This window comes from Schistosoma haematobium, chromosome 1 (genome assembly GCF_000699445.3).
Source record: "Schistosoma haematobium chromosome 1, whole genome shotgun sequence".
Taxonomy (NCBI): domain Eukaryota; kingdom Metazoa; phylum Platyhelminthes; class Trematoda; order Strigeidida; family Schistosomatidae; genus Schistosoma; species Schistosoma haematobium.
Genome location: NC_067196.1, coordinates 6,714,023 through 6,786,111, shown reverse-complemented (window position 1 = coordinate 6,786,111; position 72,089 = coordinate 6,714,023). Strand labels below are relative to the sequence as shown.

Here is a 72,089-nt window from a genome sequence, read left to right as displayed (position 1 = left end):
TTGCATGCTGGCTTTAATGTTGTTTCTTGATCCCCATCGGTCATGCATTACAATCAAATTTGCCTAATATTGCTTACCAGCAACAAAACACACCATTCATGAGAACTACGTCATGCAATGTATTATGTAACTGAGTCAACCACAGAAAATCACTCATACACATTCCAATATTTCATATACACATAACTCACATCATCATGTGCACAAGCACATTTTGGTGTATCATAACGAAATAGTTAGTGGTAATTAGGCATCGATATAGTTGTTGCACGAAATCCATCATTGAAACCATAATCACAGAGAAACATTTACCATCACAGCGTTGACTGACATAGATCATTTCTATTTATTCAGTGTCACCAATTCTCTTTCACTCTAAATATCTGGTTTTCATTTTACATGGGAGAATATTATTCTATGCTAATTCCAAATATTCACATATCAAAATCTCTCTCCTGTTCGCATCCAGTTATTGGAAACATAATTATGGACAGTGATAAGTAATTATAAATCAAAGTCTGAGTGGACATTAATTGAGGTGAAATGTAGACAGTTTGATCACAGTTGTGCTTTGAGATTCTGTGCTCTTCATAGAATAACCCCTGACCTTATGCGAGTTCATTGCACATTGTTCTATAGAAAATTCACTAAGAAAAACAGCTACGCAATGTTTGCTGGTTTTCAATAGTTGTTTATCCACGATCAGTCAGCTAGTCATTTATTGAGTCAGTCAATCAATTTGTAAGTAAAATTATATACAAAATCTGACAATATCTACTATATCTCGGTACTAGAAATTTACTCTATCGAATATAATTGCATTGCATAGTTTAATGGACAAAGTATATACCTATTATATAGTGTGATAGCACAACGGAGTATTGTTCAAATTTAGACGTAATTTAAATTCGACAACTCAATTAGTATGATACTCATATCGCTAATCATTTTCTTCTCTTATCTTGAACAAAATCCTTCGAAGTGTATCCGCTAACTTTGTGCAATATAAGCAATAAACGTTTACCTAAATTAATGTTTGGCTACATGCGATCTTTCATGTGGATATTCAAAGTTCACAAGTCTCACTTTTAAGCTAACCGGTAAATGCTTATTAGTATAAGATGAAAACAATTCAATTCACCATGTAAACTACCTATGCAATCTATTCAACTTGTATACGAGTCAAGTTAAGAATAAGATAAAAGGGATGACATAACTATATTTGACATCAGATAATGTGATCAAATGAAAGGATTGTAATAAGTGAATTATCCATGAAAACTCCTTTCCTAATTCACTAATAAACATTCAAGTGTCCTGAAATTCCTGTTTTCCCTGTCTTATGTCTCATTTTTTCAACAGACTAAGAAGCATGTAAGCAGTTAACAGAGTGAATCAGTATCCATCGATTCGAAATAAACAAGCTGTCTACAGTAAATTTCTACAGAGTATTAGGATACTTCAAAGGGAGTAAACAATCAAATGAGATAGGCGATACAACTACAAACAATAAAGTGGTTCGAAACTTCAGAAAAATCGACAATATTTAAGATGAGCAGTTCATTTCAACAAAGAAATCAGAGAGGAAGGCTTCAAATTGATTGATAATCATTTAATCTACTGTACAATACCAAGTAGTATGGTAAGATAAGTGAAATACCTAATCAATAAAAGAGTGTAGTTATTTCTTTTTAATCTGCAATTCAGTCTAGCATATGTGTTCCCTCAAAACCAAATTTGGTTAATGTGTTGAACGTCTATGAGTTCTCACAGTAACCATCAATTATTTGTAGAGTCATTCTCATTGACCAGTGAGTGGAAATCATTCATTATGTACCTATACAAATTCATTATTCATATGATAACTGTACGTTATTTACAATGACATTTCAAATAGTAGGTCATGATAAATAACTCTGGAGAACAGAATGTTCACTTACAACAGAGAATTGGATAAATGCCACGTTCTTACAAAACAATCTGTACTACTCTCTCGGTCAACTCTCTGTTGGAACATTGAACAACACTGCATTGAAATTTTACTGATTGGAACGACGTGGACTGACAAGTTATATTTTCACAACTCGATGATTATCAACCAGCTTAATTAATGTTGGTGAACTAGGAGGTTAAATTGTTTAGAACACCATAATTTTCGTATTCATGAAACTTGGTGTTTAACATTCACTTTTCCCACTAACACCCACCATTAACAGTGGAAATTGAACTCTTATCCGTCATAAATATCAGTCAATATTCATCGTGATTCTGATCAAACTAATTACGTCCATTGATTCAAAACAATTACAAACATCATTTTCAGCTCTCTCTCTCTCTCTCTCTCTCTCTCTCTCTCCCTCTCTCATACTAGACTGATATCCGCATTCACCTCAATATTTGACGAACGGAATTAAAACGAAGAGATTGTACTTGTAATTATTTATTGTTGACACTGTTCTTCTGTAGTTCCAACAAACTTTCTATTTCTTCCAGTGAGGAAACTTCGGCTCCATCAGCTGATTGCGTTCCAGATTTAGATATGACTTTATAATCAGAGTGCCAGTTTACTGGGAAAAATTCCCTCCATGGTCGTTTTGGATATTGACAAGAAACAAACACATCCCATTTTGCCGTTAGTTTCTCTACACAGATCAGTATTGACATAGTTGTCGAAAGTTTATACTGATTTATATCGTCAATACATTTACTGGCACTGAGTAGTATGTAAGGTCCTGCGAAATGAGATCGTCTAAACAAAGATGGATAAAATCGTGCAAAAGTAGATATGAAAATCATAAATTATTCATGATGATAATTAATTCAATTTATTTATAGATCTGAAAGTATCACAGTTCTGTGGAATGTATTTGCTCTAGAACTACTCTACACATTATTTATTCATTCAACGGATGCTGCTTAAGTGTAGATCAACTGAACCACAATTTGCGAGTCATCATTTGATCACAGATAAACACATAACTTGTTCTGCTGAAAACCATATGTGTTTACATTACCAACGAGGACAGCGAAGGTGTACAAAATTAACTGATATTCTCACTGATCTTATCTCATTTTATATTCATATTTTCACATTTGATGATCTTTGGTAGGAGACAATGGAAGCATCAAATAATTAGGCAAATTACCTACCTATTATCCGAAGATATTCAAAACGAAGCAAACACTCTTTCCATTCGTCATTTAATCGGAATATCTAAAGCAAGTCGACCAACTGAATTTCGTGAATCAACTGATAACATTGATTGGAAAGACGAAATGCATCACCACACACATACACACACACACACAGACTGGTCTACAACGCTTCATCATCACTGAATGAAATTATTTTCGTGTCTCCAGTCAACTAATTCTAATTCTTAATTCTACACAACAAAATGAATGGTGATCTTCAATTTTGTTAGTTTACGGAAATTCACCAAACAGTATGTTGTCTGTATACCAATACAAGATGTACCACATAGAGAACCGGAAATCATCATGACAGTTGGTTGTGATTGTATCATGAATTACAAACTATAAGCATAACTATTAAATTCTAGTGGTTTTCAAGGAATTCCGTGACATAACTTCATGAGAATAGAATTAACGGATAAGTGGACAAAGCTTCGTAGATCCACATTAACAACATAAACCTCACAACGGATCATATCAAATTGGACAAACCTACTCATATATTAACCAATATGTTTTTCTGAATGGATTCGTATTTCCACTTGTACAAATCGATTTGGTTCTCCAAACAAATGTTGATGAGAGCAGCTCATTACTATCACATATATCAAACCAATCACCAAGTTGATTTGGTTCCATATACAATCGAACACATTGTGAGATTGTATTTCTCCAATTCAGTAGACTTGATGATCTATTCAATGCAGTGGTATTGCTGTTCATCTCAGTTGTTGTAGGAATGCTCACAACTGGATACACAGTTTGATAAGAAATTACTGTGACGAGGAAGAACAGATTGACTGACATTGTTCATCTAATTAGTTATGGACGTGAAATCGGTTTATATTATGCACAACACAGTAGGTCGAGTAGTTGCATTATATATGCTATTTTATATAGGTCATATCATGTTACTGTGAATTAATTTTATCGACATCCAATTAAAGAATACGTGTGATCTAGTTAGATATAGTAGCATAAACTAATACAATGCACTCGCATTTAACCTTATTCTTTAAATCTTATCGAACAATACCCACACGCACAAATTTACATACAGATCGCTTATGAATCATCTTGACCGGAATGACATGACATTAACTTGTTCAGACCTGTTTTTGATTGATCCAATATTATTCTTGCATTGTTCCAACGTGCTATTTATACTTGGATTAATTTTAATTAGGTTATTTATTCTCTGAAGAAGTGACTTACACTAAGTCACGAAAAGTCAGAAAAATCTAAATTTCGACTCATTGAGATATTACAAATATATTATTTATTTAGAAACCCATAATCGTCACGAAACAATCACACGTAAATCCTACACTTCACCTTATTCTTTTGACATGAATGATATAAACAGACCCACAATGGTTGATTTCACTATTTCATCAAGAACAATGCCAAATTGTTTAGTGTTGCTCGTTACGATGATATTGTTCGTCCATGTTCACGATGAAATTACAAAATTCCATTAACATCTTGTTGCAATGTTGATTCCAGCAGAATATCACAGTATCCAACAACAATGTAAACCGAATCAGTAGTAAACATGATTTGATTAACTTCATTAGGAAAATGTCTCTTCATTGACTTGATTTTCTACATTGAGTCACACAGTCTACTGAGGACATTCTCGAAGGATTGACTAAGTAGTCACTTCACTGCATCAGATGATGTTAATCTTGTTTATTATCAATTCAATTAACTACTGGAAATTTTACACCGAATAAGGAAGCTGAGTGGAAGTAAAACAGTGATGTTCCACTCGACAACATGGAATATTATGTGGTGAATGAAATTTCAGTCATTTGATGCACTCGATGCATTGTTTTGAGCATTTTCGGTAAACCGGATTGAATAATGTTTGTTAGTGTATTAAACTTGAGGCATTTTCATTCAGCTGTTTTGAGCATAGAATAGTATGTGTGAAATGGAAGACAAATTTCCGATCGAGTTCATCAATTAGTTCACATAGGAAATTACTGTATGTAAGGATTTCTTTCAGCCTAGTTGTATGGAAAGCTGTGCAAATGTTCACATGTAATAAATTATGCATATCAAAACAGTTAATGTGTTTCTCTAAGACCATTAGATGGAAGGAAGTAGACGAATCCCAGTAGCACATGATATTCCATTTGGTGCTTTTAACAAAGGACAATGTCGAGATAGTGCACTCAGCATGTACATATGCCCATCAAGTGTATTCCAATGTAGTCATGAACATCAACACTGGGAAACTCAAGCACATACATCTGTCATCTTGTATTTGTTCAAGCATTAGGATGGTAAGTTGTGATTGGAAGTCGACTACATTATTAATTTGTGTATAAAATGGATATCGGATGGTAAGTTGAGAAGATAATGACGATCATTGGTATGCTTCATTTCGTTGGAAATTTTATTCAACATGTTTAGTCCGTGCATAACTGCAGATGTTCAATGTAAGGTAAATAATTTCAAGTGGTTTGTTTTCCAAACAGTTTTACCAATATTGAAACTTCCATGTAGTCAGTCACATGTGTATTCTTATTACTGTGTACTTGTTTACAGGCAAGTGATGTTTCGTGGTCGATATATACTAGTTCAACCAGATACATGTGTTACAGTCATTCGTCGAGGTGGACTACGATCAGTTGGATCCATAATGAAGTGTTTAACATGGCCTAGAAACAGTGTTCATTCACCTTGTAATATACCACGAGAGTCAACGAGGATGTCTGATGAAAGTGGGGAAAATATTGTTGATGCACTGAATCAGGAGTGGAATTCTGGGGACGAAACACCTAATGAATTTGACCCAGGTTCATCAGAGAAAGACAGTGAAAATGTCGATATTATTACTAAGTGAAATCATTACTTGACACTTGTATTGCTATCATGCTATCACTAATCAACAATTACATTTTAATTAACAATTTCAAGACTTTTAACAATTGTGTAGATTAACGCATTACAAGTTGACACTGAGAGTGACATGATTTCAATGGTATGATTTCTTTTGTTATTTCAGTAAAGTATTATCTAGTTGAAATGAATTGCACGAGGTGAAGTGTTCTGGATGTGCATGAACAAAATGTATGACATAATTGATGGGTGTCAGAGTATGCGACAGTTCGAAACAGTTCATTATCATTATTATCATTATTACTATCATCTATTAGGGAAAAATGAGTTATTTATTCAGGGTTATAGAGAGATATCTTATCTGTAGAACTTCCATATTTGTTTCAGCAATGCAATCACCAAGTAAGCGATATCACTACACAATTCGTACACTAATAAATTCATATTTAGATCTCCAAAACAATACCGTTTAGGGAGAGTGGTCGTAGTCGAATGAACACTAGGAGGGAAACAAGCTGAATTGAGAGGATTCTAAGAGATATTCTAAGATGTTTCAGGAAACCTCTAGACAATAAATAAGTGATCGATAATCAAGTTGTTTCACAAATCCAATCGATAAGCCATCGAAATCTGAAGTCAATTAGAATTATTCTATTGATTAAGAAGCGTGAATCACATCGATACTAATCGACTGAGAGAAACGTCAGTGTTGTTATTGAACCTGAGTTGTTAACGAAGACAATATTATATACTGGGTGACATTTTCAGTATCACAACAACAGTATACAATTAATGTGCACATCACATCACATTCTTGTACCGATTGGATGATATGTAGATCAATCAAGTTTAGTCCAATGAATTTTGCAAAATAACAAATAGGTGTCATTCCACACCTCACTCATTCACTTCACATGTGATCGATTACCACAAATTCTCTAAGATCAAATCGGCATACTAAATTCACAACACAGATGAGCATTTTGCATCAGTTCGATCACATTCTTCCTAATTTCAGTTTGTCTAGAGAATCTTCCAATCGTATCTACCATGCTCCAACATGGTCCGTGACAAGAAGACAATAATAACACAACAAAAACAACAACAAACTCAATATTCATGTTAATTCATATGAGCATTTCACTGGTCCTCATGAAGTCTCACTCCATGCGAATTCCTCTTCACATCACAAGGTTGTGTACATGTTCGATTCCACTGAAAACTGACAGTTGGTCACCGTGCATCAAGCTCTCATATCATTTTCATGATAAGATGATTTGATATACACAAATTAAACAAGTGTTAATCATTCAACTTGAAAATGTTGAAATTTGAAGATGGTGTAGAGTTGAATATTATTGCTTCACAACATTGTGCGATCAAATCTAACTGATTATGTAATGATAATATCTCATGCATAGAGAATGTGATGCATGTGATCGGTTGACACATCGTTTCCTACAAACTAAATATGTTTCACATCACATGATCGATATAAGCAATGCAACTACTCAACCTACTGTGTTGTGGATAATATAAACCGATTTCACGTCCATAACTAATTAGATGAACAATGTCAGTCAATCTGTTCTTCCTCGTCACAGTAATTTCTTATCAAACTGTGTATCCAGTTGTGAGCATTCCTACAACAACTGAGATGAACAGCAATACCACTGCATCGAATAAATCATCAAGTCTACTGAATTGGAGAAATACAATCTCACAATGTGTTCGATTGTATATGGAACCAAATCAACTTGGTGATTGGTTTGATATATGTGATAGTAATGAGCTACTCCTATTTATTCGATGTTTCCACGTAAGGTTTTGTAAATCAGGATGTTTGTCTGGTTTCCTACAATTTGCCGTATAGCCATGTTATCTTATTTAATTCATTTACTTCGATCTATTCTGCGTACAGTACACAGACTATTGGAATGAAAGAAAAAAATTGATAAAGTGCTTCAGTTGCTTAGTTTGTCATGAAAGATTTTGGTAAAACTGTAAATTTGTGTTTAACCATGTATATCAGAGTATACGGCACCACCATAATACTCACATAATTTCGGTTTTCTGACTCCTTTCCTTCCTCCATGTTAGCATCTTTTAAGCAGTGTTTGTAACCAATTAGGAGCCTTGAGGCGCATTGAAGCTATTTTTGCTCCAGATTCTATTGTACTTTATTGAAAAACGGATTTCATCTACAATATAATCAAGTGACGAGTATGAAGTGACTCACTTTTATCACGAGAATACGATTGGTTTATTGAAAACAATTATTATTATAACCAGTTGTACCAGTGACTGTTTTAATGTGCTTTTGTTTAGCTGTGCTAAAAACATCCATTATACTTACACTTCGATTGTGACCTCGCGCGAATTTGGTTACGTTCTGTAACCAAGCTTGTATCCTGGCACGATCTCGGTATCCTTTCGTTACCACGAGATCGCCAGCAAACATATCTCGACTTGGTCCATTAACTGCCTTCTGATATTTGTCTTCCAGGGGATTTTATGGATATTTTGACACGCGTTCCTTGGTAGCGGTGTTCATAGTCAACCGCGACTCGACAGCATGCTACAAGTAGCTAGTTACTTCTGAATTCTAGCAGCTAGGAAACTCTAAAAATATTTAAAAATTATCCGACTGATTTATGTGGGACATCTTAATCAAGCTGTGTTATATGCTATTGATGGTGACAGACATGAGTAGTACATATCACCAAATGAAAGTGAAATGTCTGGAGTTAGAATGTTAAGATGATCGAAGAGAAGAGAATGAGAATAAAGCATTCTACTCTGATTTCTTTGTTGAAATGAACTGCTCATCTTAAATATTGTGGATTTTTCTGAAGTTACGAACCACTTTACTGTTTGCAGTTGTATCGCCTATCTCATTTGATTGTTTACTCCCTTTGAAGTATCCTAATACTCTGTAGAAATTTACTGTAGACAGCTTGTTTATTTCGAATCGATCGATATTGATTCACTCTGTTAACTGCTTACATGCTTCTTAGTCTGTTGAAAAAATGAGACATAAGACAGGGAAAACAGGAATTTCAGGACACTTGAATGTTTATTAGTGAATTAGGAAAGGAGTTTTCATGGATAATTCACTTATTACAATCCTTTCATTTGATCACATTATCTGATGTCAAATATAGTTATGTCATCCCTTTTATCTTATTCTTAACTTGACTCGTATACAAGTTGAATAGATTGCATAGGTAGTTTACATGGTGAATTGAATTGTTTTCATCTTATACTAATAAGCATTTACCGGTTAGCTTAAAAGTGAGACTTGTGAACTTTGAATATCCACATGAAAGATCGCATGTAGCCAAACATTAATTTAGGTAAACGTTTATTGCTTATATTGCACAAAGTTAGCGGATACACTTCGAAGGATTTTGTTCAAGATAAGAGAAGAAAATGATTAGCGATATGAGTATCATACTAATTGAGTTGTCGATTTTAAATTACGTTTAAATTTGAACAATACTCCGTTGTGCTATCACACTATATAATAGGTATATACTTTGTCCATTAAACTATGCAATGCAATTATATTCGATAGAGTAAATTTCTAGTACCGAGATATAGTAGATATTGTCAGATTTTGTATATAATTTTACTTACAAATTGATTGACTGACTCAATAAATGACTAGCTGACTGATCGTGGATAAACAACTATTGAAAACCAGCAAACATTGCGTAGCTGTTTTTCTTAGTGAATTTTCTATAGAACAATGTGCAATGAACTCGCATAAGGTCAGGGGTTATTCTATGAAGAGCACAGAATCTCAAAGCACAACTGTGATCAAACTGTCTACATTTCACCTCAATTAATGTCCACTCAGACTTTGATTTATAATTACTTATCACTGTCCATAATTATGTTTCCAATAACTGGATGCGAACAGGAGAGAGATTTTGATATGTGAATATTTGGAATTAGCATAGAATAATATTCTCCCATGTAAAATGAAAACCAGATATTTAGAGTGAAAGAGAATTGGTGACACTGAATAAATAGAAATGATCTATGTCAGTCAACGCTGTGATGGTAAATGTTTCTCTGTGATTATGGTTTCAATGATGGATTTCGTGCAACAACTATATCGATGCCTAATTACCACTAACTATTTCGTTATGATACACCAAAATGTGCTTGTGCACATGATGATGTGAGTTATGTGTATATGAAATATTGGAATGTGTATGAGTGATTTTCTGTGGTTGACTCAGTTACATAATACATTGCATGACGTAGTTCTCATGAATGGTGTGTTTTGTTGCTGGTAAGCAATATTAGGCAAATTTGATTGTAATGCATGACCGATGGGGATCAAGAAACAACATTAAAGCCAGCATGCAAATATCCAACTAATAACATCATTCTCCTCTTCACCATCACTTAGTTCAATAAACAAAGTGTGATAGATTTGTTGAGAAGCGTTAGATTAGTGAGATATTGATTCATGTGCCATTGTGGATGCTAGTCGGTTATAAGAGTACTCAATGAATTGGTGGTTGGAGTAATGTTTAAATGTAATGTTCATTAGCAAAATAAACCAATGTGAAGAGATTATTTTGACACATGTGTGAGAGTATTGGTACTCTCAAGAACAAATATTTGAATACTGATGATGATTAGTTTTCATTCAGCTACCTAGTGGTCAACAAAATAGTATAGACCAAATATTTGGAAGGCATTTTGTAGTACATGTTTTGCTGAACAGACCAAACAAAGATCCAAGTCAAAGTGACATGGAGCCTTACGGATAAACTTCTCTATTACATTCAAGATAAAATAAATAACGAGAAATCAGTGAAAGTTATACTACCTTGTAGTTTACTGTATTTTACATAATAAATTACGCATCGATATTTGATATGTTCTGGTTGAATTGGACTGATACACGTTGGCTTTGGAGAATGTGTAAACACATTGACTAGTGAGATTTATGTTAATAGTGATTAAAAAATTATTAATATAATGCACTATTTTCTATATACAATCAACTATGTGACTTCCTCAATGTTAGTTGTTACTATAACAATTTGTTAGTTAAACTACATAATTTAGTATGCCTTCTTCAATACATCATATAAATATATATATATATATATATATATATATATATATATATACATAATACATAATATTAGAAGACTGTCCAACTTCTGTAAGGCTTATATTGCATCTTTTACTTACTTACTTACTTACTTACTTACTTACTTACTTACTTGCCCTTACTTTACTTACTTACTTACTTACTTACTTACTTACTTACTTACTTACTTACTTACTTACTTACTTACTTACTTACTTACTTACTTACTTACTTACTTACTTACTTACACATCTATCATTGTCTCCAATGAGTTACTATCTCACAACAGACCCAGTCGAACACCACTGATCACTGTTTCTCACTATAACTCCAGTTAATACCTCTTGAAACCAGTCACTAATGAGCATATGATGATTAATATCAGAAGGGGTTTTGTAGAGATTGTAGTAATTTCAATAGTTAAGATCATTAGTCAATTGAAGCTAGACCACCGTGGAAAGCCTGGAAGCATTCGATGGCCGTTTCGTCCTAAGCGCGCGAGTGCTTAATCACTGGACCACATAGCCGGCATCTAATGGTATTAATGTCTAACTTCAAATAATCCACAAAATCGAACAGCACATCCATCATTGTCTCCAGTGAGTTAATATCTCACAACAGATCCAATTGAACTCCATTGATCAACGCTTCTCACTAGAACTCCAAGAAATATCTCTTAAATCCAGTCACTAATGATCATATGTTCATTAAGATCAGAAAGGGTATTTGTGGATATTATAGTAATTTTATTATATATATTAGATAAAACAAATTTATTCATTTGACTACGATATTCCCAATAACTGATAATACGGAATTCACTTTATGTAGGTGAAGAATTCATAAAATAATCTAAAGACTCCTAACATATAAACACATTATCACACACATACACACACACACACACTGATACATAAATATTCAGCTGTATATATATATAGGTTTGGGTTACTATGTTTTTTTAACTTTAAGAAACCTGAAAGCATATAGAATAGAAACACTGGTTGTGTAAACAAATATGATCTTGTGTAAATAAACACATTCATAATTCCTTTATTTTTTTCTTTCATTTTTGCCATTTCCGTTTTCTATTCATTTCTGGCCTTTTCTCTTTCTCTCTTCTTATGCTCTTCCTTTGTTCGCCGTGTGTTTTATTTTCTTCTCTCTTTTTCCTTCTTTCTTTCTTTCTTTCATTTCTTAAACCTAAATGAAAGCATGAATAAACGTGATAGATTAGGTGTTTGTGAATTTTTCTTTAGTAACAACATATGGTTTAATGATAATGTTAGTAGTATGTATACAAGTGCATATACATAGTTGAATGTAAGTTCAACATCTATCTATCTATCTGTTGATTACATATTTAATCATCAATCCAATAATATTTTCAATATTTATGAATAAATGAAACGACAATTGAATTTCTTCGTAATACATCAGTGATACGTATGTTCTGAACAAGAACACAAATGAGGACAACTGTATGTATATGAACACGAAATTATAGAATATCTCATTGAAATCCGAGAACCATACAGTAAAATAGTTAATTTGCAAATTATCAATCCATTGTCTCAAACTTGACTGTTCCTTTTGCAAATCTCAGTCCATTGTCTCTGAATTCACTGTTTGTGTATTTTCATATTAATTAATTTCTGTTCCTGTTGTGTTCCTTCTAGATCACCTACTGAAATATATTCTATTCCTGACCATCGTTCTATACTACTTATGTGGATAAAAGTAGCTCATACCGCACGTATAGTATTAACTTCTATTCTTTACGGTAAATGACATTGTGTTTTTTCAATATAAATATCATATACAAATTAACATTTGATTGGTCACTGGGTATTGATCAATGTCATGTATGTCAGGTCCTTCTTAGTACAGATCGAATCCTATCGACCATGTTGCAATGTGGTCACCAGTCTAGGTGACTCAGCATTACGTGCACCATTTTATATTATATACATATATGTATCAACATAACGAGAACTAATGCCTTGACAGAAGTAATAATAATGATAATAATAGTAATAACACTAAGTTATAGTGTAATGAACGAGAACACAACAAGGGGGCAATCGCATGTATTTGAGTACAAAATTACAGAATACCTAAGTGCAATCTAAGAACCATACATTAAATACTTCATTTGCAAAATGTCAATCAATCATCTTAAACTCCATTTTTCTTTCAATTTCACACTAGTCATTCTCTATTCTCGTTCTTTTATATTCGATCTTCTTAACCTTCTGCCTTTAAACATTTCATATTCGATTGATGATACATACTACTTATATCTGTTGATATAAGTAGCATATACCACAACAGGAACAAAAACATATTGATTCGTAGAGAAATAAACTATAGTAAAAGAATCATTCTATAAAACAGTTCATAGAAACCAAGGAATGATGTATGATGACTAGCAATGGAATCCAAAACGCAAGTTTTATATTATTTCGAACTCGTCACCTGAATTTACCTACATCGCACTTAAATTCAGTACTGTTTTCTTCAATAGCCATCCCATTATCCAGTTAACTACTGAGTCCTGATAACCACCTGTTTGTACAATAGACTAAAGTTCAAATTCATTTGATATTGTTTGTTTGAATTTTTCCATTGGTCCACCAGTGTGCTTGGTACCTATGTGGTTGAGCCACAGGATTGAGCTGTACTATTCAGATTGTAGTGTTAAGGAATATACAGTGTCTGGTTCTCCTGTGAAGTGGAATTGAGCTGTACTGTGTGGGTTATAAAATTTAGGCCTAGACGGTGTCCAGCTCTCCTATTAGACGGAATTGAGTTGTACTGTTTGGGTTTTCATGTGAAAGTCTGGATGGTGTCTGGTTCTCTTGAAAACCAATGTAAAATTGCCTTGGCCCACAACTTAGATAACTATTGATCGGTTGCAGTTCTAAACATCAAGCGCTTGCGCGTGAGACTGATAGGTCCTGGATTCGAATCTGGCGGGGGCCGAGATCGTGGATGCCCAATGCTGAGGAGTCCTACAATAGGACGAAATGGCCGTCCAGTTCTTCCAGGTTTTCCATGATGGTCCAGCTTAAACTGACTCATGATTTCAACCATTGACATATAGAATGAGTTCATTGAAAGTTTTACCTAACATTCCATATCTTAGTACGAAATTATTATCATCATTAAATGTTTGAATGTAATACCAGTAATTAAAAAATAGAAAGGGTTAGTTAATATAGTGTCATGATTTTCGTGTCAAATTACCACCTTCTCTAATTGTTTTTCTACATGATCTCACATGTTTTCTCCTGTTTTCTCCGTCATACTTTATTGTTTGTTTATTTTTGTTGTTGTTATTCTTTTTTCAATTTTTACACTGTTGTCATCGTCCTTGTAAAAGAAGAACATTTCACATTTAAAGTTACTATCATTGATATTTAGAAATAAATCGAATAAAACTACCTCTACTGTGAGAAACATATTGACATGTCTTGAATGATAATTTCGCTAGGTAGAATGATAGATAGATAGATAGGTAGGTAAGTAGGTAAGTAGATAGATATAATAGAAATAAGCGGAAAAAAAGGAATAGAAGATTGAATGTTGAATGACAGTTGTAAAAGGTCTTCATGGATAGTTTTGTTGTTTTTTTTTGTGTGGTTATTTTAAGTCAAAATAGATACATGTTTATACATAGTTATATTAATTGACAATGAATATCTGAATATGTTTTGTTTTAATGAATAATAATGATGATTTACTTTTGAAATCATTTCTCACGTTTATTTGAATATGTCAATGTCAGTTAGATTGTTAATGATTAGAGTTGACGAGGATATGAGGGAAATGATTCTTTATATATAAGTTGTGAATAGTGTTGTAGGATAAATGGTGTACTTTATGTTGGTGCAATACTACTTTGACATTATGGAGTTGTAGATAAGTTATTTATTAGTAGTTAATAACATCTTATACTAAGTAGTGGTTATTGTTTTTTGTTGTTGTAAAAATTAATGTATTAATTGAGTAGTTGAAGTTCTGAACTTTTGGCTAATGGATCTAAGGCTCAATTGTTAAGTTATTTACTACACCACTGAGACAGCATCTAACGGTGTTAATATCTAACTTCAAATAATCCACGAAATTGAGCGACACATCCGTCATTCTCTTCACTGAGTTACTACCTCACAACAGACCAGGTTGAACACCACTGATCACTGATTCTCACTAGAACTCCAAGAAATACATCTCGTAGCCAGTCATTAATGAGCATAGATTGATTAATATCAAAGGGAGTTTTTGTGGAAATTTTAGTAACTTTATAGTTGAATTCATTAGTCAATTGAAGCTAGACCACCATGGGAAACCTGGAAGCACTTGATCGTGGATGCGCACTGTTGAGGAATCCCATACTAGGACGAAACGACCGTCCAGTGTTTCTAGGTTTTCTATGGCAGTCTAGCTTTAATTTACTTATGAATTTAACTATAAAATTACTAAAATCTCCACAAAACCCCTTCTGATAATTATCTACTACAGTTTAAATGATTACGTAGTATAACTGTTCTACATATAAACATTGTGCTACAATGCAAGATTCATAAACCAATAGTTAGTAGATGAACTACATTAACTGATAAAAAAGCAAAACAGATGATATATTGACGATTTTTCGTTAAATGAATTGTCAATCAGTTGAGAATTGAAACTTACTAGTCCATGTCAAAGATTTTCCTTCATTCATTGATTCTTATTGTAACTTATGAATTTGATCAATCAATAAGTTGGGACTGTTCAAAATTACTATAGATTTTCATTATTGTTAAAGCTTAATATTCCTAAATGTTTACCGTTTATAAATCTCAATCAATAACTGTCCATTGGTTCATTGATATTTTCTTTCCAATGTTTGATTATCCGATTTTTTACATTGGAATACTGATTAATAATCGAGTAAGCGGTCGCACGCTAGACTAAAAGGTTCTGAGTTCGAATATTGCGAAGGAGGATCATCAATGAGCACTGCTGAGGAGTTTCACAATAGGAAAAACGGCTGTCCAGAACTTTCAGGTCTTCCATGATGGTCTAGCATCAACTGACTCATGATGTCAACTATTGAAATTACTATAATATCCACAGAAACCCTTTCTGATATTAATCTAGCAAATGTCCCAAGGTTAATCGTATTTGAAATATTTTATTTAAGTATACTTTATTTATCATTGTTTCTATAAGAAACTAATTGACATGATAATTTAAATGAAAATTTAATGCTCAAGTTATTACTTAGTTAAATTGAGTAGAAAGTTACTTACTTATGACTGTTACCCTATACGGATAACAGACTACTGACCAGTATTATCCAACCTACTCTGTCCTGAGCAATCCTTTCCAGCTTTTTCCAGTTATTATTCATTCTTTCGATGTCTGCTTCCAATGCCCAATATAGTCTGTTCTTTGGTCTTCCTCTTTTCCGTTTCCCTTCATGATCCCAAGTTAGGACTTGATTGGTGATGTACTTTGATGATTTCAACAATGTATGTCCTATTCCACCTTCAACATCTTTTGTTCTCTCTCACAGTAGGTTGTTGTTGTTGATAGTACCCGACCAACGGATATTGAATATCTTACATAGACAATTGTTTATAAACACTTGTACTTTTTAAATAATGTCTATAATACACTTGATATTGTTTTACTTGAATGGTCCCATTGATGTTTTAGGACTGAATTTGATCAGTCTCTTATTGGCATATGTGCATACTGTGCGTATGCCTCGATATTGCCTTAATTTACAAACATTATAAACAAAGATGCTTATAAACGGGATGGCGTTTGAAGCGAACTGTACTGAGTTCGAGTCTCAGAGTGAACATCAACTCTGAGATGCAGGTATATCCATCTGACGAGTCCCAAACAGGATGAAACGCGCGTCAAACTGGATTCCACTGCTATCCACTATCCAATGTTTATAATAGTTCTCCACATCTTAACTCTGTACAATAGAACTGTTTTGATGTTTACATCAAATGATCCTCTATTTGTACTTTGTATAGATCTTTGTTTTTTCAATTCCTTTTCATAACAACAATCAATAAATGATCTGATCATATTCGATACGATAGAAACTATCATATATTTAAATCTATTAGTAATAATAAAACAAAAGAATTGTGATAATGATTTGTTACATTATCATTTATTGAATTCTTTTTTAAACTATAGGAAATTATAAGGATACTAATATTTATGTTGCTATGCATTAAATCAGTTAAAATAATTGATTAATTTACTTAACAGATTTATAGATCATTTAAACAACAACAAAAATAAAAAAGGAAAAGAGGGATATTGATTCAAAACAACTACAAACATCATTTTCAGCTCTCTCTCTCTCTTTTTCTCATAGTAGACTGATATCCGCATTCACCTCAATATTTGACGAACGGAATTAAAACGAAGAGATTGTACTTGTAATTATTTATTGTTGACACTGTTTTCCTGTAGATCTATCAAACTTTCTATTTCTTCCAGTGAGGAAGCGTCTGCTCCATCAGTTGATTACGTTCCAGATTTAGATATGATTTTATAATCAGAGTGCCAGTTTACTGGGAAAATTCCCTCCATGGTCGTTTTGGATATTGACAAGAAACAAACACATCCCATTTTGCCGTTAGTTTCTCTACACAGATCAGTATTGACATAGTTGCCGAAAGTTTATACTGATTTATATCGTCAATACATTTACTGGCACTGAGTAGTATGTAAGGTCCTGCGAAATGAGATCGTCTAAATAAAGATGGATAAAATCGTGCAAAAGTAGATATGAAAATCATAAATTAATCATGATGATAATTAATTCAATTTATTTATAGATCTGAAAGTATCACAGTTCTGTGGAATGTATTTGCTCTAGAACTACTCTACACATTATTTATTCATTCAACGGATGCTGCTTAAGTGTAGATCAACTGAACCACAATTTGCGAGTCATCATTTGATCACAGATAAACACATAACTTGTTCTGCTGAAAACCATATGTGTTTACATTACCAACGAGGACAGCGAAGGTGTACAAAATTAACTGATATTCTCACTGATCTTATCTCATTTTATATTCATATTTTCACATTTGATGATCTTTGGTAGGAGACAATGGAAGCATCAGATAATTAGGCAAATTACCTACCTATTATCCGAAGATATTCAAAACGAAGCAAACACTCTTTCCATTCGTCATGTAATCGGAATATCTAAAGCAAGTCGACCAACTGAATTTCGTGAATCAACTGATAACATTGATTGGAAAGACGAAATGTAGTACCACACAGAGAGAGAGAGAGAGTGACTGGTCTACAACGCTTCATCATCACTGAATGAAATTATTTTCGTGTCTCCAGTCAACTAATTCTAATTCTTAATTCTACACAACAAAATGAATGGTGATCTTCAATTTTGTTAGTTTACGGAAATTCACCAAACAGTATGTTGTCTTTATACTAATACAAGATGTACCACATAGAGAACCGGAAATCATCATGACAGTTGGTTGTGATTGTATCATGAATTACAATCTATAAGCATAACTATTAAATTCCAGAGGTTTTCAATGAATTCCGTGACATAACTTCATGAGAATAGAATTAACGGATAAGTGGACAAAGCTTCGTAGATGCACATTAACAACATAAACCGCACAACGGATCATATCAAATTGGACAAACCTACTCATATATTAACCAATATGTTTTTCTGAATGGATTCGTATTTCCACTTGTACAAATCGATTTGGTTCTCCAAACAAATGTTGATGAGAGCAGCTCATTACTATCACATATATCAAACCAATCACCAAGTTGATTTGGTTCCATATACAATCGAACACATTGTGAGATTGTATTTCTCCAATTCAGTAGACTTGATGATTTATTCGATGCAGTGGTATTGCTGTTCATCTCAGTTGTTGTAGGAATGCTCACAACTGGATACACAGTTTGATAAGAAATTACTGTGACGAGGAAGAACAAATTGACTGACATTGTTCATCTAATTAGTTGTGGAAGTGTAATCGGTTTATATTATCCACAACACAGTAGGTTGAGTAGTTGCATTGCTTATATCGATCATGTGATGTGAAAAATATTTAGTTTGTAGGAAACGATGTGTCAACCGATCACATGCATCACATTCCCTATGCATGAGATATTATCATTACATAATCAGTTAGATTTGATCGCACAATGTTGTGAAGCAATAATATTCAACTCTACACCATCTTCGAATTTCAACATTTTCAAATCGAATGATTAACACTTGTTTAATTTGTGTATGTCAAATCATCTTATCATGATAATGAAATGAGAGCTTGATGCACGGTGACCAACTGTCAGTTTTCAGTGGAATCGAACATGTACACAATCCTGTGATCCAAAGTCGAGATCCCATGGAGTGAGACTTGATAAGGACCAGTGAAATGTTCACATGTATTGACATGACTAATGGATGTGTTGTTGATGCCAGTGTGTTATTATTGTCCTCTTGTCACGAAACATGTTCGAGCATGGTAGATACGATTGGAAGATTCTCTAGACAAACTGAAATTAGGAAGAATGTGATCAAACTGATGCAAAATGCTCATCTGTGTTGTGAATTTAGTATGCCGATTCGATCTGAGAGAATTTGTGTCATCGGATCACATGTGAAGTGAATTAGTGAGGTGTCGAATAACACCATTTGTTATTATGCGAAATTCATTGGATTGAACTTGATTGATCTACATATCATTCAATCGATACAAGAATGTGATGTGATGTGCACATTGATTGTATACTGTTGTTATCATACTGATAATGTCACCCAGTATATAATATCGTCTTCGTCAACAACTCAGGTTCATTAACAACACTGACGTTTCTCTCAGTCGATTAGTATCGATGTGATTAGCGCTTCTTAATCAATAGAATAATTCTAATTGACTTCAGATTTCGATGGCTTATCGATTGGATTTGTGAAACAACTTGATTATCGATCACTTATTTATTGTCTACAGGTTTCCTGAAATATCTTAGAATATCTCTTAGAATCCTCTCAATTCAGCTTGTTTCCCTCCTAGTGTTCATTCGACTACGACCACTCTCCCCTAAACGGTATTGTTTTGGAGATCTAAATATGAATTTATTGGTGTACGAATTGTGTAGCGATATCGCTTACTTGGTGATTGCATTGCAGAAACAAATATGGAAGTTCTACAGATAAGATATCTCTCTATAACCCTGAATAAATAACTCATTTTTCCCTAATAGATGATAGTAATAATGATAATAATGATAATGAACTGTTTCGAACTGTCGCATACTCTGACACCCATCAATTATGTCATGCATTTTGTTCATGCACATCCAGAACACTTCACCTCGTGCAATTCATTTCAACTAGATAATACTTTACTGAAATAACAAAAGAAATCATACCATTGAAATCATGTCACTCTCAGTGTCAACTTGTAATGCGTTAATCTACACAATTGTTAAAAGTCTTGAAATTGTTAATTAAAATGTAATTGTTGATTAGTGATAGCATGATAGCAATACAAGTGTCAAGTAATGATTTCACTTAGTAATAATATCGACATTTTCACTGTCTTTCTCTGATGAACCTGGGTCAAATTCATTAGGTGTTTCGTCCCCAGAATTCCACTCCTGATTCAGTGCATCAACAATATTTTCCCCACTTTCATCAGACATCCTCGTTGACTCTCGTGGTATATTACAAGGTGAATGAACACTGTTTCTAGGCCATGTTAAACACTTCATTATGGATCCAACTGATCGTAGTCCACCTCGACGAATGACTGTAACACATGTATCTGGTTGAACTAGTATATATCGACCACGAAACATCACTTGCCTGTAAACAAGTACACAGTAATAAGAATACACATGTGACTGACTACATGGAAGTTTCAATATTGGTAAAACTGTTTGGAAAACAAACCACTTGAAATTATTTACCTTACATTGAACATCTGCACTAGTTTATTTAAACTCAATTATGCACAGACTAAACATGTTGAATAAAATTTCCAACGAAATGAAGTATACCGATGATCGTGATATCTTCTCACCTTACAATCCGATATCAATTTTATACACAAATTAATAATGTTGTCGGTTTCCAATCACAACTTACCATCCTAATGCTTGAACAAATACAATATGACAGATGTATGTGCTTGAGTTTCCCAGTGTTGATGTTCATGACTACATTGGATTACACTTGATAGGCATCCGTGCATGCTGTGTGGATTATTTCGACATTATCCTTAGTTAAAAACACCAAATGGAATATCATGTGGTACTGGGATTCGTCTACTTCCTTCAATCTAATGGTCTTAGAGAAACACATTAACTGTTTTGATATGCATAATTTATTACATGTGAACATTTGCGCAGCTTTCCATACGACTAGACTGAAAGAAATCCTTACATACATTAATTTCCTACGTGACCACTCAGTTAAACTACTATGATGTACATGCTGAAATTCAATCTATTCGTATTGTTGGTCAATCTTATTCCAAAGTGCTTGGAAATGAGTAGGGAGTAATTCTATTTACTTACAACGTCGATTTGTCGAGCAAGAATTATCGAAACATTACATTTCATTTTAATATTTGGTCCAATTTATCTTGCAAATAATGTTCAGATAACACTTGTTATCACCTATGAGACACTGACTAGATACTGTCCAAATGGATTTGTATAACAGAGGACTCACATGAAACTTGCAATATACACATTTCATAAGGTGACTAGTGAAGTAATTTGCAGAAACTTACGAATATACCACCCAGTATTTGATGTTATCGAATCTGGTGGAGCGTGGTGAACAAACTGCTCTTGTATACTTCTTTAGAAATGGTGAAAGTGATGGATTACTGTCACATAAATCGATCCAATAATCCCTGTTTTTGTAAAAGCTAAATAGTCTCATGCATTTTACTGGCGGTGACCGACTGTACAAAAATCTTGTTTGTGTTTCTGAGCTATTGGAATTTGTGTGATCCTCGGTTGTAGTTTCCAACGTTTCAAGTGACCACACTGTGGAGCAAGAAATCACCGTAACCAGCAACACTAAACAATTTGGCATTGTTCTTGATCAAGTAGTTAAATCATCCTTTGTGAGTCAATTTATAACATTCATTTGACTAGACTAAGGTGAACTGTAAGATTTACGTGTGATATTTTCGTGACGATTATGGGTTTGGTTTGATAAGATTTAAAGATTAAGGATGAAGTGAGTGGACTCTATTAGTTTATGCTACTATATCTAACTAGATAACACGTATTCATTTATCATATTTCACTATAATCAATTCAGAATAACAAACGTAAATTGTTCTGGTTTTATCGGATTATGTATTTGTCCGTTTAGAATGCAATAACTTGGTTGATCTAAAATTTGGGTGAATGATGATCAGAAATTCAGTAGTCACCTCATAATGGATGAACCCTTGACATGAGAAGTTCTCTTCTCAGTGTAGATATATATCTGCTTTTACATTGTGTCTCATCATAAAACGATCAACTACTACTCCATTCGTGTTGGTGAACGAAATGGCTAACAGAAAACTTACAGTATAACTACTTATTCGGAAACTGTCAACAGATATTCCTTGACAGTATTACCAACACGAAATAGCACGAAATGGTGAGATTCGTGTCTATTTCTACTAAACTTAATCACAAGTATCTTTTTCTCCACATCATCCACAAAATCGAACAAAACGAGAACACCACCGGTCTGACAATGTTCAGTGAAATAACCGATTCCTTGTATTAGCTTCACGTGACTCCACCTAATGCCTTTACTTACTAGTTGACTTACTTATTCACTTCACTTATATGTTACTTGATTCAATTACAATGATAGTTTGTATATTTTGGACCGATGGTCATTATTTTTCTTGATGTAAACTAAGACTGCAACAGCAAGATACACTGTGACTGAGTATCTGCTGGACGAACTTGAACGTATACCAGCAGGTTTTGGAGATCCTTATGGGGTTTTAAATCGAGAGTAAACTGGAAAGTGCAACACGTAAGAAATCGGGGTCTCATATAATCAGTTTGACAGACAAGCAATATTGACAATTAGGACTGCCTATCAGCAGATATGATTATATAAATGAATTTTAAATGCACAAGAGCATTATGCAGCTTGAAAGCCTAGAATTAAATTGTTTGTCAGTGAGAACCATGAATCCCCTTCACATTTTAATTCAATAATATTTCACGTTTCCGTAATCATGATATTCGTGATCAGTGAGTTATATTATCATTGTAAATACTTCCACAATTCATGGAACTTATCACGGAACAAAACGGTCGTCAATTTTATTAACAAAAAACTATACATATTATGTAAGAACTTTCGTCTAAATTTGATCAAATACTTTCACAGTGTTTGGGCACTGATTTGATGTGAGATATTAAAAAGGAAAATGTATTTGTAAAATCTCAACGAATGAACTTGAAGTAAATCCAACATCTTGCCTGGCAATCTGATCCAATCTTTTTCAAGGAATTTTAGTCAAACATCAAAATTATCGAATATATATAGGTACATGGTTCTTCGGCTCACTGTATACTGAATAGATCATCCGATCAACGTTAACAATGTTCAAAGTAGGAATTCGGATTAGTGTGTAAGAGACATGTGGTGTGAAACGAAGTGTTAAGATAACTTACTATGGAATATAAATGTCAATACTTTCATTTGTAATGGGCGAAATTCTCTCTGAATTTGATCATACAGTATTGATCAGAAAGCGTGAAATCATCAGCCAACTAACTGCGGTTCACGCTAATTTTAGCAGCATACAGACCAAGGAACCAGAATGGTAGTGTTTTCGAGGAAATAATCGTCATGATGCATCAGCCTACAGTAAAACACTCGTTTCGTATCTTCTCAACAATTAATTCAACTATGTCTTCAAACGCTTTAATACAATGTCCATAACATAATGAGTATGACATGAGGTTTATGTAGAAGAGATGTCATCACTTGTGGATTGTTCACATTTTCGTCATCAACTATTCCACAATTAACTTCTGAATTCAAGTTCAATTCACGTGAATGATATTTACACTGAGTTGCATTGGTCTCACTTTATGCCTGAAATTAAATACGAGGGCTCGGATATGAGTGATTATTAACAATCACCAGTTTATCTAGAGTATTATAATCTGATTAATTTTGGATTAACCATGTGTACACTGAACTCAACTTTTCATTCTAACAAAACAAGCAAAAGCATAATCTCTGCAGCATCCTATGAAGTCTATATGCGTTTTTCGAGTATACCAAGTTGAGTGATTGTGATTCTTGCGTCTCTTTTCACAGACACATGCACACATAAACATATACACACTTGATTGTTTTCTAGAGGCAACAAATTATTTCTTTTCTCTAGGGAATGTTGCCAAATGAAATATATCGGTTAATAAACACCTGCTGTAAAATATTCTCATAAAGCGCTCGTTTTTGATGAAGTTGAAAGAAACTGTATAATCTACTTTATCGTCGTACTTCAACCTTCAAGATGGAAACTAGTCCACATGTGGGTGAACTGTTCATTATACAAGTTAAGAATATCACTAATCAGTTTTGGTAGAAAAGCTATCCATTGATTATTTGATCAGTTTTCAAGTGAAACATTATTCAGTCCATACTAGTCCTGATTAACACCTCATTGGACATTAGAAATTGTTCAGACTTCAGTTCATACAATTGTACTAACGAGAGCAACCTTCATCAAATGGATAAGCTTATGAAGTAAATCATTTAGTACGTTGATGTACATTCACAATTTTCTAACAATTTCTCTACCTACTAAAAACTTTCAAAAGTAGTATGCAACATTGTGATCACACAACAGCCAACGAGTTGATGTACAAACTACCATTGAACCGATCTCTTTTAACATTTCTGTTGTATGTTTTCACATCTTACACAGATAATGTAAAATTTGGCTGAAAATTAGTTGGAAAAAGTTGTGGAATGTATTAGATCGAGTCAGTTCACTCAAATATTATCCTTACTGTTCGTGTTCACAAAATCAACGTGTTGGACTTCCCTATGAAAATGGCTCTGACTTACTATATATTATTAATTTTAACAAATATAAAATGAAATCTGATTAGCTGTGATAAGTCAGTTTCTCTGAGCTCTGCTATTGACTTCTGAAGTTCTTACTATTTGAGGACGCATTAAGCATGTTGAAATATTTTAAAATTTGGGCTAATAATTACTTTGTTTAATAGAATTTGTGGTAATGAGCATAACTACGATAACAGAATAGATGGAATGTGGGTAGCATAGGATCTCGAAACACGCGTTTCGTCCCATTTAGGATTCGTCAGCCAGATGTAACTTCATCTGAATTCTGATTTCCACCCCATGACTCAATGCCATTACCGTTTGCTTCAAACCTCATCAGTTTATTCACTTAGTTGAATTGAACTGTTCAAGGGTTATGAGATTCAACTTCGTCGATTCTGGATCTGCTTGTATCATAATGATTATGTCGAATCTTTCCAGACATAATAACCAGTTGTCAATCAAAACTGATCAAGTTTCTGTCAAGTATATCAACAATTGAATAACCAAAGCCATTTCAAATTGAATTAAGACTGTTATTTTGTTGATATTATTATTATTAATCTATGTTTCAACATTGAAGCAGTAGTGGTGAAATAAATAAATTTAACATTACTGTATACAACATTCACATTGTTTAGTTTTCCGATCTCTTCTCCCCCTCTCTCTCTCTTGTAATACTTATATAGAATATAATGAAACTATCCTTTGAGGTAGATTGCTAACCCTAAACATATATCGTTGAGAAAAACAGTTCGTCATTTGAACTTTGTTCTCATTTTTTTCTTCCCATTATTTCCGTTTGGATAAAGATGTTCATAGGAAATGTAAATGTCTATAATTCTGCTATCATATTGATGATTGACTTTTCAATCGTGAATTAACTTTCTTTTTGATATACACTAGTAGCGGTAAATAAATCCTTAAAATCAATATCTCTGTAGGTTTTCGACATTTGATACTGATCACATTAGTTTTGATGGACTCACCTAGCTGAAGGCGCTCAGTCACGTATTCGCACCAGATCACGAGTGGGAATGCCATGTTCAACTTCTCTTGCAACCACTAGTCAGTTTAGATCGGTCACTTCTCGATATTTTGATAAACTATCACAGATATTATAAGGAGAATGTAAAACAATTAAGAGTTCGATACAGGAGCATTTAATTAACTGTGTACACATAGCTCCAAAGAGTCTTCTTTTAAAATAATCTACAGAGTCAAAGGAACTGAATCAAATCGAACAGGGTCGAATCAATATTTTATGTACTGCTGAGACATTGACAATCCACAAACTAAAGCCTGAACTTCGCGTGCAGAAACGATTTGTCCAACCACTCATCCTTTCTTGGTTCTAATTCTTTTGATGGGTATGTTTCTGGGGCGCTTTCCTTTCTACTTGTTTTTAAATTACTGTTTTGCAATTTCAACTCTCATCAGTTATTATTATTATTACCTTATACAAGTTTTGTTGATTATTATTCAGTCTATTATTATGACTTATGTGTTTGTCGCTTTTCTTCATATCTGTCAATTGGACTATTATCTGACCCATAAATTATTTTTTTCCTTACCCCTTGATTAGGATGTAACCTCATTTGTTATTTAGTCTCAAATCCACTTATGTAATGCAATCTTTTCTATCCTCCTATAGGCATATATTTTTCATATATAACTAAATACACGAATGTACAGCTTAAGTAAAGGATTTCGTCGAAAAGAAAACTTTCTTCGCTAAATTCTTTTTTTCTTATTCAATGACATTATGGATTATTTTGATTATCATTAGTATAAATTACCATTTAAGATATAAGGTATAACTTATATTGAGCGAACTTGATTCTAATTAACTTATCATTTCAAACTGTGTAAATTAATCTTTTGTTCCTATCGATTATCATGCCATGAAAATATACTAAACAATAAAATGAACCAATAATTGTGTACTAATGCTCAACAATTATGTTGTGATTACAACTAATATACTATTACTTACATTAATACAATCAGTTGATAATATCACTCGATCATCTTTCATTGCCTTCACTGGATAATTTTCTCACATTCGATAGGGTTGAACTTCATTGGTCACGATTTCTTACTAGAAATCCGAGAATCACTCCTTAAAGTTAATCAATTTTGAACACATGGTAATTTTCAACTAATATTTGTGTTTACATTTATCCAATTTCATATGATCTGTTGTGTGGTTTATGATGCCTAGGTTTCTTTACGAAACGTTATAAACTTACCTGTTCATTTTTTTCGCGTAGTAATAATGTGAGTATCTATATATCTGCTAAGGTGCTTACAAGAATAGTCAAAATTTGATAGAAATGCTAAAACATTCCCAGGAAATGTAATCGCTTGCACACTTTCTGCCAATTGAAATTCCACCTTTGTCTTGTAGTGGCTGGTACTAGATCAAGCTCATATAGGTTATTGTTGCTTCTGCACAGATAAATTTATTCATTCTTTTCAAGCAGCGTTTTGAAATTGTCACTTATTCGCTGATTAACCCTGACCGTTTTATATATGGCTTTATGTGTGTTAAATGCTATCCCCATTCAAAGCCCCCTGATTTGACGTTTTTTCCTTGGGTTCTCTAAATTACTGTATTTTTGAAGGTCACATTCCACCACTATATTAACATCAGTTGTACTAATTCGTATTTTGCTGTTTGTCGTACCTTGAATATCAGGTTACATGCAATCCGTCTTCGAGTTATGTTAGACGTCAGGGTTTTCACGTATTGTATTTTGTAGATAACCATTTGGTGATCTACTTAGAATGGTTGGAGGCCTACTCGATTTAGATAGGAATAGTTTAACCAATAGCTAATGTCGAAGTCAAACCCCGCGGTCAGAACCTAACGTTTATTACCCCTTCGTCGTACGAAGGTACTATGCATGCTTTGAAGACCGATATGTTATTAGGAAGGAGTACAGAGAAGATAGTGAGACCACCACCGCATGGGACAGTCCATGGCATACGAATAACTGATGAGCGTTGGTTGTCCTTGATCTTTACGGGAATTGATGATTTGTTTGATATTTAGTGACCAAACTGCCTGATGATTTGTCTAGGGCTCAGTGACATTTTACTGGCCCTACATTGCAAATGACCGTTGCCGTTTTCAGAAAGAAACGATTGTAATAGAGTAGCTGAATTACTCTCGATCATAGATCAATAACGTTTAAGGCCACCCGGAACCCAATAACAATATATAACATAAACTGAAACTATCTCATTTGAGTTGCTTGTTCTGTCATAAGTATCGGGGTATCCACTATTCCTTCTTCTTCTTCTTCTTCCTGTGTTAGGTGTTAAAGTCCTTAGTATTGATTTTAATTACGGTTGTTTTTTCTGACGAGAACCGTTTCTGGCCATAGATCAATAACATAGTCGGCTATCTCAAACCCAAATAACAAGACAAAAGAATTGGTGACAAGGATGACTGTTAAAATTGTTGCTGATAAGCTTGAAAGCCTACAGAAGCAATGGTTCAGACTGATCGAGGTGTTATCTAATACCCAAATCAATAAGAACTCAACACCATCAACCTCCGTATCTAGATCTATGCTCACTAACAATGTTTTATAACGCTCGATTTTACTTAATCTAATATTACAACGGTTGGGTTTCCACGTTTACACATATGGACGTCTATTTATCTTAGACGAATATCTACACTAGATTCCCTCGCAGTGTCTATTCTACAGAACTTCAACACAACTCAGATCAAGAACATGTGATTAGCCTGACCGCAACGTAGTGTATTTCTACACCAAAAACCCGACAGAATCCAACAACAATTAACAATCAATAATAAGTGAGTCATAATAATAATAAGGATAAGGGAATGTATAACTCATCTGACACCTGTCACATTATCTACATTTCTGACTAAGCAGACAACCAATCACTATCATTTTCGCCCATAAACCAAAATGTCAATAATATTGCTGAGTTTAATTATGATCCATCGTCAAATTTAACACCTGGCACCTGGTTTCGCCGTCACACAGAAATGTTTAATGTTGATTTCTCAGATCAATACGACTTTTGTTAAGTAATTCATAAATCTTGTTAATTTGAACGCTTTATTCGGTTCCTAAGCTATTCTCGTACCCCCAAGCTAGAACTACGCAGCGACCTGAACTCGAGAGAAAAGAGGCAAAATAAGCGAAAAGCATTTTACTCCAAAGGTTCATTTTTGTACAGAAAAACACGGGTTATTTATAGATGTTAACATCTGTTAAATCAACATCATGTTTTGGTCAATCTGCTAAAAAACACATTGTGCTACTGACCAATAGTAGTGCTCCATGTTGGTATTCTAGAGAGCTCCACCCTGTTGTATTTTCGCTTTCACACTACTGTTTCACCTATTTCCACAATACTCCTCCGAATGATTCGTGTAGACGTGTCATTTTAAGTGCACATATATTGCGACAATACTCATACCACTGGACGGCTGAAGTTTCAGCAGCCGCAGTCAGTGTTACTGGTGCCTTTATAATCCAATTTGCAACAATTATCATGATTCGCCTCAGTCTCAGTCGCGATCGAGAGAAGAAAGTTCCCGTTCGAGCAGACTTTTTTCTCCAACATAAAGAACAACGAAATACAATCTCATCACGATAGTCTGAACACTGTACTGCAGTCATTTGATTACCTCAGTCTCATCTTTTGTAGCAGCTCAATAATCACCTCTTCTCTAAAATCCGTTGAAAACCGATCGTATGTGAGCATCAGGTGTTGAACTGAGCTCCGTGACCTTGAAATTTCTTAAACGCTTCTGATTGGCTCGTCCATAAATTAGTTTCGCCGGTTTTTTAATTGCTTTGTAACATGAGCAGGCTACATAGACGTTGAACTGTCATTCACAATGTTTTACAAAAAAATGTACTTTTCAGTTTATAAGCAAATGCCAAGATATGAAAAACGTTGATGACCTACCAACGGTATAGCGACGTTGTTGATAATACAAACAAAGAACTTAAAGTCACGTCTATTAAAAACGTGCGAAGCAAGCTGAAGGCAAGATGGACAAGAAAGAACATTTTTACTGACAATTAAGAAGCTGTATCAGTAAAAATATTGATCACAAAGTAATATTTAAAATGCATTATGCATTATATCAAACATGTAAAGTGCTTTTAGCTGGACTTACTTTGAACCACTGATCATGTGGAGGCCTGCACATGACCAGCATGGGGATGATGGTCTGTGGCTTTCATTACGATAATTCTGCTTGCTGGAACCTTGTGAGACTTTTCTTTCGACTGCATTGACGTGAGGGAAACGGTTACCATTCTCTACCATCGAGGTATCATGCTTCAAGTTCATTAACCTTTCGCGTTCGGCGGTTAGTTCCTGCAGGGTCATGTTAGGGCAGTGTTCGAGCTTGCTTAGGATTCTTGTTCGGATGTCAGAATCTTCAGGTGAATGCAGGCTACAGACAAATACTAGGCATTTAAACTGGTCTTCAGTCATGGAAGACAACTTGAACCTCTCACACTCTCTGTTCACAATTCCTGCATGTTTCAACCAGTCATCTCCTGGTTCTTTCGTTATCTTCAAGCATTGGTAACCGATATTAAATAGAGATGACTGTTATCCAAAGATTTGGGGCAGAGTTTTAACTGTTTCATCAAAACTAAAGTCTCGCGGTTTCTTCGAGAGAATGAAATTACTATAGCGTTCATGTTCTATCGTCCCAAGTTTTCGTAGAAGTATTATGACTTTTGAGGCGTAATCAACTCTGCAGAGATCAATATAGAACGAATCTTCATATTTCTTAAACCAAGAATAAAACGCTGCACTGTCAAAATTAAATTCATGAATGGCAATAATGATTGAATCAGTGTGAGATACTTGTGATTCCCCAAAAGCAGGGTTATGCTGTGACAGGCACAATTTCTGCATGAGGGCTCCCATGATTCTGATTTGGGACTGTTCAAATCTCTACTCTTGACGATGCATATGAGCTTATAACTGCTATAAAGAAGTACTCATTGCAGTTTTCCCATCGCCACTGATATGTCTTGCTAACTGAAAGCTATATTCAGTTCCTAAGCTATTCTCGTACCCTCAAGCTAGAACTACGCAGCGACCAGAACATGAGAGAAAAGAGGCAAAATAAGCGAAAAGCACTTCACTCCCAAAGTTCATTTTTGTACAGAAAAACACGGGTATTTATAGATATTAACATTTGTTAATTCAACATCATTATTATTATGTGTGATCTAGTTACAACTAGTAGATATTATCAGTGATAAGAAATCATTAGAATAATCTAATACAAATACGTGTTGAAGAATTTATAAATGACTTTCACCATATGACATTTACAATTATCACGGGGTCAGTGTGCTAAACTTGACCCAAATCATATACTTAAAAAGAGTATAAATGGAAATACACAAGTTCATTCCACTGGTTTACGAAGAATAATGTCATCTAGTTTCATAATCCTGTTTGTTGTACTTACATGCTTCACAGAATGGTCACTTGAGACAGTGGTAAATACTACCGAGTCTCACATCAATTCGACTGAATCACAATCCACTCTGTTGCAGGCAACCCTGCAATCATCAGACTGTTTACGGTTGTTTGCTCCACTCTTAGGACGATATTATTGGGTTGATTTTTGCGACAGTAATAGTTATATTGACCCATATTTTATGTATTATACAAATGTGATTTGTTCACATCGAAGTTTTCTGACAACGAGATACTGGATCGTGTATTCGTAAGTTCCTAAACTATTGCTCACTTAAATGTTTCATGTGGAATGTCCGTTACACGTTTTGAAATAGTAGATTATTTGGTCACTTCCTGTGTAATACCACGATCCTTACTTATGGTTTTCGCAAAATGTTACTCTACTGAAATGTCTTTCCTCATATTCAAGTATCTAGCATTAATAATTATATTTATATTTACTAAATAAGATTATCACAATGAACTCTAAACGTATTTTATTGACAAGAACAAGAAATCAAGCCGATATCTTTTCACGTATTAAATAGTGTGTTCACGAAGGTAAACTGGATTCCTTGTAGTAATTTATACGAAATACAATCAATATGGAACAATTCAAAGAGGATTTTATCACAATTGAAATACACCAGTTCACTTGATATTGTCCGCTTGCTGTTTAGGATTGCAATCGATCAGTGAACATCAACTCTAGGATGAAGATACACCCATCTGACGAGTTCCAAATACGATGAAACACTGTATTTATCATTTCATACGTTCTGAGTGATAGTGAGTGTTATTTGTAAGATAGTTATTTTGAAAACTGAAACCGAATCAACAATCAACTGCAATCAATGAAGCATTGTATTCTAGTCACAAACAGTCAGCATCATGAAGTTGCATGTACATAATAGATTCGCTTACATCTATACAAGCGTTAAGTGAGCTATAATCCTGAGACATTTCATTCAACTCCGAACTATGAAAACTTCACTTTCATAGAGTACCTATTGCATCTGGTTTTCGCGATGTTTGCTCTCAGATTAATGAACCATTTATACGAATTATAGAAGGAAGGAATTGTGAAAACAAACCCATTTCGAATTGGTTCATAATACTGAGTATGTGTTCTTAGTGAAATAATCTCTTTGAATGTTTGCTGACTGAGTCATGATACACAGCAAACTTTTAATTAATTAGAGGAAATAAATAAAATACAGACTTTGACCAACATGACTTGACAGATTAATTTTGCGTGACAATCTCGAGTGGATTATACTACAAGACATGATATGTTGAATAGATTGATGAGGATTTACAAGCGTTCCTTTACTTTCTAATATAAATGTCTATTAGATGAAGTACTTCTAACTTATTTGGGTGATCTTTGTAATAATAAATGTAGTAATGAAATGCATAATAGAGAAATAATAGGCAGAGTCTGAAATAATAATTGAAAGAACCGGTTGGACAAAGAAATGAAATGGTTACCTTGTGTAAAACTGTAACTCTTATCGTAATGTTTATATAATCTGTATTTCCGTTTAGCATAAATGGTATATTTACAACATCTTGATTTCAGTTCATTCTAATATAAATCAACAATATGACGAATTAAATTATTAGTTCTCCCAGTTCGGTAAAATTCAATAGGATAAAATTCTTATCATCATCTTGATCCGACAATTCAAATTGTATCATTCTCAGGATATTCAAATTAATGATCCTTAAAATGCTATCGATGATGTAATGGCCTATTAATCAACTGAAATTTCATACATAATTGACGAAGTTAAATGAAAATAAAACGACGAAATTTTCCTTTACAATATAAAAATGTTATGTAATGAATGGAATACCAGCCATTTGATGTTTTAGTGTCGGTTATTATGTTAAGCCCATATATATACCTTGTTCTAGCTTTCGGACAGCCCATTCTATTCATTCTACTTGAGTCACATTCTGATCTTGTTATTTATTCACTTATCAATATTGACTGTTTTTATATGAGCGCGTAGGTGTGTTTACATTTCTCATCCCATTACTCATCACATGTCCATAACTTACTTTTGTGTAACTATAATTATTGATTAAGGCATAGTTAAATGGTAGTTGGCTTACCCGCCATCTCCACTGCGAGTCGTTTCTGTTCTCTCTATTTCATTCGCTTCATATATAAAATATATGTATTCACAAGTCCATTCTCGTTTTTTGACTTATTTAATTCCGTTATCCAGAGAAGTACATCACAACCTATTTCGTAAGGTAGTAAGATAATTCATTCAGGATACTCATATACCTATGAAGTGTAATCAAATATAATCCTGAAACTGAACACTGAGGAAGTAACTTAAGCTCTTGCATGCATAATTTGCATATTTGTTCACACATTGATATAAAAGAATATATAGGATGAAACTATTCATTTCTCAGGAAGCCAGCCATCCTGAGGGAAACTTCGGAGGCAACCAGCTACTAAATGGTTCTATTAGTCTTTCACCCCATGTTTACTTTAAACTATCAAGTTGCACATCAGAATCACCATGGTCCTCCACCAGAGTTTTATCTGACTTCAACATTCTCGAGCTATCATCCGTTTGTAGAGAATTTCGGGCACTCCACTTCTACCTGAAGATTGTGCTGACGATGTCATTCAGAATAATGATGAAAACTCCATGACTAAAACATTCAGCTCAGAGAACAAAACGCACCGAAAACAATCATATACCTAGGTTTGATTAAGTGAGTTGTCAATTCGAAATTATCAGTATCATCAGGGTACATACGAGGTCTTTGGAAAAGTCATTTCAACTGATTGGTTTGAATCTGTTATTATTTGATAGAAACATTCAGTGACTCGATACAAATGAAATAGTTACAGTTAAATCATTTTCAAAACATTCAATCGTTGTTAAAATTGATATTTTGTCCAGCTCAAATTTTCAAAACTTTATTTTGTTACATAGGCGACACGAATTCCAGGGTCAATATATTATAATTCCACCTGGTGAATGTAATAATTATTTAATTCAATACGGAATGACGTCAGTTGGGTCAGTACTTAAATGCACAAGAGTAAACCAATACAACACGAACTATTACTGTTATAGGCCACGAAGAACATGGTTGCCGAATAATCAATTGCCACAAGGCATACCTCCATTCGGACCACAACCGATTCAAGATCCATTTGGAGGTATGCAGTCGACGAATTTTCTTGGCCCACAAAATTAAGGTATGACAATTGTGATGGATTCAACTTAGAATCTTTGTTATAAAAACCATTCAACGTTATACCATTTTTTAAAGATAAACACTACAATATGAAATAATCAAAATATATTTTGCAATTGTACTGACCTAGATGGTGATATTTGTGGAAAACATATATTTACCTGGTTCAATTTTATTTAATACCATAAGCAAATGAATCAATCGATAACTTGACATTAAAAATTACGTTATTATTCATTAAATATGACATAATGGTAATGTTTTGTTTTAGGGTTTAATCCGCTAACTGTCAGATAACAACCATTCACTAAGAAGAAGGATTAAACTATCAATGTTGTATAGTTGCACTTATAGTCGATTCTCATATAATTTTGTTTAAAGTTCATGTGTGTCTTCAAATGTCATTAATTTTGAAGAACCAAACATTAATCATAATGGTGTTAACCATATTGTCTTTCTGATTACGAAAACGATAGCTCGAATGAAATCGATTGCACGCAGGTATGTATATCAGCCAAAATAGATTATGAAATACAAGACAGTAAACAAGTGTGAACAGTGACATCGTGCATCCAAATCTCCAGCAGAATTCAAACAAGTAAATTGGCCAGATCAAGAGTATCCGTGGTCCAGTTTCGAAAATAGTTGCACTTATGGTCGATTCCCAAATAATACTGTTTATAGTTCATGTATATCATCAAATGTCATTCATTATGAAGAAACGAACATTAATCGTAATGGTGACAATCATATTGTCTTTCGGACTATGAAAGCGGGAACGAAAAGCGAACAAACCTTTATTTTGCAGTAAATATTTGTATTCTAACTAAATCTATTGAGCATACAGTCTACACAAAACTGCATATGGACGTGATATAAATTGACTCAATTTGGTTTAACTACAGCTTATCATTCAGTGTGACGATAAAAGCTATAAGCTTGGGTCAATTCTTTTCTAATTTGATTTTTAAAATGTCTTGACTGAATGATGTATTTCAAGAAACAAAGGGAATCAAACGGAGTAATACCATTTCATGATTTTGCTTACAGTCCATTCTTCCAAACTGTAGAAGCAAATCGTCTTAGTTAAAATGAAACTGGAAAGTTACGAATGTTCATCAAGTTAGCTCCTGACTTACAACTGACCTTCTGGTAAACAGAACTTAAATAAGGCATACTGATATTTCAAATCCACACACACGATTACAGAGGTTTTCTACCATGTATTTCAAAAGGTTTTCAAAGTCAGCACTTCTGGTAAGCGAATCGAAAGATGAAACGACGACTGTCTCTACTGTGTAAATATCGTTTTTTGTTCTCTTCAGGATGTGTATACACTTTGGTATAAGATCTGAAGCGTAGAGATATTGATTTGTATCTATCTATCAATAAAGCATTGCCGGATCTCTTGTTATTTATATTTCCCTGCTAAAAATGACCTTTCCTGACTAATGATTCATTAACAGTTTATGTGGAGTCGGTTATTCTCTTGTAACAGTATAAAAAATCATTACATATGAGGTTAGTAACGTGAATCTGTTTTTTCTTAATGCAGGGAAGTAAATAGTCAATGTACTGGAAGAAGAGGAAAAATCCGTACGTGAGCTGAACCTGCAGAACGATGGACAAAACTATGTTGTAATAAATTTTCCTCTTATGAAATCGAACCACGTCTTTCAATTCTCAAAAATATATCTGTTGTGCTAGAAAGTCGCGTTCTTACTTCAGAGGTATTTACCGGTTCTGACCGTTGTGTTGTTGTTTTAGATCACTACCGCTTCCAAGTAAGCGTTAATACAACGTGCTACACTCTAAGCAATCATTTTTGGCACTGATTCTTTGTTGATTGGAACAAATTTCAGTGTGAAATTGCGCTTTTATAACTAGATAATTGTCTATCAACTTACACAGGCTATACCTAAAAGTGATTTCTGAACTACTAAGTCTAACTGATTCAAACAAAATCACCCTCTTGAGTTAAAAGATTGTGTATTACATAGTTCAATTCGGTTTACATGATATAAATTAGTTTCGTGCGTATTTCACATTCAAACACACTAACTCAACTTGCCGAATGAAGTGTTAGACATATAGGCTGAGCCACTTGAAAATTTATTTATATTGGTGCAAGAAAAATATATTCTCCCTGACGAATATGATTATTCGTTAGTGGCATTTCCCTTGTTTTGTGCTTTTGAAGATATGAACAAATGACTCGTGAATTGCTGGAATATGTACGTACCGAAATATTTGCTTAAACCTTACTAAAGGAAACACTGACAAACAGGACCACATATTATTCAGACTGTTTCGTTGCAGGTCAGCCCAACCACCACATTCTGACATTGAAACTACTGTCGTATGTTTAACAGGCCAGTAGCCATTTCTTGCACTGTATGCTAATAGTTACAGTATGTAACAAAACAAGAAGTGATCTAAATGTTTGTTATATGTCGACAGTACAGATAAATTTCCAATTGCAGTCGAGATATTTTCAAACAAATTAGTGAAAACAAAATTGCCATTAAGTTTTTCTGATTGAACAGTTTCGGAAATCGACTGAAGCTGAGTAGTACATAATAATCTCTGAAATGAAGTTTCCGACAGGGAAATGGTATGACATCAACTTATAACTACGCAACAGAAATAAGAAATTTACAGCAATAGCCATCCTCTGAAAAACAAATCTGAAGTGAAGTTTGGCTCACCCAACTGAGAAGTATTCAGAAACATTGAAACCCACTTTCATGAAATCGCAGTAAATAGTAGTTCATTTATTGTTCACTGCTTCTTTGCTACAATCTGGTGTCAATCGAATCTTTACAAATGTAAAGAGATTGTCAGACCACTCTCTACCCATTCTAAGAACACATGCATTGCATACATGTGAGTGTGCGCAACTTCACAAAAATTTGCATTATGGAATCAATAAATCTCTAATATGTGCAGTATATATACATGTAAATCATACTCCCGACTGTAACACGCTCAATACAGGTCTGCTCATCACAGTTCTAAATGCTCTTGAGTAGAAACAAAGTTCTCGAATATGATCAGAAGGTGCAATTATTCATAAGTGAACTGCTAATGTGGCCGTTTGCTTCACACTGAGTAAAGTTCAATCGAAGTCGGGTGTGTATAAAGATAAGAAACCGAAATTCATAATATCCAAAACGGTTACAATAATCACGTTGATTTGGCCCAGTATACAATCGAAGACATTGCAATTTTGTATTCCTCAACTTCAGTAGCTTTCATGTTGCTCTCGATTGATTTGTTTTAATGTTGATTGTAGTTGTGTCAAATGTTTCTTTCCAGTGTCCACATAAGTGAAGTAAAGTGATCCATGGAATCAAACTGACACCATAGTCCACTCATGTTGAAAATCATTCAACAAGAATGACCTCTAGTAATCTCGACTAGAATAGGTCAGGTCATGACATCAGTGATCGACCAACAAATACTTGAAATTGTCAAATGACACTAGTGATTGAGTGTTTCATGTGACAGAAAATGATCAACAACCAGTCAATTTATCATGCGTATCTGGTGAAAATCATTGTATCCCGTTTTGAACAAGACGTGGTAATTAGCAACGTATTTAGATTCAACATTGACATTTCGTTGCAAAACAATATCCAGCTCCAAATTATTTCAAGGCGGAAATTACTCTTAAACAGTATATTGATTTGTCTAATAAGTGCATAATAATTGGTTTTACATGAATGCGTGACTTTTACTCACTGTGGAGTGAGCTGTATTTATCAGCAGGTAACCTTGAATTCCCATGAATTGGAAGTGGAGGAATGTTTCGATTTACTTTACAATGTCACACAGCTTATTCAGTGCAACCTCGTTGTCCTTGTCTTCTGTAGAAATAGGAATGTTAGAATTCTGTCTTCCTACCAAACATTTCTTGAATTTTCTGTCTATGTCTCTGACCGCCTATCTTGAGAAACACTACATTAACACTATGTGATTTTAAAACTTTCTATGTATGATATATGTTGTCATGCGGCTTTAGCTACTTCTATGAGATGATAAATTATCTGTCACATAAGATGCATTTTTCATACATATAGTTCAGTATGGTCAAGTTCTTCTCTGTTTTCTCAGCCTGTTGGGGATGTTAGGTCCCCAGAACTCACTTGGTAAATCCCTTAATTATATAATTTGATTTTGGAGATTTGAACTTCCTCGTTTTCGCTCCAAAAGCACTCTTTTCACCTTCATGCCTTATTTCTCACTTGACAGAATCTCTAACGCTATTGGTCCGTTATGTATTTTAGTATGCTATTTTTGCAACGCTTCCCAAGGACAGTTTTGTGCTGTGTACATACGTTTGATTTGTGTCTGTTATTATTCAATCGTGCTTCTGGCTTACGGGATATACATTCCCGTTCCAATCTCCGACTTCTCACTTTAGTTAGCGGGTCTGAGACGCATTAGAATATCTAGCTTATTGGTCTTTGGTCACAAACCTTTGTTCCGTTCGCATACTAAGTGAACTCGTAACCGCTTCAAACCTAGAAAAGCCTCAATGAACAATGTCGTGGGTTGGATTTCATCATAAACACTAAATGATATTGCACGGATATTTCATTCTGGAGAGAACATATTTGTATATTCTGAACTGGACGGTGTGACTGTCTTATTTTCACACCAACTAATGAAGAAGGCACACTATGTAATATAGAAGATTATAATTCGAATTTATGTTTATTCATGTGTTATAACAATGAGCAATAGAAATCGAGACCAGGAAGTGATCGATGGGACTAAATGCACGGCAATAATTCTGTTGTTGTTATTGTCTGTTCGGGGATGGATACTCAGTTGAAGTTCTTCAGTTAGAATACCAAACGTTCACATGATTCTCTTGTTGAGAATAGTGGGTGAAACAGTCATGTGGGCGATATAGTACAGAAGTGGTAGAATGAAAACTATTGCATACAGTTACATATATTGGCGCAAAAGTATGCTCAAACAGAAGACAGTAAACAAGTGTGAACAGTATCAATGTGCATCAAAATTTTCAGCTGAAGTCGAACGAGTAAACTGGCCAGATCAAGAACATCCATGGTCCAGCCTCTGGCTTAGTGCCCTTTCAACATATATAGCGGCAGTTAGGTAACAGTGATTTATCGACCGCACCAATAACTCAATAAACCGTACGAGCAGTCTAGTCCTGCCTCCCGCCTAGCTCTGCCTGTCAAGTCCAGAACACTAATCCCATCCTCTGCAATATAAATCATGTATTTCAAACATACTGGGTTTACATACAGACGAAACGGACCACATCGTACCATAAAACAGAAAATAAACATTCGTACAAGATTTAGACGAAAGTGGCTGTGAATTTGGGATACTGTAATTAATGGACCGGGTCTAACTCAAGAGCTGTATATCGTATAACGATAGTCTGTGGGTTAAAATAAAGTTTATAATAAGGAAAACACGAATATGCATGGCTTAGTTACTTAACAATTACGCAGTAAAAATATGTACATCGTATTGGCCCATAAATAATTCACAAAAACTACCATTCATAATTCTCGCCGGGATATAATACCTCCCTTTCTTTGAAGATTCTGAGTCTATATCCAGACTTTATCCTCCCAGAAGAAATAATGTTGGATTCTCATAACCTCAAGTTACAATTAATGTGTCTCTATTTAAAACATATTTCCCCACATTGAATGGACAATTCAGTACAACTGACTACAAGGTGAGGATCAACGACACTTGACATGAGATCATAAGGGTTTGATTCTGCTGAGACATTTTCATCAGATTTACTGAAAATCCCACCATTAGATAATAGATAACTAGGATATTCAGCGTCAGTCAAAATTTCACTAGGTTCCTGATTATCATTTGAGGCATCAGACATATTTTTCTCATTTTTGCAAGAAATTTAGTCAAAAACATATGAGTCATTAAGACAAAACCTATCAGGTAAAACGATTAGAGAACCCCGATAGTTAGGTTCATCAGAAATATTTGTCACAGAATGATCATTTCCATTTGGTTCAACTGTACTCACTATGTTGCTCGATTTATTTTCCGTTTCTTCAAGGGCGCGTACTGCAACAATTTCATGAGCATTTAACGAGACATCGTTTTTCTGTGAGCTGGAAAAGTCACCGCTTGTACATTGTGTGTCAGCGACAATGTGATTCGAACCCACAACAGAGCATGTATCTGAAATGGACATCATTGGACTACTTGGTGGATCATTTATGACTGCTACTGTTTCGTTTAAATTACTGCTTGTCAATGATTCATAGAGGCTTCCATCGACACGTTCATTTATTCTACATTCTACATTCTACAACCTCTCTTGCATGACATGTTTCTTATCGCTGGCAAATACATTGGTGAACAAACATGTTTCATGTTCTCAATTGTCCGCTGTTACAATAAGAGAAATCTGATACGTTTGTTGTCTATATTTACAGATCATATGGATATTTTCATTCATTCGAAATCAAGCAATTATAAAAGAACCGTCACGGCTGAAACTGGAGTCTAAGTTTTGTAATCGATTGTACGTCTTCTCCTTATGTTCATCCTGTGTCTGTCAGACAGTATATTGGATGTAGACTATATTATCTAGAATATACTCATTGGTATTAGAATTAAAAAATAGAAATCGGGACGGGCTCACCTCGGTCTTGGAATTGTACATAATCACCATACTGGTGTATAGTGAAATCACTGATATCTAGAAAATGAACCATAGACTTTCCAAAACTATCCTTTCCCACGCGAATAAGAACAATCTGAAAAGAAAGGATGATGTTGAACTAGCAACTACATGGCAAATAGTCGTTTACAGGTAATTGGACTCGTTCTCTATCCAACCCGTTTATTTCACATGCATCGTCATCCTGACTGAAATTAATGTGTTATTTTAGCAATACAATTATGTAATTGGTGATTCTCGTTTTACATGCACATTATTGATTCAGAATCAATTTTCTGAATCTTCAACCTGCAGTTTATTTTAATTTTTTCACACCAAGTCATATTAACACCTAATTCCAACTATTAATAACTTAATCTTACATATACATACACAAATACAGTTGGTTCACTCTTTTATTTTAATACCATGAACTTCCCGTCTGATTCGCATTTAACTGACTCATGTTACCGAAGTCAATATGATTGGATTAGCACAAAACAGATTTGATCTGATTGTTGAACGCCATATATTTCTTTGATGACCTTGATTATAACCCTAAAGACATTCAAACAAGTTTTTTGGACGAAGAGTGGAAATTATTTGATTACAAACACTAAGATTGTTTCAAATATAATTTTCACATATAACGAATTTTCTACACTTGACTCCGATGTTTTGTCAAATCAATAGTTCTAATAATGGTGAATATTTCTATGAAGTACACATTCTTTTACTCGTCACGCAAGCGGAATACCTCAAGCAAGTCGATCAACTATATTTCGTGAATCAACTGATAATATTGATTCAAAGGACTAAATGCAGCACCACACACACTAGTCTACCACGTTACGACATCACTGCATAAAAGATTTTCATGTATTCAGTTAATTAATCTCTCGTAGTTATATACAACAAAATTAATCGTGATCTTCATTTTTGTTGGTTTACGGAAATTCACCAAACAGTATGTTGTCTGTATACCAATACAAGATTTAGCACATGGAGAACAGGAAGCCACCTTGAACGTGGAGTGAGATTGTATCACAAATTGAAATCTATAGACATAACTAACAAATTTCAATGTTTTTCAATGAATTCGGTGCCATATCTTCATGGAATATGTGATATGTTTACTCACGATTCCCAATGATTTACAATTTCGTTTGGTGATATCAGATATGCTGTGTCTTGTTGTTGGGCTTCGAGATAGCCTACGATGTCATTGGTCCATGATTGGAAATGATTGAACTACTCTGTGAAGATCGGTTCTCTCCAAAATCGACAACGGTCACTTACATACAATACATGAAAACCTTGACGTCTGACACAGCAAAGAGACGGATTGAATGTAACCTGATATTCAGGGTAGAACAAGCACCACAATACAAACTAATACAACTTTTGTTACCATAGTGGTGGAATACAACCTGCTAGCATACAGCGATCTGTCGAGCCAAAAATAAGGACAACAAATTAGAGGATAAATGTGATGTGAGAAATCGTGTTGGCAGAGAATGTGCGAGGGCTTGAAATGTGGGAGGTTGTCATGCTTGACCATCAAACATGGTGGTGTAAAGATAACCTCAGTACACCAATGTCTGTAGGGTAGAACATGTTGTTAAATAGCGACTCCTCAGAGTCTAGTGGGACGTCGCCAACCACTGGTATCGATGCCAATTTCTTGTGCCAAATACCTCTTTGACTCATGTCCGTAATCTTCAGTTGGTCTTACTTGCTACCGAGTAGTTATGTCACAGTTAAAACGGGACAATTACTTTAATTAGGAGCTCACTCATGACTCTGGAAGTCCAATGACGATAAGATTGAGTTATGATCATTTTGACGTAGAACGCTGGTTTTTATTCGAAACCTTATAAAGCATGCCGACTCTTACACTGATCATGAGAGTTTCATTAACACTGATTTTCAAATGTATGAAAATCGATTCCGTGTTTCTACAACCAATATGCCTCAAACCATATCAGCTTAATTGGGTAACTCATTTAAGTGAAGCTTGTAGCATTTTTAGCAATTCGATTTTGTCTGTAAACTGCTATGCCTCATGTAACATACTGTTGTCTGAGAATATAAGTAATTAATAATGAATATTGATCATGACTTTCAACTGCTCACCATCTTCTATTTTCGAAATTCATTTACTGGTTGCGAAACACGGATGTTGTGGTTCTGGTCAATACACTCATTCAAATCGCGCTGGCGATTTTGATGTACGGTGACGTATATACTTGTTTACTGTCTTCTGTTTGAGCATACTTTTGCGCCAATATATGTAACTGTATGCAATAGTTTTCATTCTACCACTTCTGTACTATATCGCCCACATGACTGTTTCACCCACTATTCTCAACAAGAGAATCATGTGAACGTTTGGTATTCTAACTGAAGAACTTCAACTGAGTATCCATCCCCGAACAGACAATAACAACAACAGAATTATTGCCGTGCATTTAGTCCCATCGATCACTTCCTGGTCTCGATTTCTATTGCTCATTGTTATAACACATGAATAAACATAAATTCGAATTATAATCTTCTATATTACATAGTGTGCCTTCTTCATTAGTTGGTGTGAAAATAAGACAGTCACACCGTCCAGTTCAGAATATACAAATATGTTCTCTCCAGAATGAAATATCCGTGCAATATCATTTAGTGTTTATGATGAAATCCAACCCACGACATTGTTCATTGAGGCTTTTCTAGGTTTGAAGCGGTTACGAGTTCACTTAGTATGCGAACGGAACAAAGGTTTGTGACCAAAGACCAATAAGCTAGATATTCTAATGCGTCTCAGACCCGCTAACTAAAGTGAGAAGTCGGAGATTGGAACGGGAATGTATATCCCGTAAGCCAGAAGCACGATTGAATAATAACAGACACAAATCAAACGTATGTACACAGCACAAAACTGTCCTTGGGAAGCGTTGCAAAAATAGCATACTAAAATACATAACGGACCAATAGCGTTAGAGATTCTGTCAAGTGAGAAATAAGGCATGAAGGTGAAAAGAGTGCTTTTGGAGCGAAAACGAGGAAGTTCAAATCTCCAAAATCAAATTATATAATTAAGGGATTTACCAAGTGAGTTCTGGGGACCTAACATCCCCAACAGGCTGAGAAAACAGAGAAGAACTTGACCATACTGAACTATATGTATGAAAAATGCATCTTATGTGACAGATAATTTATCATCTCATAGAAGTAGCTAAAGCCGCATGACAACATATATCATACATAGAAAGTTTTAAAATCACATAGTGTTAATGTAGTGTTTCTCAAGATAGGCGGTCAGAGACATAGACAGAAAATTCAAGAAATGTTTGGTAGGAAGACAGAATTCTAACATTCCTATTTCTACAGAAGACAAGGACAACGAGGTTGCACTGAATAAGCTGTGTGACATTGTAAAGTAAATCGAAACATTCCTCCACTTCCAATTCATGGGAATTCAAGGTTACCTGCTGATAAATACAGCTCACTCCACAGTGAGTAAAAGTCACGCATTCATGTAAAACCAATTATTATGCACTTATTAGACAAATCAATATACTGTTTAAGAGTAATTTCCGCCTTGAAATAATTTGGAGCTGGATATTGTTTTGCAACGAAATGTCAATGTTGAATCTAAATACGTTGCTAATTACCACGTCTTGTTCAAAACGGGATACAATGATTTTCACCAGATACGCATGATAAATTGACTGGTTGTTGATCATTTTCTGTCACATGAAACACTCAATCACTAGTGTCATTTGACAATTTCAAGTATTTGTTGGTCGATCACTGATGTCATGACCTGACCTATTCTAGTCGAGATTACTAGAGGTCATTCTTGTTGAATGATTTTCAACATGAGTGGACTATGGTGTCAGTTTGATTCCATGGATCACTTTACTTCACTTATGTGGACACTGGAAAGAAACATTTGACACAACTACAATCAACATTAAAACAAATCAATCGAGAGCAACATGAAAGCTACTGAAGTTGAGGAATACAAAATTGCAATGTCTTCGATTGTATACTGGGCCAAATCAACGTGATTATTGTAACCGTTTTGGATATTATGAATTTCGGTTTCTTATCTTTATACACACCCGACTTCGATTGAACTTTACTCAGTGTGAAGCAAACGGCCACATTAGCAGTTCACTTATGAATAATTGCACCTTCTGATCATATTCGAGAACTTTGTTTCTACTCAAGAGCATTTAGAACTGTGATGAGCAGACCTGTATTGAGCGTGTTACAGTCGGGAGTGTGATTTACATGTATATATCTTGAAAAAATAATTTGTGTGTGTGATGGTATATAACTTGATTTTTCATAGCTAATCATAACGGTTTATACTTTCAAGATGAATCGAAATATTACCTCATATACATTTGAAATATATATATGGTAATATACCATAAGAGCAACTGTACAACATTGATAGTTTAATCCTACTTTTTAGTGAATGGTTGTTATCTGACAGTTAGCGGAATATACCTTAAATCAAAATATTACCATTATGTCATATTTAATGAATAATAACGTAATTTTTAATGTCAAGTTATCGATTGATTCATTTGCTTATGGTATTACTGGATATACAACCTCACATTATAAAATGAATTGAAGCCTACTATTTCTACGTTGCAATTATCACAGGGAATATTATTGTGTCGACTACATGGGATGTGTTCGTCAGATTAGTTTGGATCTTCTATTACTCATGTTGTGATTTCAAGTTTGATGATTGGATGAAATGTGTATTTCAGTGGTCAAGAATATGTATGTATAATCAGTTCAGATTGCAAGACGTATGTTGTAACATCATTGATGATAAAACTCCCAGTGAATATCCACAAAATGAAGATAAGGTTTTCGTAATTAATCGACATTGAAGTTCGAATTAACAGAACAACAATTTCACCTATAACTCACTTTAGAATCTCACTTCGATGAAACTAATCATTTGTCATTATCATCTAAAATTCACATTTTTTGTTATGCAGGGTTGAGTGAAAGCCTATTGATACGGTGAAAACCATTCAATAATCCAACTACATTTATTGAGATGTCCTACATAAATGAGTCTGATTAGGTTGTTATATTATTACAGTATGATTGATATTCCTTCGGTAATCCACAAAGCACACACTATAAATAAAATCTTTTGATGTAATCGTTATGCTTGGAAATGTTTCATGGAAACACAACACACTGATGACCCATAAACTATATTCACTAAATCTTTATTCAAATATATAACCCTATATTCTTTGTGCTGAAATTTTATATTTTGCATCGAGAGGAAAAGGCTCATATTCTCTATGAATATCATTTCAAGATTTAAAATAAGTTGGGTAGGTAAAACATGCACGGTTGATAAAAACGGAAATATTTCATAGTCAACATTAGGGAATAATCGTGATTATCTAACCACTTAAAAAACGGAAGTGCTGGACGGATGTTCCCTCCACATAAGATGCCACTCAGAAGTGAGAACCCATCACGCGGATACCACGTTTCAAACCCAGGATGTTCAGCTTCACCCAGTAGTCTAGAGATCAGGTGTTTACACCAGGAACTGAAGGTCTCGGGTTTGATCATTGGTGGAGGAGTGTTGGATGCACACTGCTGAGTGGTACCATGATAGAACGAAGTGCCTATCTAGTGTTGTTGGCTTCCGGTTATTGTCTGATTATGATCATTCCGTGATGTTGACTGTGCAATTGAAAATATTCCATTAACCGCAGATTAATCATTTATTCTTGATCCGATCATTTTGTTATCCATGTGGACTGATTTTCAAAGTCTAAGTAGAAGAAAACATTTCGTGTGTGTTGTTTAAATAAAATTGAACCAGGTAAATATATATTTTCCACAAATATCACCATCTTGGTCAGTACAATTGCAAAATATATTTTGATTATTTCATATTGTAGTGTTTATCAAAAAATTGTATAACGCTGAAAGGTTTTTATAACAAAGATTCTAAGCTAAATGCACTTCGGTTGTCGTATTTTCATTCGGTTCACCACGATAATTAATCGGCTGGAAACCTCCAAATGGATCTTGAATCGGTTGTGGTCCGAATGGAGGTATGCCTTGTGGAAATTGATTATTCGGCAACCATGTTATTCGCGGCCTGTGACAGTAAAAATTATGATTTTCCTGGTTTAGTTTTATGCATTTAAGTGCGGAGCCCACTGACCACAATCCTTTTTCCCTTAAATCACGAACACATATACCAGGTGGAATTATAATATGTTGACCGTGGAATCCGTGTCGCCTATGTAACAAAATAAAGTTTTGAAAATTTGAGCTGGACAAAATATCAATTTTAACAACGATTGAATGTTTTGAAAATGATTTAACTGTAACTATTTCATTTGTATCGAGTCACCGAATGTTTCTATCAAATAATAACAGATTCAAACCAATCAGTTGAAATGACTTTTCCAAAGACCTCGTATGTACCCTGATGATACTGATAATTTCGAATTAGCATCTCATCTGATCAGAACTATATATATAATTGTTTTTGGTGGAGACATTCCTATTAGATCATATAGGATTTTGTATATCTTTATCATATCAACCTATTCAACACATCATGTCTTGTAGTATAATCCACTCGAGATTGTCACGCAAAATTAATCTGTCAAGTCATGTTGGTCAAAGTCTGTATTTTATTTATTTCCTCTAATTAATTAAAAGTTTGCTGTGTATCATGACTCAGTCAGCAAACATTCAAAGAGATTATTTCACTAAGAACACATACTCAGTATTATGAACCAATTCGAAATGGGTTTGTTTTCACAATTCCTTCCTTCTATAATTCGTATAAATGGTTCATTAATCTGAGAGCAAACATCGCGAAAACCAGATGCAATAGGTACTCTATGAAAGTGAAGTTTTCATAGTTCGGAGTTGAATGAAATGTCTCAGGATTATAGCTCACTTAACGCTTGTATAGATGTAAGCGAATCTATTATGTACATGCAACTTCATGATGCTGACTGTTTGTGACTAGAATACAATGCTTCATTGATTGCAGTTGATTGTTGATTCGGTTTCAGTTTTCAAAATAACTATCTTACAAATAACACTCACTATCACTCAGAACGTATGAAATGATAAATACAGTGTTTCATCGTATTTGGAACTCGTCAGATGGGTGTATCTTCATCCTAGAGTTGATGTTCACTGATCGATTGCAATCCTAAACAGCAAGCGGACAATATCAAGTGAACTGGTGTATTTCAATTGTGATAAAATCCTCTTTGAATTGTTCCATATTGATTGTATTTCGTATAAATTACTACAAGGAATCCAGTTTACCTTCGTGAACACACTATTTAATACGTGAAAAGATATCGGCTTGATTTCTTGTTCTTGTCAATAAAATACGTTTAGAGTTCATTGTGATAATCTTATTTAGTAAATGTAAATATAATTATTAATGCTAGATACTTGAATATGAGGAAAGACATTTCAGTAGAGTAACATTTTGCGAAAACCATAAGTAAGGATCGTGGTATTACACAGGAAGTGACCAAATAATCTACTATTTCAAAACGTGTAACGGACATTCCACATGAAACATTTAAGTGAGCAATAGTTTAGGAACTTACGAATACACGATCCAGTATCTCGTTGTCAGAAAACTTCGATGTGAACAAATCACATTTGTATAATACATAAAATATGGGTCAATATAACTATTACTGTCGCAAAAATCAACCCAATAATATCGTCCTAAGAGTGGAGCAAACAACCGTAAACAGTCTGATGATTGCAGGGTTGCCTGCAACAGAGTGGATTGTGATTCAGTCGAATTGATGTGAGACTCGGTAGTATTTACCACTGTCTCAAGTGACCATTCTGTGAAGCATGTAAGTACAACAAACAGGATTATGAAACTAGATGACATTATTCTTCGTAAACCAGTGGAATGAACTTGTGTATTTCCATTTATACTCTTTTTAAGTATATGATTTGGGTCAAGTTTAGCACACTGACCCCGTGATAATTGTAAATGTCATATGGTGAAAGTCATTTATAAATTCTTCAACACGTATTTGTATTAGATTATTCTAATGATTTCTTATCACTGATAATATCTACTAGTTGTAACTATATCACACATAATAGTTCAGTTGGTTGCAAAAAATGGAAGTGCTGTTATCTTAAGAAAGACCGATTCAACAGATTTATTTTTAAATCTGTGTATAATTGCAAATTTGTGGTTATTCTTCGAAGTGATAATAATTGCAATAATGATAATAATAAATATACTACTTTCTAGTAATTGATGAACACTGGAGTTTGGCGAAAACAGACGTGTTCTCTGCATATTCAAATGTCTCTAAAATATTATTCAGTGTTTATTATAAGATTCATCCTACAACATTCGTCAATAACGATGGGAAAACAGAGACGAACTTTATCAAACAGAGTGTAAATTATTCTAAGCTCTATAGTTTATTGCCATCATCTCTGGTTTTCTTAAGACCTAATAGACCATTTTGTCGGTAATGATTCACCTGTTGTAACTCCGAATCTCTACATATGGCCGTTATGAAAAGGATTCTCACTGCATCCATAAAATTCACATTAACGAGTCCTGTAGGGAAAAAAACAGCAACTTCGGAATGTTTGTTATTATCAGTGTTATTACTCACTAAACGAGATAAGTCGTCTTCCCGACAAAACACTTCTGTCCATCTGTACTGAACTCCAAAGCAATAACTTTCACAATTGAACTTGGAAACGAACAAATTGTTCACATTCTAGATGTTTAAATGACAAGAAAATGCAACGGAATTTCAAGAAGATCCATTTACAAGAAACCCTTGTGGAATGACTAACTTATCAAGCGAAACGTAATCATATCTTTCGTTGTATGGATGCATAAAATTTGTATTCCTGAAGTCATAGATAACAGGTGCCCTTCGATATTCATTGACAAAATTATAAAATCAAACCAAATGAACCAAAAATAACTTCTATACAAAAGTAAACATTATATAATCATCCATTTCAAAGACGAAGTATTTATATACGTTATGAAGTGAAAAATGTTCGACTGTCTAAATATCAGCAACTTTGATAATCATGTTTGCCAGACGATCGATGATCATCAATAGGATATTTTACCTCAATTAAGCAACCCTACATGTATTTATCAATTTACTTATTCATGTGAGTGCAGGTATATAATTAGTTCAACGCTTATTTTATCCAAAAAGAATCTGAGAAAATTATCTGTCTTGACTGCAAAGAGGTTAAAATTTCTCAGTAGAAACTTTAATATCCGAACTACCACAACTATCATAAAAAATGTACTTGTATTTATAAACAATTGTTTACGTAAGATATTGAATGTTTGTTGGCCGGATACCATCAGCAACAGCTTACTATGGGAGAGAACAAACCAGCTTCCAACTGAAGAAGAAATTAGGAAAAGATGTTGGAAGTGGATAGAACATACATTACGAAAATCACAAAACAGCATCACGAAAGAAACCACGATCTGGAATCCTGAAGGGAAGCGGAAAAGAGGAAGGCCAAAGAACGCACTACGTCAGGACATGGGAGCAGACATTAAAAGGATGATTAGCAACTGGAAACAACTGGAAAGGATTTGCGAGGACAAAGTTGGATGGAGAATGCTGGTGAGCGTCCTATGCTTCTCCATTGGGGCTAACAGGCGTATATTATTGGACATATGAATAAATCTTGGTAATAAAATAACTTAAGAGATACATTGAATTCAAGTTAATCATTATGAGTCAAGCATCAGTGAATAAATTACAATTTACACCTTCGTGGATGTGCACTGTTAAGAAGTCCCACAGTGGAACGAAACGGCCGTCCAGTGTCCCCAGATTTTCCATGGTAGTCTAGCTTCAGTTGAATCATGATTTCAACTATTGAAATGACTGAAATCTCCACAAAACCCCTTCTGAAAATAAAGTATTTATTGTATGGTTCTCGAATGTTACATGATATTATGTAATTTTGTGTTCAAATACATTCGATTGTCTTCACTTATGTTCTCGTTCACTACAATATATATATATATATATATATATATATATATATATATATATATATATGTAACTTCGAATATATTACTCGATTCAAAATAACGTTTTTTAAACAACCCACCCTGATTGCTATTTTTTTCTTTATGAATATGAAAATGGTCACCACCACGTGATCCAGGAAAAAACCGAAAAAAAGAGAAAGAAATAAAAGGAAAAGAAAAAATAATACAACGTCATGAACCCAAATATGAGATGATGTAGAAACATTTAAGTTAATTAAAATATATGAAAATAGATTAATTGTAATCTTAAGAAATTGTATTCAATTGAAATAACCACTGACTGGTCACTATGAATTTCAGATTAGATAATAATAAAAGTACGTGATTTAGCTTTACATTTAGAAAACAGATTCATTTAATGGTATCAATGGAATTTTAAATCTAACTTAATGACTACAGAGTGTATAGATTTGAATAGTCTCTAATGTTAATGGTAAATACAGTAACTTTATAATTATTCGCTGATTTAGCGATGTAATCGATGCCTTGACAACTAAAGATTTGAACTATAACAATCTGTAATATTTTCGTTCTTTTTTTTTTTTTGTTTTATATCAAAAACTGTATTTTCAGATAAATCATGAATTTTGGTCTCGAGATTTAGGTTACAATCAAGTTTATGAATGACAGTCTTTGGAACGATTCTATAGCGTTTATAGCTAATCTGAATCTTAACATGACGGATATAATAAATATCAGTATAAGGGTTGTGTAGATTAATAAGTTTTTGATTGAGATCATGAGCCAATTGATGTGAGACCATCATTGAAAACGTAGAAGCGCTGGACGACCGTCTCGTCCCATTGTGGGACCCCTCATCAGTGCGTATCCACGATCCCACCCACGGGACTCGAACTCAGGTCCTTCAGTCTCGCGCGCGAACGTTTAACCTAGTGGACCAACGAGTCAGCACCCAATGGTGTTAATGTCTAATCTCAACCAATGCATGAAATTGCGCGACCATCTTCCATTGTACTGTCTCTGTCCAATGCGGATTAGTTCAACTGGTCACGGCTTCTCACTAGAACTCCAAGAATCCCCTCACGAAGCTAGTCCCCAGTGAGCACATGGTAATAATTATCAGTATAGGGTTGTGGAGATTATTAAGATTTTTTGATTGGATGCGCACTGTCAAGGAGGAGTCCCGCAATAGGACGAAACGGCCGTCCGATGCTTCCAGTTTTTCAGTGGTGGTATAACACCAATCAGTTCATAATCTCAATCGGAAATAATAAACTTAATTTAACTGATTTTGTCGTACTGAAACTGTAAATTACATGAAGTAATGTACATAAGACAGATTTTTTGACATGAAATTGGAGTATAGAAACGTGATTGGGAAAACCGCGAAGTATTTGAAGCCAGTTATTAGTTAATACTTTATGGAAAAGATAGATTTCAAATCTTTTAAAGTTACACTGGCAGTTTGTTAAAAAAATTCAACGACATGAAAAACTCAACACTGAGGATATAGATCATTTGACTTTCATAATTCTTAAAAGGAACCCAAAGAAGATTTTACAGAATAAGAAGTTTATGGTTAGGATTCCCACCATGATCTGTTATCAGCTATTATGTGAAAATATTGTTTAGCCAAATGAATGAATGAATTTGACTCAGAAACGAAAGAGGCTCTATTGTATTAGTTAATCTATAAAACATGGTACAATCAGGTCAATGTTTGTTTTGCGATTATGAGTTTGAGTTTAGGATTTAGGTATAAGGTTGATATACTTGTTATAGATAACTCAGATAATGAGAGAATCAAATAAATAATTATTTCAACCCCATTTTTTACTTTACAGAGGATACTATATAAGCGCCAATTATTCCTTATACTTGGAACGAGGAATCATTACAACCTGTCATGGGGGACCAGTTCCCTCAAGATTACAGGTACACCATGCTGACGGATGCCAAATAGCACGAAACCCGGGTACAGGGTTTCTTATTGACTTTCTCTAACCACCATCTTATCTCAACATAATGCACACAATGTTGAGTCACCTATATTAGTGGCCTCATTGCTACTTGATCGATAGCATTCGATCTGCATTAAGAACGACCTGACACACATGACCTTTCTCACCCACCACCCAGTGATCAATCAAGTGAAATTTTATTCACCCTGAAAACAAAATGATGACTCTAACCAAGAATACATTCATTCTATATTGATTTGTACATACATTTGACCATAAATCTAAAAAATAGTATGTCATATATACAAGAAATGCTCAGAATCATAAACAGTTTACATACTACATGTCACATGAATTTAATACAATGAATATTATGTCTTTAATAATCATCGTAAATGAAATAAATCAATATTATATAATAGATAAAATATCATATTGAATTAGGAACGGGTTGTAACGTTGAACAGGGATCGGCGAGACTCTAATTTATGGACGACCTTTGAACGAATCTTAAGTACCCTTGAGAAATATTAACCAATTAGAAGGCAGTCAGTATAGAGTAAAATATATATTACACAAAACTACGGAATTAAAGTGGATACACTTCTTTTACATGGTTCCAAAAATTTTCCAAGGTTAGAAAGAGGTTCAGAGGTTTTAAAATCGTGATGTATAAGGTAGGGGTAATCAATTATCTAGCTCCATAATAGTTGGCCTCGGGAAGTATGATAAGATCAGAAAAAATCTTTCAGCCTCGAACACATAGCTTCAATATTATTTGTATGCACTCCAGATGTTGCGTCCACAAAATGCCACTTATGGATAACGACACGATGCACATAACTATGTGTATATAGGCGTCTGTACACACTCCAATCACCCTTATATACTGTACTACCTGGCTGTAGCCAGTGCCACTGTTGCTTTAGTTATCCAGTTCGAAGCAGTTGTCATAATTTGCCTTAGTTTCAAGTTGAATCGGACGAAGACATCCTATCTTAGCAAACTTATTCCTCCAACACATATTACATCTGAAGATAACATTATCACGGTAGTCTGAACAAAGTCCACAAGTCATTTGACTACCACATTCATAAATAAAGTTTGTTCTTAGTAGTCCCATGTATTTTAGCCGTTAAATTATCACGTTTTGTCTAAAGTCCGCTGTGAACCGATCGTACGTCAGCATCAGGTACTGAAACTGGTGTTGTGACAGTGAAATCCCTCAAATGATTCTGATTGACTTGTCTATAAATTATAGTCTAGTCCAAGAATCAGAATAAGTTTTAAATGTAAACATATCATTTCGTCTCGACAAATCAGTGAGAAAAAAGCTTTTTCATTATCGTTTTAAACGCTTTTCAAAGTGTTTTTGTCATTTGGAATAGTTGAATTCAGCGGATAAGCCTAAAACTAACATTCTAAATTTTGGTTGCCTTGTCTTCATACTAACAAAGAAACTTTACTCGTTCTTTCTAAGCACATGTCGAAATTTGATCACAAAATAAAACAGAAAATACGCACTAGATATACCGATGGGATTATATATAATAAGAAAATTTAAATCGTGGATTATATCTTATCTGAAGAAGTTCGGACAAGACTGACGAATGAAATCCTGGAATTATTCAAATTTCGATGGCTGAGATTTTTTTAAATACAACTTTTTTACGTAATATTATCAATAATATGAAGCTTATGGTTTATTAGTCAGATCGAGTACATTTATGCGAAACAACATAGGTAAATAATCTTCAATTCATTTATCTGATAGTTTCTGTTAGGTTCGTTTGTATTCTGTCCTTATTCTCAGTCCAATCAATTCTTTTTGTTTATTATTTATACTACTTAAGAATAGTAAGTAACCAGTTGTATTTCAACCACTTTCTTAATGTATGGTGTAGTATACGTTAATTGTGCAATATTCCCGAGTATTTACATAAGATAATATTATTTGTTCCTGCATTATTATTATTATTATTATTATTATTATTATTATTATTATTATTATTATTATTATTAAGTGCCCTCAATATTTACAACATTTAATTCCATAAATGCAAAAGTTTCCATATTCGTGTGCTAATAACCTCAATTTTAATTACTGATAGTTATGATTGAGTTTAGACAAACTACAGACTGTCATTGACCCTATTATATGTTGTAAAAACACTTTATATTGTGATTCCAAAAGACCTTGTTCTATCTGTAAGTACAAACCCGTTAAACATCACAGTTACCTAGTGAGCTGAGGTCTGTAACAAATTTATTTATAATTTGTAATGACAGAACAATTCTTTCGATATATTGTTGTTTTAAACCTCAATTTCAATCACATCTCAATCACGTAGATGGGTGTTCTGATGAATACCTTTTAGATAATCGTATTTAAAAGCCTAATACTCACTCTATGAACATAATATCTATTTGTCATAACTCAGCAGAATTTACTGACTTTCTCTGATGTTAACCAATTAGACTTAATTCAATGTATTTTGTATTTCTGTTAAGAATGTATTCACAGTTTGATCCAAGTGAGTACGACTGATTCCTTAGAGTTTATTCTACACAATGCTGACTGCCGTGACAAAAAAAGTATGAATGAATGAAAAACGCTATTCTTAAAGATACAAACATCTCAATTTGTTGATGTGTATTTACTAACATCTAGTTAACATGGTTTTAATAATCTCAAGCCCAGCAATTATTGTCATAACTTTTCTGCGCTCAAACAGCTGTAAAGTAATTAAAAACCTATTTTTTCGATATAGTACCGTTAACCCCCAAGTTTGTTAAACATAAATACTGGTTCCAAGTTACCATGTATCATTACCACTAACACAAAGATGAACTGTATTGTTTGCCTCATAGTGTTTAGCACTGACTGTACAAAAAAAGAAATTGTGAAGTCCTAAAGGTACATATTAACTTACATACTTACGCCTGTTACTCACAATAGAGCACAGACCACAGTCCATCATTCTAATACACACTCTGTCATCGACTTTCCTTTCTATTTCTACTCAATCGTTATTCATTATTCCCATGTCTCCCTCCTCATCTCAGCGTAATGTGTTCTTCGGTCTTCCTCCTCTCTTTTCAACTTGAGGATTCCATTAGACGTACTTGACATGTGACGCAGTTGGGTGCTTTCCTCAATGTGTATCCTATCCACTTCCAGAGCTTCTTCATGATTACTACCTCAGTTAGTTTGTTCTGGTTTGTTCTCTCCCACAGTAGGTTGTTGCTAACAGTGTCCGGCCAACGGATCCGAAGTATTTTGCGTAGACAACTGTTAATAAACACTTGTATTTTCTGGATGATGACTTTCGTAGTTCCCCAGGTTTACACCCCATACAGTAGAACTGTTTCGACATTTGTATTGAAAATTCTCAATCCGGTTATTGTTGAAAGTTGTTCTGAGTTCCATATGTTCTTCAGTTGTAAATATGCTGCTCTTGCTTTTCCGATCCACACCTTCACATCTGCATCAGATCCACCGTTTTCATCAATGATGCTGCCCAAATATGTTAAGAACTTTACATCTTCCAAATCTTCTCCGTTAATTGTGATTGGATTGATGCATGCTCTGTTGTATCGGAGAATCTTGCTTTTCCCTCCTGGGACCCTCCTGAGGCTACAGCCGGTTCCAAGCCCGGATGAAGAAAGAGGATTGGGCATGGGGTTAACGATCTCATCCCGTAGAAGACTAACTCGCTACAAAAACGCTTACCTGAAATATAGTTCAAATTATAACATAATTAACGTTTCATATAATCATCTAGGTTTATTCATTGTTGAACTATACACTCTCAAATGCATTGCAATTTCCGTGAAAGTTTTTAATGAACAAAACTGATAAAATAATTTGGAAATGCTTATTGATTTGTATATCGAAGTTTCTAATCACACGATTAAATGACACGTAAAATAGATTAGGGACCGAAATCGCAACGTTTTTTTGGTGTAGTAAATACGGTACTACAATAATAATGATGTTTAAATGAGTTAGTATATAACCAAAGAAGAATAGTTCCTGAAAGGAATATATTAAAGTTATTTACAATAACAACAGACGATTAAACTAGATGACAGTTCAAAGTTAACAACAAATAATATTTGAATAACACTATGATTATTTTTTAAGGCTTCATAGTGAATAATTTGAACCTTTTCACATGTAACCTTTCATTCCATGTTCATATAAAGTTTTCACATATTTTGACAACATAATGATCTTGTTTGTGACTGTAACGTTTGTGTGCGTGTGTGCGTGCGTGCGTGTGTGTGTATGTGTAACAACAGTAAAAATCAATATGCTTGAAGGATGCTGATTTTTCTTCTCTTTACCAATATTTATCCTCGAATTATCACAATTGATTGATCACTGGGTGGTGATCAATGTCATGCTTGTCTAGTCCTTATTAGTGCAGATGGAACACTGTCGATCATGTTGCAATGTGGCCACCAGTCTAGGTGACTCGACACTGCGGCTCGGATAGCTCAGTGGTAACGTCCCTGACTGTGAAGCTGGGTGACACGAGATCGGATCCGCCAGGGAGCACCAGTTCCCCCAAGATTACAGGTACACCTTGCTGACGAGTGCCAAGTAGCACGAAAGCCGGGTCCAGGGTTTCCTGTTGACTACCTTCAACCACTGTCTAATCCTCGAATGATTTTGTACCATATATATATTAATATTCTATCAATTACTTGTAAAAAGCTTAATTCCAGTGGTAACGAATCAGTTGTCATATGATCATTCATATTTACTTATTATTTTTAAAATACTCGTTAAAATGTAACTAACCAAATTGATTTTGAGTATATTATTGAGGTTTCGTTGATATACTTATTGATTTTATTGATTTAAATGGAAACTTAGTAATCAATATATTTTAATCATTAATCAATGAAGTAATATATATTAGTAGCTATGTGCAATCTATCACGTGGTCATTATGATGTACTGAGCCTGAGATATTTATTTTTTTATTGATTATTATTAGATAAGAGTGAGAAATATTGATTTAATTAACTATCCCATTGCTATGGATTTATCTATGAATGACTCTTGTAAAAATGATTAAATAGAGGAATAACAAAATAGGGGTCGTTAAACTGTTTTTTTCCTTTCAGTTACTATGAGAAAATGTCTCTGTGAAATGTATAAGAAAATAGTAATTTCTAAAATGTTTGTATCACTTTTGTATACCTTAATTTCAATAAAATTATGGTACCGATTTATACATTATATACCATACTGTGATATGCGCTACTGATATCTACATGAGTAGTATATAATGTTAGTCAGGAATAAAATAGCTGAAAGTAAAAAGTTAAGAAGAAAGAGGAAGGAAGAATGGGAAGAGAAAGCAATTGGTATGCAAATGTAGGAACAATAAAGTCTGAGATAATTGATGGATATTTTGCAAATGAAGTGTATACAGTATGGTTCTTAGATTTTACTAAGACATAATGTAATTTTGTATTTGATTACATTCGATTGTCGTCACTTGTGTTCTTGTTCATTACAATATTACTGTTACTTGCCTAGCTGCGCCATATTCGATTTGACTATTAGTTTGTCTTTGTATTTGCTCACATACTTACACACACATTCGCCTCTCTGCTTCAAATCCGCTCAGTGTGCTTGTAACTTTGTTGATTGTGCTATCTGTTAACAAACTATAATCTCTGCTTCTTATTGCTTTCTGATTTCAAACACCGTAATGAATGAGAACACAAGCCTGGTTAATCGAATGTATTTGAATACAAAAGTACGGAATATTTTAGTAAATTCCACGAACCATACAATAAATACTTTATTTGCAAAATGTCAATCAATGGTCTCAGACTTCACTATTCCTTCATCTCCACACCAATCATTCTTTGTTCTCTTTCTCTTTCCTTGGATCTTCTTAACCTTCTACCTTCAAGCATTTCACCTTCACGATTGATTGATCACTGGGTGGGGATCAATGTCATGTAAATCTTAGTGCAGATCGAATGCTATCGACCAAGTTGCAATGCGGCTACCAGTCTAGGGTGGTGATCAATGTCATGTATGTCAGGTACTTCTTAGTGCAGATCGAATCCCATCGATCAAGTTGCAATTTGACCACTTTTCTAAATGGATTATGAAGACATCAACATCTGGGAGGAGCATGGTATACAGTGGACAGCGTGGATACAGCTGGAAGATCTGGGCTTCGCAGATGATCTGGCTCTTCTATCGCACACGCAGAAACGAATGCAGGAGATAACGAGCAGTGAGTAGAACATTGAGTAGAACAAGAAAGGAAGGTCTATGACAGAGTGTGTTTGAGAATGCTGGATGGTGGCCTGTGCTCTATTGTGAGCAACAGGCTTAAATAAGTAAGTAATGTGTTTGCCGATTCAGTTGTTCATTCTTAGGTTATTCAATGATTCCTTTGTAATTATAATCAAAGTCACCTCTTTTTAGAGGAGTAGTTTGATCTGTATCTCAGTGATGTATAAAATATGATAATAAATACTTTTAATTTCATCAAGAAATATGTTACGTAAATCACAATTTGTAATAGTATGGTGTATGCTGCTGATGTCGACAGATATAAGTAGTATGTATCATCATCATCTGTATATGGACATTTAAATGTTAATTTCTTTAGTATTGAGTAAATGTGATTAACTGATACAGATGTGTTCTATTAAATTATCTTTACCGTTTGTTAAATATCTTTGCCAATACCCAAACATCATAAAAATTAACTCATTATCACACTAACCTTTGTAGCATAATACACACTTAGTACTAAACAACATGATTTCTAGTGGAAATCTCCTGACCATCACAATTTCATTTTATTCGAAGTGTATTTAGATTAGATATCTGATCTTCGTGAGTTTTCATCCACTCGATTTGTATCTATTATTAATGTGTACCAGTACGTAATCTTATTTACTTACCCCTGTTATCCCTTGTCTAGTAGCATAGACCACCCATCAAGATCCTCCAGCCAACTCCTTCCTAGGCAATTATTTTCTTTCGTTTTTAATTTTCATTCATTCTTATGACGTCTGTTTCCAATGACCGATGCATTAGGTTCATTGGTCTGTCACTTTTATTTTTGCTTTCAGAACTCCAATTTGGGGCTGGCCTCGCAATGTTGTTTGATTTCAACACCTCCAGAGTGTTTTATGGACTTCTAATTCAGCTGAAGTTTGGTTCATTCTCTGCCATAGTGCGTTGTTGCTGATACATTTTCTGCCATCACCTGTATTTGTTGCTGTGTAAAGGATAGAAGAATGTGGTCACATGTGAAGTCAAAACTACTTAACTGCATCCAAGCTATCCATTGTATTCCGTGCTTTCCCTGAGATATAGAGATCTTCATTATCCACTTGACTACCAGAAGAAAGAGGGAGAGAGATAGAGAGAGAGTAGGCAACAATGTCTGATATAAGTCTTCAATTTGAATGTATGTGTATAAACTGTCTTTCACGCACGACTTTGCAATATAGTCCATGCGTAATTAATGTATTATTTAGCATGAATCTATGAAGTCAAATGTGTATATAAGCTAAATAATCGTCATTAATTTATTGATTAGTAAACTTTCATAGTTATCAAGTGTATAGTTTATCAAATAATCGATTCAACTTCTTCCTTTTCATTGTTATTAGATCTAAAATGATATAAAAAACCCTGTGTAAAATATTTCCCTTATTGAACTGATTGATAATGATGCACTATGACATATTGTTATTTAGTACTGTTTTATTTTGTACTACTACATGGTCATTAAAACTACCAAAAAATGTATCCATGGAAGTTAGTAACTTAAATAAAACACAAAACAATTCGAAATTGTTACATGGGATAATTATCTATTTACAATGTTTGAGATTGTATAGTGAAATAAATCAAAATGGTTACTGGTCTGATATATGTGATAGTAATGAACTACTTTCACCATATTTAATGATGACTACACAATCAATTTGTGCACCTGCTAATGTATGGTATAAAACACCAAGATATTGGCTTGCTTATCAGTAAGTTTATTAGATATGAGTTCCACTTTATCATGATAATATGCACAGAAATACTTATTATGTAATATTATATATTAGATTATATTAGATCCTCTATAAAATATGTCAATGATATTATTATAGCTTGTCTTATGCAACTTGATATTCATTATTGACATAATAATAATAATAATAATAACTTCAAGACTTCAAACTCATAGGAGCTTTTATAATCTTTTGAAAAATATTGAGATAGAGTACAACCGACGATTTGATAACAATGTTGACCGAATTATTGAAAGCCATAATATTTTCAATGTTTGAAATCCAAAAGAAGAACTCTTATCCTAACAGATTCGTGAACGTAAAACTTAACAGTAAAGTAAACATCCTGCTTTAGCTGAAGTGAATTAAATTCGATCATACTGATTTTAATTACTTTATATCTAAATCAACTTCTTCTACTGAGCCTTAATAAAGTTAGTTAGATGAAGGTAATTGTAAATTATTTACTTCTTTCACTCACTTGAGCAGTTTAGATCGATCATGTAGTTTAAACTTGGACGATCAAATGTATACACATAACGCCAACAATGAAAACCAAATGAAACCCTGTTATTTATTATTCTTATATCAGTAAAACAATGTTAACACAATAGTAAATACTCAATGAAAACCTGAAAGCACTGGATGGCCGTTTCGTCCTAATATGCGGCTCCTCAGCTTAGCTCAGCACCAACGGGACTGAAACACAAAATTTTCGGTTACGTAAGTGGGTGCTTAACCTCTGGACCACGAAGCCGGCACAATAACCTCAAACAATCTACTAGTGACTGGCTTCAAGAAGAATTTCCTGGAGTCCTAGTGAGAAGCCGTAGCCACTGGAGTTCAGTTTGTCATTTGTTTGGCGGCTACTCACTGAACATAATGGTGGACGATGGCGCAACTTCATGGATTGGTCGAAGGTAGATATTAACACTGGTGAATGACAGCTTAGTGGTTTCGACGTTAAGCGTTGGTGCACCAGACCGAAGCTTCTGGGTTCGAGTCCTCTTCGTGAGGGGTCGTGGAAACGCACTTCTAAGGGATCCTACACTAGAACGAAATGGCTATACTATACGTTCAGGCTTCAAACAGTGGTCTAACATTGATCCGTTCGTGATATCAATTTAAACCTAACAATCTCCACAAACTCATACTGCTAAAGATCTAATGAATAAGGATGTAATAGTTTCAGAATGATATCTATAACAAACTCTTTCCAATCATCATTTTACTTCATGTTTTTTATGTTATCGTAAAATTGTCCTAAAAATATGGATTAACCAAATCATACAATTTTTCTGTGAAAGTAGTAAGATTACTGAACCTTTTAACAAAAGACGATAACCTCAAAGAAAAGGAAAATTGCAAATATTTATATACTCTAATCATGAACTTGTGCGTGCATTATCTATTCTTTAAACATCTTCAAGTGCCTTATTCATTACCATATTTGAAATCATAGTCTGTAACTCATTTAAGTGGAGTTTTTGGGGCTCTCATATTATGTTTACAGTCTAAACACATGTATTCTATTTTGTTTAACCATATCTACACTGCTCCGTAAAGCTAGAGAACAAATATTGTGCCTCATTATCTATGAAAAAGTAGTCTGCTGGAACCAAACATTTGTCAATATAAAGAAATGTCAAATCAATGTTAGCATAACTGAGTGTATATATTGCATTCTAATTAAGTACAGCCTAAAACTCATTATGAAATTCTGGTTAAAGTAGGTTTTTGAGATTTTACCTGGTTTGCTTATTAGGAGTTATTTCTTTTGTTTCCATATGTGAGCGGTTATGTTTAGCTTAATTTGTTTCTAATTAACCAAATAAGAAAGTCTGATTGATGGTAAGCTTTCAAAATACATGGCTCCAGAAACAAATCAACTAATGGCAGACAATTTCGTTCGTTAATTGAGTAGATCAAATGACTCAGTTGTTCTTCAACTCATTAATTAAGCAAAATATAGTTGAATCTGAATGGGTTATTCGGCACATCACAGAAGTTGAGCTTCAGTAATAACATGTACACATCCGTTTCATCACTTAATTAAGGCAACGAAAAGAGGTACTGAGCTTAGAATTTAAAAATCAGAAAGTGATTTCCGTAAGATGGTGGTTGGAGGTAGTCAACAGGTAAACCCTAGACCTAGGTTTCGGGCTACTTTGCACTCGCCAGCAAGGTGTACTTGGGTAAACTGACGCTCCCTAACGGATTTAATTCCGTGTCACCCAGATTCACAGTCAGAGACGTTATCACTGAGTTATCAGGGCCGCGACCAACCTCCTGGAGGAATGGGATGTATTTTTAATTGATTGATCACTGGGTGGTGATCAGTGTCATGTATGTCGTGCCCTTCTTAGTGCAGATTGAATCGTATCGACCAAGTTGCAACGTGGCCACCAGTCTATGTGACTTGACATTGAAATTTGGTTGTTATGATTCGATTTGCACTAAGAAGGACCTGACATACGTGACATAGATAACTACTCAGTGATCAATCAACTGTCAGGTGACTTCTATTTATAACACAGAATGCTGAAAAAGTAAGAAGAATATTCTGTCGTCTGGTTTATCATTAAGTATTATTTGATTTGTATGTGAAGCAGATAGCAAGATATGAAAACCTAGATCACTTAGTTCAATGAACATATTCAGTCTTTACTAATTTTACTAATTTTCACTTTTTTTCTGTCTAGACAACCCTATTATAGTGGTTCATATATTCTACTTAAACCAGGTCAATGTGTCAAAAATGTTAGAGCATATGGTCTACTATCGATTGGTTCGATTCTTCAATGTGCACAAATTGCTTTATTTGGATACTTGCCTACACTCAATTGTTATTATCCACAACAACCATGGAGACAACTTGCTTCACTATCACCAATACCACCGGTAATGCCACTTACACCTACACTAATAGTAACTCAACAAACAATGCCGCAGTTAAAGACAGGAACTGTTAGCTTACTGGATTTACAGAAAAGCAGTTTGAATATTACATAAAATTATTATTATACCGGAAAAAATGCTATCGAAACGTTTATAAATCAACTCATCAGAGAATTTTTTTGAAGGGCCAGTAAACAAACCGAGATAACCTGATTCAGTGTTATAACTGAGTGAGCTTTGATAGTAGAACTACATAAAATTGAACATACTTTTGACTAGATATTTTATAGGGTTCAAAGGTTCGAGTCCCGCGTGAAGGATTCTGGACGTGCATTAGTGAGGAGCCTCATACTAGTACAAATTGGTCGTTCAATGTGTCCGGGTCTTCAGTCGCGGTCTGACATTGATCGGTTCATGATCCAGAAATGAGAGAATCAGTTGACAGATCTGTATCATTTAAAAATCTTATTACATGTGTATAAAATATTATCTCGAATCAAACAATGTAGCTCATTCTCATTTTTGCATTGAATACATTTGCATTTAACTTTTCTATAACTTATGATCGTTGTTAACAAACACATTATTGTTAGTATTGTACGAGTTGATTCTAGAACGTACATTTTAATAATTCATCACAGCGGAAAACTAATCTCCAGAAAAATATTACTATATCTGGCTCATTTGTTTTTCTTTTTAGCTATTTACTGAATCCAGCTTATTCCCTTTGTGCCGACGCAACATACTTCATCTTATTGTGGTCTTAAACTGTCATCCATATTCAATGATATGCTGCTTATTACTATCTCATGATTATGGACTTATATACATCAATTGATGATAAATAGGATTTATAACTATGGTGGATGATGTCACTAAAGAGTAAATGTTCTGTGTTCTATTATCTTCACTTCTTAATGATACCATAGGTTTCTTTGTTATTTAAATTAACCGTTTATTTAGCAGGCGACTATTTCATCCTGGTATAAGAGCTTTTCAGCAGTGAGGATCCACAACGTTATCGGTGATCGGACCCAGACAATTTGGTCTCGTGTTAACACTTAATGTCTAGACCACTAAACCAGCTGTCCAGTGCTATTTTTCCTTAAAAACTGAAGTTAATTGATTACTATAATGTGCATAGAATATATAAGTAAATAGCATGTGTTCTTTAGAATTATTGAAATTTTATGAAAAATAGTGACATTATATCAATTTTAAATGACATTGGGGCTTGTTAGTGAGAAATAGTAATTCAGATAATACTACAATAACTGCATGTGAAGAATAAACTATCACTGAAGAAGAAGAAGACAAAACTTTCAGTCATATGACTATGATTTACATCGTCCGTTATGGATTTGGTACATAAATCAGAAATTGAAGTATTTTGACATTAACTTCATACCATGGAACATAGGACTGAAAAAAATCAGTTGAAAGACGACATTAATTTATACGCACATGATTTATTTAGGTATGAATTAGGTACAAATTCTAGATTATTCAAATTGGCTAGAATATGGTAACAACAAAATGAGTGGTGTTATATATCACATACTACTATGTGTTTTTCCAGAATATTCCCAACCTGTATACCGTGCTTTCCCTCAGATGTGGAGATCTTCATTATCCACTCAACTACTAGAAGAAAGAGGAAGGGTGAGAGTAAGCAGAATTGTCCGATAACGTTCTTTAACTGGAACGTATCTACAAGCTGTTCTCTAAGCACTCCGTATGATGTTGATGATTTTCTCAGGAACACTGTAGTACCAAAAATGGCTCAACAGGTTCCTTTCATCCATACTTTCAGATGATATCTTATGGTCAACAAAGTTTATGGATAGTGACGAGTTCATTTGAAATGATTGTTCAACATGGATCCGTAGTGCCACGATTTGTCCTATGCACAATCGATCATTACGGATTCAGGCCTGATGATGATCTCGATGTTACGAGTCTGCTGAATCTTTATCCAGTTTAGCAACACTCTGTTGAAAATTTTTCCCGGTAGCGATGGTAGTGTGACGCCTCCGTACTTCTCACACATGCTCAAATCTCCCTTCTTTGATATCTTAATTAGGTATCGTTCATTCCAGTCCGTCGGCACTTGTTCTTTTGCCCAAATCTTCCCGAATCGAATGTGGAGCATGTTTTCAGTTGCTACTATGTATGAATTCACTGATTCGGCTGGTATGTTGTCAGGTCCTGACGATTTTCTGCTCCTGGTTTGTCTGATGGTCATCCTGATTTCCAGGATCGTTGATGGAGTGACATCTGTAGGGGAGTCTGTGTGTGCTGTTATGATGTCCGGTGGTATCAGTGAAGCTGATCTATTAACGAGTGCCTCAAAGTGTTGCACTAATCTGTTCGTCTGTCCTTAAATCTCTGTGATTATCTTGTCTTGTTTATCCTTGAGCTGCCTCTCTGGCTTACTACATTTTTCTCCCACGTACCTCTGCTTGTCGGCTTTAATATTCTTATCTTTTTGGTTGTTTGATTCTGAGTATTCAGCTTTTGACTTTACTTTCTTCGAATTACCCAACAATTGACGTGCCTTCCCGGCTCATGACTGGTCGTTCTAGTCTACCACATTTGCCTGATAGTTTCTTTATTGTACCACATAGTTGACAATTGACTGCAGCCTATCGTAGAATTGATCTTTAACGTCTTCATTGTAATCGTTGCCAGGCGCACAGCATTGCATGACGTTCATTGTAATGCCCTCCTTTTTTGTTTTGAAGGAGGCTTTGATGATCCTGGGACCATCAGACTCACATCGTATAAGCACATTTCGTGCTTGTTTGGATAACATCGGTGAACCCCTTGTGTATATGCAGCATTTGTTTCTTCATAGCAATTGTGTTCAAACTGAAAATAAAGGTAGAAAATTGGAGTATAAAGAGATGAAGTCGTTCTCCGTTTACGAAGAATAAATGCTCCACAAACTTAGGGAGTTTCTCTGATCCTGTCCAATTAAGCACAAAATGCGCTTATAGGATGAGAATCTCATGAACTAAGTATCACTAAAGTCTTCTTCAAAACAATGAGGGGGGAGGCGATACAATGAAAGTTATTCAAAGTTATGCACCAAACAATCATAACAATGGCGAAGACAAAGATCAGTTCTACTCGATGCTGCTACCGATCATAAAGAACTGCTCAGAAAAAAACCTGACCATCCTGAAGAGAGATTTTATTACCGAATTCGGAATGAGCAACACAGGATATGAAGATATCATGGGATGACATGGACTAGGAGAAAGGAACGAAAGTTCAGAGACATTTGCAAATCTATATGCATTCAACCAATTGGTCATAGGTGGCACAATACTCCCACGCAAACGCATATACAAAGCTACGCGGGGCTCGACGGACCACGCCACGGAGAACTAGATAGATCACATTTGTATCAATAAAAAATTTGTATGCACATTGAGAGGTGTGAGCATCAGAATAAGAGCTAACATAGATTCAGATCAAAGGAGAGGGAAGTGCCATAGAGAACAACTAGAAAGGAATCAAGGAGGCAATCACTTCAACATGCCATGAGGTTCTGGGCCACAAGAAGCACAACCACAAAGAGTGGATCACTGGATATGACTGGAGAAAGGAGGAACAAGAAAACAGCAAACAATAACAACCAAACAAGAGGAGAGAAAACCAGAGAACAAGCCGGATACCCAGAAGTAAACAAGCAGGTGAAGACGAGCATCAGAACCGACAAATGTGAATATGCGGAATATCTAGCAATGACGGCAGCAAAGGCTGGCCAAGAAGGACACATGAGATTATTGTATGACACAACAACAAAACTTGCTGGAGTTTATCATCGCCCAGAACGACCACTGAAAAGCAAAAAAGGCGAAGTAATCACCAGCATTGAAGAACAGCGAAGCAGGGGAGTAGAGCACTTGAAAGACGTCTTGGATCGATCAGACCAACTGAACACACACAACATCCAGGAGCCACCTACAGAACTCTCAATCAATGTTGGCCACCAACAATCGAAGAGATCAGCATGGCCATCAGACAAATCATGAGCGGCAAAACAGTGCGACCAGACAGCATTCCATCAGAGGCACTGAAAGCGAACATAGCATGCATCAATCCAATCACAATTAACGGTGAGGCTTTGGAAGATATAAAACTCTTTACATATTTGGGCAGCATCATTGATGAAAACGGTGGATCTGATGCAGATGTGAAGGTGTGGATCGGAAAAGCAAGAGGAGAATATTTTAAAATGAAGAACATCTGGAACTCAGAAAACCTGTCAACAAACACTGAAATCAGAATGGATAAAGACTAACGTGAATGATCTCATCGAAAAGAGAATGTTGATCGTGTACTTCTCTTTATTATATATTCCATAAGTCAGAGAACATGAAAGGTCGCTACACGCATTCAATATATCTATGCAAAACAGACCTTAAGCTATTGAAAAGTTGAAATTCGAACGAACCGAATGAATAAATTATAATTCACATTACAGAAGATCTGTTGTTAGATAAATAACTGTACATCTTTTCTCACAAACTGAATTGGTCTTCAGTCGGCGTTCTGCTACATTGTGCATTGCTAAAAGTGAGTGAAAGTGACAGCCAATTGATTGACTGAAGTAGCTTGATCATCATGGCAGTCAGTTCTGCAATGGCACTGAAATAGATTAAAATAACATAGACCTTCGCTGACTACCACAAATCACGTTTCTGTTGTCAGATCTCAGTATTCGTTGACGATGGGCGCTTGGTTCGGAATACATCTGAAGTACTATTCAGGGAATAATAGTGTGTGAGCAAGATTCGAGAGATAAATGTTGATGCGACGTGTGTCAACATGATAATTGCAAACGTATTCAACTTCCAGTTTAGTTCGCATTTTCGACCCTGGAAGTTAGACATTGGTCAGTAAAATTGCATATCCTGTTTGAATGAATTGGTTATTTTACGAAATATATAGACTTTCGTTTTATGCCTGATTCACTTCTCATAATTTGCAATTTCGAAGAAAACGTAATGACATTTATGGTGTGGTAGGCTACTGTCATCACTATGGATTCCCGGAACCGTATTTTTACCCTTTCATGAAAATCTCAATGAACGTGTCTCGTTTCGGCGTATATTTGAGTAGGTTCGCAGAATAAATCATTTGTGTGACACCATTTATTTGTTTTTACACATTTCAAAAACCTGAAACCACCAACTCGTACCACATGCTCAAAATAAGTCAACCATTCACAACTGACCTTTGGGATTTCTAGGATGGAATATATATTATTTTGTACTGAAAACAAACCCTAAGCTATTGCGCAGCTAAATTAAGTGAGTTGAACGTAATCATTGTATTCCACTATTCTACCTCGATGTTTAAATTGAACACAACTGCATTTACCTGATTGCTTGTGCGTTGTGTTTGTGTTAGTCACCTATAAATTCATGTGTCTTCACACACTAATCTGAATCGCAGTCGCGAACAAACTGCGTAGTGTTTCGGTTGATTGGTCTTCTCTATCACCCTCTCTCTCTCTCACCCCATCGCTTGTCAACCAGTCACATGGTTGACTAGCTTTCGTCTGTCTACACAGAGAAGTTAGTCTCGATCCAGACTCACGCTTTTCGAGCCTCAACGGTGAACTAACAAGCCTATCGTGTTAATGCCTCATCGGAGATCGACAAAAGTTCTCTCCAATTTACTACTGCCACAGACAGATCAGGCACGTGACAGAAGCTAATCAAACAAATATTCTGATCTCTGTGCTTTGTACTGTTCAGAACTGTGCTACCCTCATTCGTTATTTATCTTTATACGCTCAGTCACAAAAGTCACGAAATGTTGGAAATTCAACTACCAACTCATGAAATGAGTGCGAGCATATTGTTTGTGATATTGGAACATATATTGTTTGAATTTGATTACTGAAGATGATGAAAAATTAAAATTCTTTGCTGAATTGTTGACGGATTGGGTGAAACACGAGAACTATAACAAGTCGGTTTATCTGTCCTGATAAAACCATATTTTGCCCGGAACTCACGGAGGTAGGTGGAAACAACGGACACATAATGTGTGCATCACTGTGTGACTGTGAATAACGTGGCCTTCGGAGTTCTATTAAATCAATCAATCAATCAATCTGCCCGTTTATCGACAAGTAATGCAGGTCAACAAAGTGACTGGGAAATGGGCGACTGTGCCACAATGAATAACTGTGTTATTTCACATCATAGTCTCCACGAAAGTATGTTTTCCCTATCACATTATGCAAATTTCGTTGACAAATATAAACAACTCACTTTGAGTGCCAACCTACTCATATGCGATTCGCAATGATAGCGTTAATGTGATAATTTCAATTCTACGTTGAACAATCCAAATAAGATCTTTCAAATTATCAAACATACCATATGCCTGTCATCGTGTAAACTCTCAGAATACTAATTTCATGAGTTCATATGCATATATTTAGTAAAGAGCACACAACAATTATAAGCACATGAAATTCCTCGATTAGTATCGACAATATTTCCTTCGACGTTTCGATTCACTGATACATTGAACCATTCCATTTTCCCCATAAACACACTTCTGAATGGAGGAAATCCTTTTCAATCCGGATTTCGTGAAGTCATCAATGCAGGCACCATGTCCAATGGCAGTGTCCTTACCAGAGTAGTTGACGTCTCTGTGATGAACAAATATGAAATGAAAAGTGACACAAATGTTTGAACATCCATCTTAAGTGTCCACTTACAAGCAAATTAGAACGTGCATGAAACAGGCAAAACGTAGACATTAAACATAATCATAAAAATGATTTGATCTGGAAACGTACTCATATAAACGCCAGTATGGGGCTGTCTCTTCGAATCATGTATCAGAGGGACACAAACAGATCCAGGTATCCATGGTGGTGAGAGTGAGCCAACGCTTTTGTACACGTCAGTATATGAACCATTCTCATACGTTCCATCGTACAATCGTAGGCAATACTTGCATGGATTTGATTTGGTTATGCCTAATTGATTTATCAATGTGTATGACAATAAAGCAATGAGAAACATCGAATTAGCTGACATTGCTTTTTCGTTTTGTTCTTGAGATGAATTAGTCGATTGACGCACTTATATAGTTTTCAGTAGATGTGAGATTTCAATAAATCGCTTAATCCACAGTGGATATGTGATTGTCATGATTTGTGCGGAATTATCAGCGTCAACAATTCAGAAGAGAATGAAATGATCATTGTGATAGGTGTCACGGTTAATTCCCATGTTACGTGACTATGTTTGTATTGTTGATCACGCAGCTTGATGAAGTTGTTTGAGAATCAGCATCATGTAAATGGAAACATG

General features: G+C 34.6%; 6 protein-coding genes across 7 annotated transcripts in view; 2 read left to right on the top strand and 4 right to left on the bottom strand.

The window, feature by feature from the left end:
* Window positions 1-2,424: 2,424 nt before the first annotated feature.
* MS3_00010035 (uncharacterized protein) lies at window positions 2,425-4,049 on the bottom strand. The gene is made up of 2 exons (XM_051218372.1): window positions 3,692-4,049; window positions 2,425-2,749 (listed from the first exon to the last, which is right to left on the bottom strand). The coding sequence occupies exons 1-2, from the start codon at window positions 4,000-4,002 to the stop codon at window positions 2,437-2,439; spliced, it is 624 nt and encodes a 207-aa protein (XP_051073031.1). The 5' UTR covers window positions 4,003-4,049; the 3' UTR covers window positions 2,425-2,436.
* Window positions 4,050-20,387: 16,338 nt separating this feature from the next.
* On the bottom strand, window positions 20,388-30,638 carry MS3_00001511 (uncharacterized protein; the record flags this gene model as incomplete). Its single annotated transcript, XM_035733314.2, has 3 exons — window positions 20,388-21,056; window positions 21,988-22,302; window positions 30,487-30,638. The coding sequence occupies 3 exons, from the start codon at window positions 30,636-30,638 to the stop codon at window positions 20,759-20,761; spliced, it is 765 nt and encodes a 254-aa protein (XP_035587239.1). The 3' UTR covers window positions 20,388-20,758.
* Window positions 30,639-31,656: 1,018 nt separating this feature from the next.
* MS3_00001500 (uncharacterized protein) lies at window positions 31,657-36,945 on the top strand. Its single transcript, XM_051208968.1, has 3 exons — window positions 31,657-32,067; window positions 34,766-35,034; window positions 36,589-36,945. Exons 1-2 carry the CDS (start codon window positions 31,769-31,771, stop codon window positions 35,031-35,033), a joined length of 567 nt encoding a protein of 188 aa, XP_051073030.1. The 5' UTR covers window positions 31,657-31,768; the 3' UTR covers window position 35,034; window positions 36,589-36,945.
* Window positions 36,946-46,663: 9,718 nt separating this feature from the next.
* Window positions 46,664-49,669, bottom strand: MS3_00001489 (uncharacterized protein; the record flags this gene model as incomplete). Its single annotated transcript, XM_012945974.3, has 2 exons — window positions 46,664-48,025; window positions 49,371-49,669. 2 exons carry the CDS (start codon window positions 49,667-49,669, stop codon window positions 47,728-47,730), a joined length of 597 nt encoding a protein of 198 aa, XP_012801428.1. The 3' UTR covers window positions 46,664-47,727.
* An 11,813-nt stretch (window positions 49,670-61,482) lies between these two features.
* On the top strand, window positions 61,483-65,897 carry MS3_00001478 (uncharacterized protein). Of its 2 annotated transcripts, none has more exons than XM_051208939.1 (2): window positions 61,483-61,812; window positions 64,539-65,897. In XM_051208939.1, the coding sequence occupies exons 1-2, from the start codon at window positions 61,499-61,501 to the stop codon at window positions 64,846-64,848; spliced, it is 624 nt and encodes a 207-aa protein (XP_051073028.1). In that variant the 5' UTR covers window positions 61,483-61,498; the 3' UTR covers window positions 64,849-65,897. The 2 variants fall into 2 exon arrangements, with proteins under 2 accessions (XP_051073028.1, XP_051073029.1); XM_051208940.1 differs by having other exon boundaries at window positions 65,435-65,635.
* A 5,347-nt stretch (window positions 65,898-71,244) lies between these two features.
* MS3_00001467 (uncharacterized protein) overlaps window positions 71,245-72,089 on the bottom strand; it is a gene marked incomplete at its 5' end in the record, with an annotated part of 2,256 nt that continues 1,411 nt past the window's right edge. Inside the window, 2 exons of the mRNA XM_012945976.3 lie at window positions 71,245-71,419; window positions 71,570-71,857. Coding sequence (XP_012801430.3) covers window positions 71,343-71,419; window positions 71,570-71,857 — 365 coding nt within the window. The 3' untranslated portion in view covers window positions 71,245-71,342. The remainder of the gene's footprint in view (window positions 71,420-71,569; window positions 71,858-72,089) is intronic.

Excerpts from the sequence above, each read along its gene's own strand:
- MS3_00010035 (XM_051218372.1), bottom strand. The coding sequence starts at position 4,002 with ATGTCAGTCAATCTGTTCTTCCTCGTCACAGTAATTTCTTATCAAACT. Across the intron at positions 2,750-3,691 it reads ACATATTGGTTAATATATGA|ACGATCTCATTTCGCAGGAC; the intron begins GTAGGTTTGTCC and ends ATCTTTGTTTAG.
- MS3_00001478 (XM_051208939.1), top strand. The coding sequence starts at position 61,499 with ATGATGCACTATGACATATTGTTATTTAGTACTGTTTTATTTTGTACT. Across the intron at positions 61,813-64,538 it reads AGATATTGGCTTGCTTATCA|ACAACCCTATTATAGTGGTT; the intron begins GTAAGTTTATTA and ends TTTTCTGTCTAG.
- MS3_00001500 (XM_051208968.1), top strand. The coding sequence starts at position 31,769 with ATGTCATCTAGTTTCATAATCCTGTTTGTTGTACTTACATGCTTCACA. Across the intron at positions 32,068-34,765 it reads AGATACTGGATCGTGTATTC|GCGACACGAATTCCAGGGTC; the intron begins GTAAGTTCCTAA and ends TTTGTTACATAG.